A 72,089-nucleotide genomic window follows, 5' to 3' on the forward strand; every position below is an offset into this window, starting at 1 on the left:
ACAGAAATTGAACTCACCAGTTGTTCCAAATGGAAGAGTCTATTATTTCTCAACAGGTGGATCAAAAACTGAACAAGAACTTTAGTCTAACATTCAAAATCTTCCAAATCTGGCTCTTTTATGCATCATGATGCCCCTAGAACCCACTACAGTGCCCTCTAGATGTTTTCAGTGAATAATTGCTGAATAAGTGAATTAAGTAATGACTCCAATCTTTGCTTCCAATCTTATCTTCCACTATGTCCCAGCATGAGACCTCTACTCATGGTTTCCTAAGTACTAACTTACTCATTCCTACCCGCAAGCCTTTGCTCACAAGACTTTCCCACATGCTGTGTTCACTCCTTCTTCCTTTATGCAAATTTGTCCTTTTCTTTCTTTCTTTTTTTTTTTTTTTTTTTTTTTTAGACAGGGTTTCTCTCCCACCGCCCAGGCTGGAGTACGGTGGTATACTCTCAGCTCACCACAACCTCCGCCTCCTGGTCTCAAGCAATCCTCCTGACTCAGCTTCCTGAGTAGCTGGGACTACAGGCATAAGCCATCACACCTGGCTAATTTTTGTATTTTTAGTAGAGACGGGGTTTCACCATGTTGGCCAGGCTGGTCTTGAACTCCTGAGCTCAAGTGATCTGCCTGCCTCAGCCTCCCAAAGTGCTGGGATTACAGGCGTGAGCCACCATGCCCGGCCTGTCCCACTTTTCAAGGTGTGATGGTTTTGAACTACGTCAACTTGGTTAAGCTGCAACCACATTTTCCAGGATCTCTTTTCCTGTATGATTCCAGGTTTAAGTTGACCAAAAGAGAAATTTGCAAGAGTTCTGGAAAGAGCATCCTGATTAGATGTAGTGAGAGACATAAACAAAGGGGCTCTCAAGTTCAAACTGGTCCTCGCATCTCAGCTTCTGAGAGCAGCTCTCCTTCCCTGCTGGCCCTGATGACCACCACCAACTCCCCTGCCCATCACCAGATGCAGAGTCAGCAACCTTCTATGGGCTTCTCCATCAGTTCTCTATGGTAGTCCCATCCCAGAGCTAGACACCTGTAGCTTCCCAGATTTCCCATGCAAGCTCCCACTCATTCACCCATGGCAGTGTTTCAGGGGGGTTAAGTAGCAATTTTATATCTGATCTTCCAGCTTTCCTTTCCAGACCTTGTTTCCCCAGATGCTCCCACAATTATATCATACCTAATTGCTATAATCAATTCCTCATTCATAACACTCATAGTGGTTCTGTTTACCTGATATACGAGGCTCAGTTCATGTACTGCTATTGCTTGATGCCTTCTGTGACTATTCTAGAGCAATTTCTCTATGCTTCTTTGGTACAATGTGGTTGTGGCCCCCCACTGGCATTAGTCATATATTAGCTTGTATACATCGACATAGGCCTTCATGGTTCTAAGTGTATGGTTGGTATTTAGGAACAGTATAATGAATAAATGAAAATTTACACAGCCTATGTGTCACCATTCTCCCCTCTCACACTTATAGCAAACATTATGTATTGATCCCACCTCTTATTCCCATGATGCTTGAGCTAAGCGTTATAATCCTTTTCAACACAGTGCTATAGATAGGCAGTTGGAACTGGCATGGATGAGGAAAGCAGTTTTCCATATAGTTTCCATAAGTCTGAGTATGAATTATACTTTTTAGGCAAATAGCATCAAAGGTCATGGTGCATGTACAGATTAAAGCTCAGATGCTACTTCCCTTCCCTACTCCCCACCCTAGTGCCCCTATTTTTCACATAGTAGATCCCGAGTAAGTATTTGTTGAATGAGAGAATGTTAGTATAACCTTCACAAATGAGCTGTGTGATCTCTACAAACCAAAGTGACTCAACGAAGTTCCCACCTTTCTTTTTTTTTTTTTTTTTTTGTCTTGCTCTGTCGCCCAAGCTAGAGTGCGGTGGCCTGATCTTGGCTCACTGCAACCTCTGCCTCCCAGATTCAAGCGAGTCTACTGCCTCAGCCTCCCAAGTAGATAGGACTGCAGGTGCTAGCCACCATGCCTGGCTAATTTTTGTATTTTTAGTAGAGACAGGGTTTCACCATGTTGGCCAGACTAGCCTCAAACTCTTGACCTCAGGTCACCTGCCCGCCTTAGCATCCCAAAGTGCTGGGATTACAGGCATGAGCCACTGCACCCAGCTCCAGTCCCACCTTTTAAAATAATAAATAAGCAAAAGGCCAGTTAGAGTGAGCCTCTTGCATTTTAAGAAGCCCATTTCAGCCATAACAGTCCTTTCTGAGCTAAAGGCAAAGTACAAACACATCCAGGCCCCAATTAACAATAATAACCAAAATGTGACATGTTGTCAGGTACTTGGAAAGAGGGAAAACCTTTCCAGCTTTTGTTCTTCTGGTGTTATTAGCCCACTTCTTGGCAGTGATATAGAAGGAAGACTGTGGAGAAGAAAAAAAGTTTGGAGGGAAAGTTTGGGTTCAAAGGAATCAGGTAGAATTAGGTAGAAAATACAGGGTCTAGAGAAGGATATTTTTTGTTCATTTCTGAAAAGGGAACCCAAATAAACACATGATTGATTTGACACTTGGAAATACTATTTTTGGTTTTCTCTCTTTTCCTCAATTTTGCCCCATCAACCAAGGCCCATATCTCTAAGAATTCTGTCAGGTACTTCCCATTCCTGTGTTCATTCTCTTACTTCCTATTTGTGTGAACAAAATCAGATTATGCCTCTGATAATCCTGGAAATTGACCATTGAAAGCATGGATGGCAGAAAAGTAAAGAAAAAACATCTGTGTGTTTATTCCAATGGGTAGAAAGTAAATTTAAAAGGTTACTCCGTTGGGTAGATGATGTCCAAAGTAAACCATTCTCCCTTGCATTCCTTAAAATTACTCACATACAACCTCCATGCTAAAAAGAAATATAAAAGCAATATTGTTCTTTCCTGTTCTCATTCTCACTTGAAAATTGTGTGTCTGGTTTCTATTGGTTTCTCATTGGGAGAGAAATTTTAAGAATACCTCAATTCAATTGCTGTGTATTTACACGCCGAAGTCTGGGGTATGCACAAGCTAACAAGAGCTATGCTAGGGTGGGGTGTGGTGGTTCACACCTGTAATCCCAGCACTTTGAGAGGCTGAGGTGGAGCATTGCTTGAGCCCAGGAGTTTGAGACTAGCCTGGGGAGCACAGTGAGACCCTGTCCCTACAAAAAATTTAAAAATTAGCCAGATGTGGTGGCACATGCCTACTGGTTCCAAGTACTCGCTTGAGCTCGGGAGATCAAGGCTGCAGGGAGCCGTGATCATGCCACTGCACTCTATCCTGAAAGACAGTGCGAGACTCTGTCTCAAAAAGAAAGAACTATGCTACATTCATTTTCTGCTCCTCCATCAGTGAAAAGAGCACTAAGGCCTGGTTAACTGTTAAACATGAGATATTTTTATTTCCCTTCCACATTTTTGGAAACACTATCGTAAGACAGATCCACTGCCGACAGTTTCTCCCTTCGAATGAAAGCAGCGTTAGGGCCAGATATTATTCTTGTGTTTGCAACCCCAGGGACTAAAGCAAGGCCTGACACAGAGTAGGTGATGAGAATGTTTGTTGAACAAATTTGAATGAGTTTTACTTTTTTAGTATGGCAGGCAGAATAAAGGCCCTCTCCAGGGGTGTCCACATCCTAGTGCCCAGAGCATCTGAATATCTTTTTTTTTTTTAAGTATCTTATCTTACATGTCAAAAGAGACTTTGCAGATGTGATTAAGAATTTTGAGATGAGGAAATTACCCTGGATTATCTGGGTAGGCCCAAGGTAATCACAAGGATTCTTATAAATGAAAGAGAGAGGCAGGAGTGTCAGAATCAGTGATAGAGATGTGACAATGGAAGCAGAGGTCAGAGTGGTACGTGGCCATGAACCAAGGAATGTGAGTGGCCCATAGAAGCTGGAAAAGACCAGGAAACCAACTCTCCCCTAGTGCTTCCAGTAGGGCACAGCCCTGCAGGCACTTTCATGCTCAGTGACACCCAATCTAGACTTCTGACCTCCAGACCTGTAAGATAATAAATTTGTATTGTTTGAAACCAGGGAAGTTTGTAGACAGCAATAGGAAATGAGTACAATTAGCACTAACATTAAGAGGCCATATAATAAGTCATTTGTAATGGACAATAACCAAAATGAGAGCCAGCATTTATTGAGCACTTAGGGAGAAGTGCAGTACAAGATGCTTTACAGACATGCCTTATTCTAATTCTCTAAACGAGACCAGAAGACAGGTATTGGCCAGGTGTGGTGGCTCACACCTGTAATCCCAGCACTTTGGGAGGCTAAGGCAGGCGGATTGCTTGAGCTCAGGAGCTTGAAACCAGCCTAAGCAGTAAGGCAAAACTCCAGCTCTACTAAAAATACAAAAATTAGCTGGGTGTGGTGGCCCATGCCTGTAGTCCCAGCTACTTGGGAGGCTGAGGTGGGACGATGACTTGAGACCAGGAGATGGTGGTTACAGTGAGCTGACATCATACCAGTGCACTCCAGCCTGGGTGACAGAGCCAGACTCTGTCTCAGAAAAAAAAGAAAAAAAAAATGTTTTATTATTACTCTTAATTTACAGCTAAGGAAACCATGGTTTAGTAAAGCTAAGTTACTCAATCAAGATCACAGTTAGCAAGTGGCAAAACAAGGATCTGAACTTAGGCAATCTAACTCCATGTCATACTATCTCCCATGTTAGTGCTGAGAGGTGTGAAAAATGGTCTTGAACTATAAGTCAGTCCTGGCCCTCAAGGAACAAATAGAATGGAAAAGACCACCCTAACATAAATGTCAGATTATAGAGAGTATAACACAGATCCTAAATGATCTATGACCTACATTTAATCAGGAAAATGGGAGAAGAAACTGGAATCCTCAGGACTGGATGGAGCTGGACTTGAAAGGGTGCTTGGGTATGGACAGGTACAGTGGAGGTCCCTTATAGACTGGGGAAAGGAATGAGTGAAGGAATATTTGGCGCAAATAAACATGAAAATGGAGAAAGAAAATAATCCACAAAGCCTACCAGGGGGAAAAGTCTGATAAAGAAAAACAAGAAGGCCGGGTGCAGTGGCTCACACCTATAATCCCAGCACTTTAAGGTGGCTGACACCTGAATCCCTGCATTTTGGGAAGCTGAGGTGGGTGGATCACTTGAGTTCAGGAGTTAGAGACCAGCCTGGCCAACATGGCAAGACCTCGTCTCTACTAAAAATACAAAAAATAAGCCAGGCATGGTGCGTGCACTTGTAATCCTAGCTACTTAGGAGGCTGAGGTTGGAGAATCACTTGAACCTGGGAGGCGGAGGTTGCAGTGAGCCGAGACTGCACCACTGCGCTCCAGCCTGGGGGACAGAGGGAGACTCCATCTCGAAAAAGAAAGAAAGAAAAAGAAAAAGAGAAAGAAAGAAAGAAGGAAGGGAGGGAGGGAGGGAGGGAGGGAGGGGGGCAGAGAGAGAGAGAGAGAGACGAAGGAAGGAAGGAAGGAAGGGAGGGAGGGAGGGAGGGAGGGAGAAAGAGGCTGGGCGCGGTGGCTCAAGCCTGTAATCCCAGCACTTTGGGAGGCCGAGACGGGCGGATCACGAGGTCAGGAGATCGAGACCATCCTGGCTGACACGGTGAAACCCTGTCTCTACTAAAAAATACAAAAAATTAGCCGGGCGAGGTGGTGGGCGCCTGTAGTCCCAGCTACTCGGGAGGCTGAGGCAGGAGAATGGCGTAAACCCGGGAGGCGGAGCTTGCAGTGAGCGGAGACTCGCGCCACTGCACTCCAGCCTGGGCGGCAGAGCCAGACTCCGTCAAGAAAGACAGACAGACAGACAGAAAGAAGGAAAGAAGGAAAGGAAGGAAGGAAGGAAGGAAGGAGGGAAGGAAGGGAAGGAAGGGAAGGAAGGGAAGGAAGGGAAGGAAGGGAAGAGGGAAGGAGGGAAGGAGGGAAGGAAGGAAGAAAGGAAGGAAAGAAGGAAGGAAGGAAGGAGAAAAGAAGGAAGGAAGGAAGGAAGGAAGGAGAAAAGAAGATAAAATATTTAATTATTTTATGGGAATGGTAACATTTATGGAGCACCTATTCCACCTAAAGGGCATATTCACATTTGTTATTTCATTTAATGCTCACAAACCCCAACTAAATGAGTATTATTAAGCTTCATTTTTACAAAAGAGGAAATTAAACATCCAGAGAGATTAAGTAATTGCTGCCAGGCACATCACCAGTCAGTTTGATTCTAAAATTCATGTTCTGTCCTTTGTTTCTTTTTGCCCTCATAATAATTTCAGCCCTTCTCTGAGAAGGAGCATGTTTCCATTAAAGTAAGAATGACAGGCAGAGCTGTCTGAAAGAAAAAAAAATTAGAAAGAGTTGCTTCAGAAGGTGGCAAGTTAAAAGCAGTCAAGCCGAAGCTTTCAACCAGTTAGCTGTTCAACGAGCATTTACTGACAATCCCTGTGCTAAGCACCTGGAATAGAGAAATCAAAGCAAAAGGATACCTCAAGGCACCAACTGTTTAGTGAGGGAGACAAATGAGTAAAAAGACCTCCACACCAGCTTCAGATAGGGTTTACTGCTAGGGAGGGAAGGTGGAGAAAGGATTGGGAGGAGTGAAGCTTTACTTATGTCTATAAGCTTGTATTTCTTCAGAGAAATAAGAGAAATCTGAAACAAATATGGCAAATTACTAACATATATTTAATCTCAGTGCTGAGTAGACGGGTGTCTGTTACAATATGCCTCTTCATTGCAGCTTTGCTTTTGGGGTGGGGTGCGGTGGCTCACGCCTGTAATCCCAGCACTTTGGGAGGCTGAGGCAGGTGGATCACCTGAAGGCAGGAGTTTGAGTCCAGCCTGGCCAACATGGTGAAACCCCATTTCTACTAAAAATACAAAAATTAGCTAACTGGGCGTGGTGGTGTGCACCTGTAGTCCTAGCTACCCGGGAGGTTGAGGCGGGAAAATCGCTTAAACCAGGGAGGCAGAGGCTGCAGTGAGCTGAGATTGCACCACTGAACTCCAGCCTGGGCGACAGAGCAAGACACCATCTCAAAATAAATAAATAAATAAATAAGTGTTGTTATTGCTTTTAAAAGAGATTATCATAATATCTAACCAGTGCCATGCTGGAGGGAAGCACAGGATACTAACAAAGGACTGCAGGGGCAGCTAACCCAACTTAAAGAGGAATTGGACACAGCCATAAAAAGGAATGAAATTATGTCCTTTGTGCAACATGGAAGCAGCTGGAGGCCATTATCCTAAGTGCATTAACACAGGAACAGAAAATCAAATACCACATGTTCTCACTTACGAGTGGGAGCTAAACTTTAGGTACTCGTGGACATAAAGACGGCAAGAATGGACACTGGGAACTGCTAGAGTGGAGAGGGAGAGGAGGGCAAAGGTGGAAAAACTACCTATTGAGTACTATGCTCCCTTCCTGGATGACGGATCAATTGCACCCAAACCTCAGTATCACGCAATATACTCATGTAACAAACCTGCACATGTACCCCTGAATCAAAAATAAAAGTTGAAATTATAAAGTTTTTTAAAAAAAGGAATTAGAAAAAGCAAGCAAACAGCTTCTCCCCTACAGCCTCCAGAGGGACAGAGCCCTGCTGTTACTTTTGTTTTAGCCTACTGAGACCAGATTTGGACTTCTAACCTCTGACCACATCTTCAAGAACCTGAAGGAAATCCTTACAAGGAGGTGAGCAGAGCAGTGTCAGAACAAGCAGCAGCAGTAAGCAAAATTCTTAGGCTAAAAGAGACCAAGGCACATTCCAGTCATCTCGAGGGTCAGCAGACCAAGTACTCACTGTGAGGGGACAGGGCAGGGTGGCTGGGACTCAATCAGGATAAACCTTTTAAGCCAGAAAAAAGGAATCTGGATTTTATCTTAAATGACATAGGTAGCTTCTTGAAGGTTTTAAGCAGGAGATAGAGATGATCGCTTTCTTTTCAGAACCATCAGTCTGGTATGGTAGGAGTAGGAAGAGTGACAGGAAGGTGGAGCTCTGGCCAGGTAACCAAGGCAGGAGTTTATCAGAGGATCCTAGATGAGAGATATTCAGGAGCCTGAAATACAGGGTTGCAATGAGGATGAAGTAATGATTTCAGAGTATTTATGAGGTGGAATTAAGTTTGGTGATCCATCCAAGGTAGGAAGAAAATGGCACCAAAGATAACTTCTGGGCTTCTTTCTTGGTGGACGTGCTGCCATTTCCCCTGTCATAATTATTAAGGGGGAAATAAGTTTACAATTGAGGATGAGTTTTCAACAAGTGTTGCTGGGACAACTGGATATCCACACAGAAAAAAATCCCCTGTCATAATTATTAAGGGAAAAATAAGTTTACAAATAAGGATGAGTTTTCAACAGATGTTGCTGGGACAACTGGATATCCACATAGAAAAAGTGAATTTACATGTAGACCTTTCACAAAAATTAACTCAAAATGAATCACAGACCTAAATGTGAGACACAAAGCTATAAAACTCCTAGAAGAAAACATAGAAGAAAATCTAGATGTTCTTGTGTTTGGTGATGACTTTTTAGATACAACACCAAAGGCACCATTCATGAAAGAGATAATTCATAAGCTGGACATCATTAAAATTCAAAATTTCTGCTCTGCAAAGGTTACTTCCAAGAGAATGAAAAGACAAACCACAGACTGGGGGGAAATACTTGCAAAAGACATATTTGGTAAAGAACTGTTATACAAAACATACAAAAAAACCTTTAAAACTCAACAATAAGAAAATAGGGGCCAGGCGCTGTGGCTCACACCTGTAATCCCAGCACTTTGGGAGGCCGAGGTGGGTGGATTACGAGGTCAGGAGTTCAAGACCAGCCTGGCCAAGATGGTGAAACCCCATCTCTACTAAAAATACAAAAATTAGCTGGACATGGTGGCAGGTACCTGCAATCATAGCTATTCAGGAGGCTGAGGCCGAGAATTGCTTAAACTTGGGAGGCAGAGGTTGCAGTGAGCTGAGATTGTACCACTGCACTCCAGCCTGGGTGACAGAACGAGACTCCGTCTCAAAAAAAAAAGAAAAAAAAAAAAGAAGAAAAAAAAAGAGAGAGAAAAAGTTAGCTAGGCACAGTGGCTCATGCCTGTAGTCCTAGCTATTTGGGAATCTGAAGTGGGAGGACTGCTTGGATTGCTTGAGCCCAGGTGTTGGAGTTTACAGTGAACTCTGATCATGCCACTACACTCCAGCCTGGACAATAGAGTGAAACCCTACCTTTAAAAAATACAAAAATCAGAAAACATGAATAAAAAATGGGCCAAAGTCTATTAAAAATAATAGACACCTTACCAAAGAAGTATACAGATGACATACAGGCATACGAAAAGACGCTCTACATCATATGTCATCAGCGAAATGCAAATTAAAACGACCATGAGATACCATTACACGCCTATTAGAATAGCCAAAATCCAGCACATTGACAACACCAAATTCTGGAGAGGATGTGTAGCAACAGGAACTCTCATTCATTGCTTATGGGAATGCAAAATGTTAACAGATATTCTGAAAGACAGATTGGCAGTCTCTTATAAAACTAAACTTGTTCTCATCATGTGATTCAGCAATCATGCTCCTTGGTATTTACTCAAAGGAACTGAAAATTTATGTCCACACAAAAACCTGCACATAGACGTCTATAGCAGCTTTATTCATAATTGGCAAAACTTAGAAGCAACCAAGATGTCCTTCAGTAGGTGAATGGAAAATAAACTGTGGTACATGCAGTCAATGGAATATGATTCAGTGATAAAAAGAACTGAGTTGTCAAGCCATGAAAAGACACAAAAGAAACTTAAATGCATATTACTAAGTGAAAGGAGCCAGTCTGAAAAGCGTACATACTATATAATTTCTACATACGACATTCTTGAAAAGGCAAAACTATGGAGATAGTAAAAAAATCAGTGGTTGCCAGGAGTGGGGGTGGGGAGGGATGAATAAGCAGAGCACAGATGATGTTAAGGGCAGTGAAACTATTTCTATATGACTCTATAATAGTTGTTCCATGTCATTATACATTTGTCCAAAACCACAGAATATACACCAAGAGTGAACCCTAATGTAAACTGTGGACTCTGGGTGACAATGATGTGTCGACGTACGCTTATCAATTGTAATAAATATAGCACTGTAGTAGGGATCTTGATAGTGGTGGGAGGGGGGTATGCATGCGTGGAGATAGTGGAAAATCTATGTACTTCCTACTAAATTTTGCTGTGAACCTAAAACTGCTCTAAATAATAAAGTCTATTATTTAAGGGGAAAAAAAAACAGATGAGAACAATTTTGAAAATGTTACATATAGGTCCTGAGGAAATAGAAACAGACGTGTTAATGGGTAGTTTGGTATTATTACGTCATTCCCGATTGACAGATAACAGCCTCAGAGAGATGAAGTATCTTGTCCAAGGTCACACAGCACACTAACAGGCAGAGGGTAGAATCTGATCTAAGAAAGTTTGACTCTGTTGTCCACATAAGTGACCATATGTGAAAGGAGGTTTTGAGGCCTATATTTGTTTCCCATTTTTGCTGCTCCAGACTACCAGATATTTGGTGCCTTAAAACAACACAAATTTATTATCTTATAGTTCTGGAGGTACAGAATTTCAAAATGAGTCTCACTGAGCTCAGGAGAAAGTTTTATAAGCCTTCTTGAGGCTCTATGGGAGAATCTGTTTCCTTGCCTTTCTGAGCTTCCTTTTAGAGGCCAGCTGCATTCCTTGGCTCATGGCCTCCTCCCACCTTCAAAGCAGTAATCACATCACTGTGACCTCTGTGTCTACTGTTACATTTCTTCTTCTGACCAAGGTACATCATAATTAAACTTCTGAAAACCAAAGAAAAAAAAAATTTAAAAGCCAGAGAGAAATGACGCACTGCCTGTAGAGGAACACCAATTAGTAAGAGGATGGATTTTTCATCTGAAAGCATAAAGGCCAGGAAGAAATGACACAACAGTTTTCAAGTGCTGAAAGAAAAGAACTTTCAGTTATGCATCTTATATCTGGTGACATTATCCTTCAGAAATGGAAGGGGAATAAAGTTATTCACACATGAAGGAAAACTAAGAAAATTAGTTGCCATTAAACTCACCCTTCAAGAATAGCTAAAGTAAACTCTCCAAACAGAGAGAAAATAACAGAATAAGGCTGAGAACTTTGGAAATTAAAAGAACAAGAACAGAATGGATAAATATTGGGTAAATATAGCAGACTAACTTCCCTTCATAAGTTTCTTATATCATATTTGGTAGGTGAAGCAAAATTTTTTTATTTGAGGTTGAGTCTTACTCTTGTCTCCCAGGCTGGAATACAATGTAGCGTGATCTCGGCTCACTGCAACCTCCGCCTCCTGGATTCAAGTGATTCTCTTAGCCCCTCGAGTAGCTGGGATTACAGGTGTGAGCCACAGAAACCCAGAGAAGAAAAATTTTTAAATAGCCTACAGGTGCTACTAAGTGAGGCAAAATTTGTAACACTATCTGATATGGTGGTGCTCAATATATGTAGAGGAAATACTTGAGACAACTGTATTTTAGAAATGGGAAGCACAAAGGGACCTAAATGGAAGTAAGCTTTCCATACTTAAAGGGGTAAAGTGTTGACACCAGTAGAGGGTGATAAATTACATATCTATATTGCAATGGTTAGAGAGATCACTAAAAAAATTATGTAGGGCAATATGCTCAAAAGCATTATAAATAGAGGAAAATTAATTTTTTTAAGTTCAAGTAATGCCCAGAAGGCAAAAAGGAAAAACAGAAGAATGAAAAACAGAGGGAGGAAACAGTAAAGAAGTAATAAAATGGCAAACTTAAGCCTCAATATATCAATAATTAATTTAAGTGCAAGTGGCCTAAATACACTAATTAAAAGACAGAGATTAGCAGAATAGGGGAAAAATGATCCAACAATATAACTGCCTATAAGAAACTCACTTTGAACATAACAACTGTATTAGTTTCCTATTGCTGTTATAACAAATTACCATAAACTTAGTGGCTTAAAATAACATATTTATTATCTCACAGCTCTGGCAACAGTAGACTCGATAAATATTTTTGGTACATTCATACAATGGAATACTCTACCATAATAATGAGTGAAAGAAGCCAAACATACGAAGTTCTAAAACAGGCAAAACAAATCTATGGTGATAGACTCATAAAAGAGTGATATCCATGAGGGGTGGTTGCTGACTAGGAAGGAATACAAGAGAATTTTCTGGACTGCTAGAAATGTTATCTTGAACTGGATGGGGGTTAAATGGGTGTGTACACAGGCAGAAATTTATCAAGTTTTATACTTAAGATTTGGGCATTGTATACATACCTCAATAGAATATTTTATTTATTTATTTATTTATTTAGAGATGGAGTTTGGCTCTTGTTGCCCAGTCTGGAGTGCACTGATGCAATCTCGACTCACTGCAACCTCCGCCTCCTGGGTTCAAGCGATTCTCCTGCTTCAGTCTCCCAAGTATCTGAGATTACAGGCATGTGCCACCACGTCTCGCTAATTCTTTATTTATAGCAGAGACAGGGGTTTCACCATGTTGGTCAGGTTGGTCTAGAACTCCTGACGTCAGGTGATCCACCCGCCTCAGCCTCCCAAAGTGCTGGGATTATAGGCATGAACCACTGCACCCAGAATATTCTTTTTAAAATGAAGCCATTAGGCTTTTCTAAGATTGTCTTTCCTTTTTGATGACAAACTCCAGTGGGGAAATTATTAAAACATGAGACAGATATATGGCCAGTTGTCCACCCAGAGAGGGCATAAAAGGGAGGTGATATAGTATAGTGATTAGGAGGATGGGCTTAGGAGTCACAAACCTGGTTTTAAGTGTCATTTGCTGGCTGTGTAATCTTACTCAAGATATTTGATCTCTCTAACCTTCAGTTTAATTATGTATATAATATGGATATATAAATGGCTGTACTGACCTTGTAGGAGCATTGGAAATACATAAGACAAAAAATACAAAAATCTTAAAAACAATCAGTTATTACATACTGTGTGCCACACGCTGTGGAATATATCACTTAACCCTATGACAACTGCATGGGAAGGATACTAACATGTCCATTTTAAGAATTAAGAAACTAAGATCCAAAGAGTTTGGTCTTAAGAAGTGGCAGGTGTGTCTGATCCTAAAGTCCATGAATTTAAGCATTACCCTTTATGGTATACTTGGATGAATAGGTGGGTGGATATTAAAAAACTGAATCAGAAACTAGCCTGAGTTCCGCAGAGGGGCACAATATTTAACTAAAGCTTCTGTTAACATGTTAAGGGCTAGCCAATAATATCTATAGCATAAAAGACCTTTATCACTGGAAGGGAAACTAATTGTCCTGTCTCATGAGGTGATTTATAGGGATTAAGTGAAATAATCAGGTCAGGAGAGTACATAGCAAATAATAGGCAATTTAGTAGCTTCCTTTAATTATTTCTAATAATCTACTCCCTGATCTTTTATCAGGAACCACCTCTAGAAACCACCCATTCAAAGAGAGAATTTTAATGTTTATAAAATATTTGAGCAGAGCCCTGACTAAGGAAGAACGTCATGTAACATGGGAAAGAGTCCTCCAGGCAAAGGAAAGAGCGAGTAAAAAATCTTGAGGTAGACCTTGTGGGGTGGCTCACGCCTGTGATCCTAGCACTTTGGGAGGCCGAGGCGGGTGGATCACTTGACGTCAGGAGTTCAAGACCAGCCTGGCCAATATGGTGAAACCCCATCGCTACTAAAAATACAAAAATTAGTCGAGCGTGGTGGCATGTCCCTGTAATCCCAGCTACTCAGGAGGCTAAGGCTGGAGAATTGCTTGAAACCAGGAGGTGGAGGTTGCAGTGAGCCAAGGTCACGTGCCACTGCACTCTAGCCTAGGCAACAGAGCAAGGCTCTAAAAAAAAAAAAAAACAAAAAAAAAACCAATTGATGTAGAAATTGGGTTGGGTGCTCAGGCTGGTGGCCTGTAATCCCAGCACTTTGGGTGGCTGAGGCAGGAGGCATGGTTGAGGCCGAGAGTGCAAGACCAACCTGACAAACATAGTGAAGCCCTGTCTCTATGAAAAAAAAAAAAACAACAACAAAAAGGAATTGATATGGCACATTTGAAGCACGACAGAAGCCACTGGAGAATAAGCAGAACAGTGGCATGTTCTCATTTATTTTTTATCATTTTGGCTGCTGTGTGGAGAATATAATGTAGGAGGACAAGAGCAGAAGAGGTGCATAGTAGGTCAATAAATAGCTGAGAATGAATAAACAATAAATTTGCTTTTTTTTTTTTTTTTTTTTTTTTGAGACGGAGTCTTGCTCTGTCACCCAGGCTGGAGTGCAGTGGCCGGATCTCAGCTCACTGCAAGCTCCTCCTCCCGGGTTCACTCCATTCTCCTGCCTCAGCCTCCTGAGTAGCTGGGACTACAGGCGCCCGCCACCTCGCCCGGCTAGTTTGTTTTTTGTTTTTTGTTTTTTTTTTTTTTTTTGTATTTTTTAGTAGAGACGGGGTTTCACCGTGTTAGCCAGGATGGTTTCCATCTCCTGACCTCGTGATCCGCCCGTCTCGGCCTCCCAAAGTGCTGGGATTACAGGCTTGAGCCACCGCGCCCGGCCAAATTTACTTCTTTTGAATACCTTTTAAAAGGTTCAAAACACTTTTGTGTGTGTGTGTGTGTGTGTGTGTGTGTGTGTGAGACGGAGTCTCGCTCTGTTGCCCAGTCTGCAGTGCAGTGGCACGTTCTCGGCTCACTGCAACCTCCGCCTCCCGGGTTCACGCCATTCTCCTGCCTCAGCCTCCCGAGTAGCTGGGACTACAGGCGCCCGCCACCATGCCCAGCTAATTTTTGGTATTTTTAGTAGAGACGGAGTTTCACTGTGTTAGTCAAGATGGTCTCGATCTCCTGACCTCGTGATCCGCCCGCCTCGGCCTCCCAAAGTGCTGGGATTAGAGCCAAGAGCCACCACGCCCAGCCTTCAAAACACTTATTAAAAACAATTTTTGTTATGTCTTGAACCATTTCACTCCAATAGTTTGCCTCAGTGACAAATCACACAGAGAAGTCACGCCATTCTCCTTAATGTTTCTCATAGCACAATAATAGGTGAATTACATAATCTATTCAGAATCAGTCGAATTTTGAGGTTTTTCTAAAAATCAAAGATAGGATCTTGAGCCTTCATAATCATAGCATCTTAAATACAAAATTACTTCACATGATAAAAAGTTCCAAACACCACACTTTAGTCTAGAGTATTCTGGTAAAACGTTTTTCTTTGGCATATGCAGCCCAAATAGCTCTAACCTTGATCATTTTTCAAGTTGTAATCTCCACATGCTTGGCATATTCTGATAACATTGACAGGTTAAAAGCAACACTCTGTTGTATGCATAGTGATTGCTTGCAATTAACCATAATTTAGGCTGAAAAGTAGGCTGATCAGCTGCCTCACAGCAACATTTTAAAACTTATTAAATATCTCCAGTGAACTTTAGATGAAAAAGCAACAAAAACAAAATCTGTAACATTTCCACTTTTTCTTACATAGAATCTTAAAGGAGTGAAGCTGCCAATAAGACTAAATCTTGATTTAAAAAAAGACATTTTTGGCCCATATTACATCCAGTAACTGCAGATATGGATAAAGATAATGGAGATATGAAAAACAGGTAAACAATGTCCAAAGGAAGTGTCTTATCCTCCTTTTGTCAAAGAGATTTTTGAGCCCACTGGCATTTTATTTTAGAAACAACCATACTATATAGCCCAGAGTGCAGAACCTCTTGCAAGTTCCAGACAGACCTCACCAGTACTTGAGGCCATTATCCTGTTCTTTTAAAATGTGTTCAATACACAATTAGTATCTGCCATTTAATTGTTCAACATTACCTGACACGTCACTACCTCTATTTATATGAGGGATTAAGAATGGTTACGTGCTCAGTCACAAAATAAGTGACGAGAAACAGAATGCAAACTCAGGACTCAGAATATGTCTATACTTTTCTTATCATCCCATGCTGCTTGGATGCCAGACCTCTAATATGGCATCCTACCTTTTCCTTTTAAATGTATCTATCAGGTGGGGTGTGGTGGCTCATGCCTGTAATCCCAACACTTTGGGAGGCCAAGGCGGGAGGATTGCTTCAGGCCAGGAGTTCAACATGGTGAAATCCCATCTAAGATACAAAAATTAGTGGGGTGTGGTGGCACGTGTCTATAATCCCAGCTACTTGGGAGGCTGAGGCAGGAGAATCGTTTGAACCCAGGAGAATGGAGGTTGCAGTGAGCCAAGATTGTGCCATTGCACGCCAGCCTGGGCAACAAGAGTGAAACTCCATTGGCAAAAACAAAAACAAAAACAAACAAACCCCAAACCACTATTTCTTTTATACTCTTAGCAGTTCCATGAACAAATCCTGGCCACAAAACAGAATCTTTAAAATAAGCAATATTTCTGGGTACATAGGTACTTCTGGAAATTATACTAATCCTTTAGGCAAAAGCAGTATCATTTGTACATCACTGCTACAAGGTACTAAACGTTTCTATATGATTGAAAGAATCCTTCCCATTCTGCCTTAAAAGGCTTAGCAGTAATAAAGAATGACTGAGCTAATCCATCTCACAATTTTGGTCACTGATCTAAAACCAGGGTTAACATATAAAACATCGGACACAGAGGGTTTAACATATAATTCATATTCATACATACTACTAACAAGTTGTCATAATAGTGCTCAGTGAAAGAAAAAAAAGTTGACAAAGAATTTAAATGCATTCACATGAGTTTATTAAAAAATCTGTTAAAGAATTACATATTAGGCAACAGAATTAGGCAAACTAGAAGTGTTCTTGTTGTAAATTTAGGAAACTAAAGTGAAAATAAAGTCTAAAGGCTTAATAATGTATTGTGAAGGGACTTTGTTTCTGTACTTCCTCAACAACCCTTTAAGAGTATAGCTTATTTGAATAAATACTTTTTAGCATCACCTGCTTTGAAACAGACTTACTGCCTGGCCAAGCTAATGACTGTAGCTATTATGCAAGGATCAAGATTACTTTTCAAAATTTGACTGCAGGTATTTCTTTTTCTTTTCTTTTCTTTTTTTTTTTTTTTTTTGAGACAGAGTCTCGCTCTGTCACCCAGGCTCGAGTGCATTGGCACAATCTCAGCTCACTGCAACCTCCGCCTCCAGGGTTCAAGTGATTCTTCTGCTTCAGCCTCCCGAGTAGGTATTTCTTATATAGTTGAACTAATCTGACTGTGGAAACATGACTTAGTCTGGGCTTAGATGATACTAAAGTATCATTTGGGCTTAGATGATACTACAAAGCACTGTCTGCAACCTAAAGGAACTCAGGGACACTAGAAAATGGTATCTACCAACCAGTTTAACTGTGACCAAAAATACCACGGTGAAACAGTAAGTCACAAGAGAATATAAACTTCTAAAGGGCGGGGATTTTGTTCACTCCTGCATTCCCCCATATAGATCAGGCCTCCCACTTGGTGGACAAGCAAACTTGTTCAAACATCTCTTTGAACAAATCAAAGAGATGTTCCTGGTGTACATTAGGGGGGCAACCAAATTCTTTCATATATTAATATTTAAAAATCTCCCACCAACTTGAGAAGTTACTACTGAATGATTTACATATGATGAAGCTAATTATACTATACTATCCACTTTTGAGGAAAATGTGACAAAAAATTATGGTTTTTACTCTTGAGGAGCACTGACACTAGTAATTTTGAAATTGGTATGCCTGTTCCTAAAGAAAAAGTGGGATAGTATTCTGGGACGTAACATTTCATGTATTTCCATCTTCTTAAAACCCCTCTAAACATGGTAAGAAAAACCAGTGCTAACATACAGGTGCTGCTTTTTTCAGGCACTGGTACATCACTTAAGGCACCTGTGCTGGCATCTGCCCGCTGCTGCTCACAGATGGAAGACATTAATCATCTGTTTGGTGCTCCCACCTTGTCCATCCAGCTTCAACTATAACTGCAGTGAGCTCGATGAGTCAGCATCTGGTCTTCCAAAAGCTAGTGTAGCACTCCCAAAGCAAAAAAGGAAAGAGTTCACACTTCAGAGGCCTGAATCAATGCCAGAAGTGTATATGTTGCCTCAAGGTTTCACAGACTCCCTAATGATCTTTAGCTCCCTGGATACCAAGGCAAAGACAGATCTGAAAGCTGCAGAAAAACAGGTGGGTGTCATACACAGGACTGAAGCCCCAGGCAATATAAATGGTATTTGTTCACACCACGGATTAACTGCTTTGAAGGATCAAAATGGGTAAGACAGCTACATTCAACATTTAAGAAGATTTTCTCAATAACAAAGCACTAAAAATGTGAATAAGTTATACTTTTATTTTTCAGAAACAAAATGACAAGTGGCAACTTGCCTTTGTAAAAGATTAAAGAGTATCAGAGTAATAAGCTATCTCTCACAGAGACAGAAGCCTGAGAAACACTATTATACAGCTCTCAAAGGAAGTCCTATTAAATAAATCTCACAATAATATACTTTTAACTAAATCAACAAAACAAAAACCACAAAAAATTATACAGAACTCATAAAATGGTATATGAATGAAAAAGAGAAATCTTTAAATCCAGACACTAGAAGTTCTCTATTAAAATCAAGGACGCTCAAATCCTAAAACAGAAAAAAGAAATAGTTAAAACACAATATTTTTTAATAGTCGAATGAGGTTATTGCAGATGTACATTTTAACATTTCATTTGCTCAATATATATTTTTCTCACTCTTGGAGCACTTCTGTATAATGCAGAGATTACATGAGTGATAATGCAGATACTGGCCTTCCTAATGGGCCCTTCAGGTTTTAAGTTTCAAATCTGACTCTGGAATCCCACCTAAATGTTTACATAATAGGCTACAAATAATGAGATTCCTCTTAAAATTACTTTTGCTTAATTTTTACACACTATGGTTTAGAAACAATCTACTTTTGAAAGAGACACAATTTACAGTATGAATAATAAAAGTTACATGAAACTACACAATCCTTCTCATAAGACAGGAGAAACAATTTCCAAAACAAAAATGCCTAATACAAAATGATACAGTTGACTGGAGCTGGGGTAGGATGGGAGAAAGAGAACCACCATGTAACAGAATGTATGGAAGACCTAGATTCTAGTTTCACTTTTGCACTAATCAGTTGTGTGTCTTAGTCTCAATTTCCTTAGCTCTTGATTTTTTTTTCCTGGTTAAGAAGATGTAGATGGATCTCTAAGCTTTATTTTAATTTTAAGGTTCAAAGACTTATAGTTTATAAGATTTCGAAAACCTTTTGGACAATCAGTTGAATAAATTCCTTACATCTTGAGGGTGTGTCACTGTTCAATCCCATGACAATAACTACAAGGCATATCCATAATTTTACTGTTAGAAAAGAAAAAAATCCACCTAAAGGGCAAAAGTATACTTCATATCCTGTTTCTGTTCTACAAGACAGAAAACAAATGTCTATTCTCTTGCTGGTCTCTAGAAGCAGTCTTTGAGACAGAGTTGACTGAAAACCCTAGAACTAGGATAATGGTTAAGATATCTACCCTGTATTTCTCTCTGCCTGTCTGTGTCTATGAAAGCTGCTAGACAGCTGCTAGACAGTTCAAAGTGAACTATTACATAAAAGCTACCCTTCACCTTACATGATATATAGGATTTCTCTATTACAGAGAATAATTATACCAGGAAATGGTTTTCCTGATATTCTACCAAAATCCTGAGTAAAATTTGCATTATTGGAAGATTGTTAGAATAGACTAATGTATGGTAATTGAGATTTTAAAAACCTTGTAGTAGCAGAGTTCTAGAAAACCAGAGTTGAACCAGGAAAAAGGATGGTATCTCTGACTTCAGCAGATTTATCACTTATTTAAAGCTGAGGCCAGCCAGGCACAGTGGCTCAAGCCTATAATCCCAGCACTTTGGGAGGCCGAGGCAGGTGGATTACCTGAAGAGTTCGAGACTAGCCTGACTAAAATGGCGAAACCCTGTATCTACTAAAAATACAAGTTACCCGGGCATGGTGGTGTGTGCCTGTAGTCCCAGCTACTGGGGAGGCTGAGGCATGAGAATTGCTTGAACCTGGGAGGCAGACGTTGCAGTGAGCCGAGATCGAGCCACTGCACTCCAGCCTGGGCGGCAGAGCAAGACTCAGTCTCCAAAAAAAAAAAAGATAAAGCTGAGGCCAATTAATAATTCTTATGGGCAGAGCCAAACTTCAGGTTAGAAGAAGGACTTACAGGGAATTCAGGCTTTGGACTCTATCAGTATCTATTTTCAGTTTCAGGGAAGGAGAACCAAAGAAGGAAGTTAAAGATTATACTGACCCTTAGAGGGATGGGCAGCAGAAATATCTGCTATACTGAACTATTTACAGCACATACTTTCATCATAACCATCATATAATAAATGCCTTTTTGCTTTGATGTTACTTTTTTGTGAACTTTGTCCTTTAACCATATGCACTGCAAAGAGTCTGAAGTGGGAACCGTAGGAGCCATAAGCGTGGACTAAAATGCTTTTCAAAGGATTGAAGATGCTTCAGGCATAGGGGGACCTGAGAGGTTTATATGGTCTCTTAAAATTTTCTATGGTCCTAAAATTCTCATAATTTTATATGAATAATATACTACTATATTATATATATATATATATATCACTTACTGTTTCTTTTAAAAAATATTTATGGATATAATTGCGTTTTTCTATATGTTTCATTAGTAATACTTAGTCTTGTAAGTCTGGTTCCGTAGTAATCTATGATGTAACTACTTCCATCTGAAGGTCCAACAATCTAAAAGAGACAAAATTTCAAAATTATTCATTTTACAGAAGATATTTCACAACACTTTGAGTTTACTTTTCTCAGTTGTTAATAAAAGTATTTCAGAAGCAACAGAAATCCAGCTCTAACCTAAGCAAAAACAGGTAATTTAGTGGCTCATGTACCTGAAAAGAATGCTGGGATAGCTCAAAGGATCAAAAGAAAAGCTGCAGGCACCAAGGACTGAATTCTGTGCTCCCTGAGGCCCTTGGCTTCCCTGCCTCCTTGCTTAGCTCTGCTTGTCTTCATTCTGCAGAGTGGCACTCTAACTAATTGCCAACAGCTCGAGAGTCACATATTCCCGGCTCAGCAGCTCCTAATAAAGAAAGTAAAATTTTCTTCCCCAATGTTTATATACCAATTCCAGGGAAAGACTTTTATTGATCTGCTTGGTTTTTATGCCTACTGTGGACAAACCTACTATATCCACGGGAACAGATTTAATGATTGGCCAGGCCAGGCCGCCTGTGGGAGATGAGGTAGTATCATTGACAGTCCTGCCAGAACCACCTGGAATGGAAAAGGAAGAGGTAGGAAAAACAACACACGTTCACTACCATCATCTTGTCCACTTAATCACATATGTGACAATCTAGTTAACGTAATCTCTATAAATTATCCTCTAAGGTAGCAATCTTCAAACTGTAGCCTTAAAGGTGGACAAAGATTTACCAAGGTGTATGTGGGCCCAGAGGGGAAATCAATCTTGAGATCTTAATTCCCTAAATACTCTTTGTAAAACAAATCTGCCTGATACCATGCTACAGTGGAAGCATCCTGTCAGTTTTCCCTTCCCACTTCTCCTCACTGTGGTCATTTCTCCCACTTGTTAATAGTAAAGCATACCTACCATCCAGGATACCCCGAGTCTTATGATGGACTATTTCCCTGAGGTGTGAAAGCCTCTGAAGTGCCAAACAAAGGGATAACTCAAAATATTGGATTTAGGGAACGATCCTTTACTCAAAGGTCCAAAAATATATTCTGCTGTATCTGTTCCAAAGATGCATTTCCAATAACATTTTACATCTTTTTGCTTAAAAATAATTTGCAACATGTTTATGCTGTTTTGATCAACTGTGTATCATTATTATAATGACAATCCAAAAAAAAATCACAGAAAATTTTTAAATATTTTAATTTTAATGAATAAGATGATTAGTAGGAAGATTTCTTTGTTTTTTTTTTTTTTTTTTTTTTTTTTGGATACAGGATCTCAGTCACCCAGGCTGGAGTGCAGTGGCATGATCTTGACTCACTGCAACCTCCCCCTCCTGGGCTCTAGCGATCCTCTCACCTCAGCCTCCCAAGTAGCTGGGACCTCAGGTGTGCGCCATCATGCCCAGCTAATTTTGTTTTTGTATTTTTTTGTAGAGACAGGGTTTCACTATGTTGAACAGGCTGGTCTCAAACTCCCAGTACTAGGATAATGGTTAAGAACATCAACTGATCTGCCTGCTTTGGCCTCCCAAAGTGCTGGGATTAGGGCATGAGCCAATGTGCCCAGCCTAGTAGGAAGCTTTTAAACATAAAACTGTATTATGTTAGGATAAAATTCTGTAGAAGAGGAATAAAAATAAAGGAAGAAAAGAAGCAACGTAAAAATTATAATGGTTAGTGAAGAGTTCACGCACATCTTTTTAAAGTAGGTGATATTTAAAATCCTATATTTATATTATGTTGGAGACATTTCAAAATTGATGTAACACTTTTATTTAAATATGTAAATATTTGCAGACTAGAAGTTATATCCTTTGCAACTATTTAAACTTATGATAGAAAACTTAAATGTCAATTTAAAAATATATGGAGAGTATGGACTTTGTTTTTAAAATCGAAGGACACTGCCATAAAGCATTCCTCATTTTAAAAATAAATTTGATCTTAAAACTATTCAACAAATATTTAATCCCATGATATTCCAGATTCTATGCTAGACATTATACACAGTGAATAAAATACCATCTCTGCTAACAGGGAACTTATTCTAGTGAACTACACGTTAATATTCAAGTAGTACTTACAAAGCACGTATGTGCCACACACCATGCCAGGTGCTATTATGCACATTGACTTACTTGTTAAAGATTAAATTGATTTGGCTTGACACTTTTTTATGAATTTACATAAAAATTAACTATAATCCCCACACTCTGGGAGGCCAAGGCAGGAAGACTGCTTGAAGCCAGAAGTTTGAGACCAGTGTGGGCAAAAAAGCAAGAACTTTGCCTCTACAAAAAAAAAAAAGAAAACAAAATATTAGCCAGGTGCCATGGCGTGCACTTGTAGTCTCAGCTACTTGAGAGGCTAAGGTAGGAGGATTGCTTGAGCCCAAGAGTTCAAGGTTGCAGTGAGCTATGATCACACCACTGCACTCCAGCCTGGATGACAGAACGCAACCCTATTTAAATAACCAAATTAAGTCAGTGTGGTAAAGCACTAAACTGAAAGGAAAACTTGGAAGAGAAAGCTGTCTCTTTCTATAACTAGCTGCAGGATCAAATAATTTATTCCTTCCTGGATCTCAATTTTTCTTATTGATTATAATGAAGAATAGAATAAGCTGATTGGTACAGTATTTTTAAAGTTTTAATGTCTTCTATGACTACAAGATTTAGATACAAAGACCTCAGCTTAAGCCACTACCAAGTATCATCAACACACTTTTCTATGAACTATCTGGTCACACAAGAAACTGTTTTATTTACTTTAAAAAAAAAAAAAAGATCAGCTATCAAGATTTCTCAACTATTTAGATCCATATTCCTTTGTCAAATTTAAAAAATAAAATAAAATAAAACCTAAGACAGGGTGTAGTGGTTCATGCCTGTAATCCCAGCACTTTGGGAGGCCAAGGCAGGAGGACTGCTTGAGGCCAGGAGTTCAAGACCAGTCTGGCCAACATGGCAAAACCCAGTATCTACAAAAAAAAAAAAAAAAAAAAAATACAAGAATTAGTTGGGCATTGTGGTGCACACCTGTAATCCCAGCTACTACTAGGGAGGCTGAGGCATGAGAATTACTTGAACCCAGGAGGCAGAGGTTTCAGTGAGCAGATATCATACCACTCCACTCCAACCTGGGCAACAGAGTGAGGCTCTATCTCAAAGAAAAAATTAATAAATAATAAAACCTGTTTTATTAATAAATAAAAACCCCATTTTTTAATAAAACCTGTAAGCACCCACATACACATATATAATGTGCCAATTCTAACATATTTCATTATGAGTATATTATTGTATTATTAATTATAAAATTACATATCTTTTATAAGCACCCACATACACATATATAATGTGCCAATTCTAACATATTTCATTATGAGTATATTATTGTATTATTAATTATAAAATTACATATCTTTTAAAATATCCCATACTGGATGGGAGGTTGAGGCAGGAAGATTGTTTGAACCCAGGAATTCAAGGATGCAATGAGCTATGATCATGTCACTGCACTCCAGCCTGGGCAACAGAGCAAGACCCTGACTCTAAAACAATAAAGTAAAATATCCCAATACTGGGAATTTTTTTACTCAGTAAATATGTCCACGTCCATTTGTTCATAGACAACAGAATATGAAACCTAAAATTATGAGTTTATTTCTCTGCTAAGAAATATCCTGAAGCTGGCTGGGCACAGTGTCTCATGTCTGTAATCCCAGCACTTAGGGAGGCCGAGGCAGGAGGACAGCTTGAGCCCAGGAGTCTGAGACCAGCCTAGGGAACAAAGTGAGATCCTGTCTCTATTTGTAAAAACAAAAATTTAGAACAGGCAAATTCAAAAAGACAAAAAGTGTAACAGATGTTACTAGAAGGTGAGAAGAGAAGGGGAAGGAAGCTATTACTTAAGGGGTACAGTATTTTTGGAGTGATGAAAAAGTTTTAGAAATAGTGGTGACAGTTGTAAAATATTCTGAACATAATTAATGCCACTGAACTGTACACTTAAAGATTAAAGTGGCAATGTTTATGTTATATATATTTTACTGTACAAAAAAAGCTATTATCTTATTTGCACTTATTAATGTTATAGTATTAATGTTTGCAATTTATAAACTTTTGATTTTGTTAGTGTAAAATGTAATTTGTTTATATATACTTAGGTGGCATTCTACTACGAATAAAGGGAAAAAAATGTGGTTACCAGTAAGTACTTTATCACCTCAACTTTAGCAATTGATATGACCCCTCATTTAACAGCACTGTCAGTGAAGTCAAGCTTCTTAAGTAACTCAAATATTTTATAAATTTCAAATGTAATGAATGAATTAAGAAGTGAAAGAAAAAAAAAAAGAGCATTTATATCAATCTACGCTTTCTCTATCTAAAAGACTTCTGAGTTCCTCCATACAAAGAATGCCAACAATAACATCAGCAAGATCAGATCATCTCCTGCAAACCTACCAATCTGGTGATAAAAGTCAAATGATTCAGCTGTCTGCAAGTAAAGGATAATGCAACCTGTATCCATCCCAACTCCCCCAAATAACTAATACTTTCTTAAAAGTCAGACTACATTTTTGTATCCATATTTCACATGTGTGTGATTAATTTTAAGATGATGCTATTAAAACCATCTGATTAGTCACATTTTAATTATCAAAATTCCTACACAGTGCCAGAATTTATGCATTCAGAACACCTGACTTCATTTGATTTAAATAATTCTTAATATTAATCATAAATGACCAATATAAACACTATTCTTTAAGAAATGAATAAGAGTCAACATTTACATCCTGAGGAAAACACAGCTTTGGGATTTGTCTCAGAACCAGTTTAAGATATTCTTTGTTTTGAAAATCCTCTTAGGCCGGGCGCGGTGGCTCAAGCCTGTAATCCCAGCACTTTGGGAGGCCGAGACGGGCGGATCACGAGGTCAGGAGATCGAGACCATCCTGGCTAACACAGTGAAACCCCGTCTCTACTAAAAATACAAAAAATTAGCCGGGCGTACTGGCGGCGCCTGTAGTCCCAGCTACTCGGGAGGCTGAGGCAGGAGAATGGCGTAAACCCGGGAGGCGGAGCTTGCAGTGAGCCGAGATCGCGCCACTGCACTCCAGCCTGGGGGCAACAGAGTGAGACTCCGCCTCAAAAAAAAAAAAAAAAAAAAAAAGAAAATCCTCTTAAAGGCACTAAAAAAAAAATCTACCCACAGGGTAAGTGAACTAAATGAAATCTACCTAATTAAGGTCACATGACAGAGTAAAAGTTACGAAAATTATCAGTCACTTCGGTTTTTCAATTTATTTTCCCAATAAATCACACCAGGGTTAAATAATGACACAGGGAGCTATTTGAAGGATTTGGTATCTATAAAATGTCCTCTGTGGCCAGGCACAGTGGCTCACGCCTGTAATCTGAGCACTTTGGGAGGCCGAGGCAGGCGGGTAACGAGGTCAAGAGATCGAGACCATCCTGGCCAACATGGTGAAATCCCGTCTTTACTAAAAATACAAAAATTAACTGGGCACAGTGGCGCATGCCTGTAGTCCCAGCTACTCAGGAGGCTGAGGCAGGAGAATCACTTGAACCCAGGAGGCGGAGGTTGCAGTGAGCCAAGATCGTGCCACTGCACTCCAGCCTGGGCAACAGAGCGAGACTCTGTCTCCCTACCTCTCCGCCCAAAAAAAAAAAAAACAAACACACACTCCTCTGTGGCTGGGTGCTGTGGCTCACACCTGTAATCCTATCACCGTGGGAGGCCGAGCCAGGCGGATCACCTGAGGTCAGGAGTTTGAGACCAGCCTGGCTAACATGGTGAAACTCCGTCTCTACTAAAAATTAGCCAGGCGCGGTTGCGCATGCCTGTAATCCCAGCTACTCGGGAGGCTGAGGCAATAGAATTGCTTGAACCCGAGAGGCAGAGGTTGCAGTGAGCTGAGATTGTGCCACTGCACTCTAGCCTGGGCAACAGAGCGAGACTCCATCTCAAAAAAAAAAAAAAAAAAAGGCCTCTGTTTTTATGTATTATTGTCCTACATCTAGCAAACTATCAAGTATACCACCTTTTCCAGCATTGGTAGTAGATTATGGCAATTATGCTATTAGTCCTTCTTTTGATCAAAAAGGGATAGGCTATGTCTTTGACCAAACAAACTGGCTCACACAGAGGTGATTCCATAGCCTTGGCCATATTTTGGTCTAAACTGAAAAGCTTAGGCTTTTAAAAATGTTTGTAAAATGCAAAGATTTTTAAAAAGATAAAAATTAAGGAAAGTGTTTATTAGGCCTACAGTCCCCAAGGAAATATTTTATTTTATTATTATTATTTTTTTTTGCTTAGGCAAAAGCACTCTGTTGCTTAGGCTAGAGTGTAGAACTACAATCACAGTTCACTCTGCAACCTTGATCGATCTCTCAGGCTCCAGTGATCCTCCAACCTCAGCCTCCTGAGTAGCTGGAACTACAGGCATGCACCACCACACCTGGCAAATTTTTAAAAAAAATTTTGTAGGCCGGGCGCGGTGGCTCAAGCCTGTAATCCCAGCACTTTGGGAGGCCGAGACGGGCGGATCACGAGGTCAGGAGATCGAGACCATCCTGGCTAACACGGTGAAACCCCGTCTCTATTAAGAAATACAAAAAACTAGCCGGGCGAGGTGGCGGGCGCCTGTAGTCCCAGCTACTCGGGAGGCTGAGGCCGGAGAATGGCGTGAACCCGGGAGGCGGAGCTTGCAGTGAGCTGAGATCCGGCCACTGCACTCCAGCCTGGGTGACAGAGCGAGACTCCGTCTCAAAAAAAAAAAAAAAATTTTGTAGATAAGGAGTCTCACTGTGTTGCCCAGGCTGGTCTGAAACTCCTGGGCTCCACTGATCCTCCCAAAGTCCTGAGATTATAGGCACTTATCTGGAAATATTTTGTTTCCAAAAATAAATGGAATCTATTATCAGACTATTCTTGGAAAAGATCATAGGTTCCTCTAGGGCAAGGACCCCATGTTATTATACCTAAGTTGGTGCTCACTAAAACGATTTCCAATGACGGCATAATTTATAGTTTATCACATCAACTCTCATTTTTATTCATTACCTCTCAAGTGACACTGTGAAATTTAGGAATTTAGCCCTATTATGTTTTGAATGTTTGTGTCCCTATAAAATTCCTATGTTGAAGTCTAACCCCAAATGTGTTCATACTAAGAGGCAGGGCCTTTGGAAAGTTATTAAGTCATTAGGGCTCCACCGTCCATTAATGGGATTAATGACCTTATCCTTTATACCATGTGGGCACATATAGAAGGCACCATCCATGAAGCAGACAGCCCTTACCAGACACTGAACCTGATGGTGCCCTGATACTGGACTTCCCAGCCTCCAGAACTATAAGAAATAATTTTCCATTATTTAGAAATAATCTAGTCTAGGCCACACACAGTGGCTAATGCTTGTAATCCCAGCAGTTTGGGAGGCCAAGGTGGGTGGATCATTTGAGGTCAGGAGTTCAAGACCAGTCTGGCCAACATGATGAAACCCCGTCTCTACTAAAAATACAAAAATTAGCCAGGTGTGGTGGTAAGCACCTGTAATCCCAGCTACTCAGGAGGCTGAGGCATGAGACTCGCTTGAGCCTGGGAGGCAGAGATTGCAGTGAGCCAAGATTGCGCCACGATTGTACCACTGTACTCCAGCCTGGGCAATAGGGCAAGACTCAGTCTCAAAAAAAAAAAAAAAAGAAAGAAATAATACAGTCTAAAGTGTTTTGTTATAGCCCCAAATGAGCTAAAACAGGTCCTACAGGAAAACAATGACTTTTTAAAAAACTACCATTTTCAGCATCTCATCTTGCTTGTACTTGGCACAAAGCCACAATTTGTATAAGGCATACTGCATACAGTTCCAAATCAGCAAAAATTTTTGAGGGCATACTCTGTTTAACATACTACTGGTACTATAGGAGATTAATAAAAGTCATTTTTCCTCAAAAAATTTATGAGTGAAAAGTCAAATCCATTGTTTAAAAGTTAAAAACTAATACAAAGCAGTACATATAGTATTAGAGTGGCATATAATAAATATCAAATTCATGAAACATACTTTACCAGTCTGTTAAATGTATTTATAAAATTCATAAATGTTTCAGACATTATGCTACTTTTTTGAATTTCTGCTGCTTGTATGGTTACTAGTCCTTTAAGGAAGTCCACTCTGTTATATTAATAGGAATGAAAAGCAATTTCTTCCATGATGAACAGAATCTTTAAAAAACTGTGACAAAGAAAGAACCCAGCATACTTCCAATAACTTTCTACATTATAACACTTATTTCCATTTTCCCTCCACACATCCTCATCTTTCTGATTTGTGGCTGTTTGTCTCCACTTAACATAGGAGACTTTCTTTTCCTTTTGTTTTGCAGAATATACATCAGTGGTTTTGGTATAATTAAAAATGCCCAGGTCAGGCATGATGGCTCACACTTATAATCCCAGCACTTTGGGAGGCCAAGGCAGGCGGATCACATGAGGTCAGGAGTTCAAGACCAGCCTGACCAACATGGTGAAACCCTATCTCTACTAAAAATACAAAATTAGCTGGGCATAGTGGTATGTGCCTGTAATCCCAGCTACTTGGGAGACCAAGGCAGGAGAATCGCTTGAACCTGGGAGGCAGAGGTTGCAGTGGGCCAAGATCGCACCACTGTACTCCATCCTGGACGACAAGAGCAAAACTCCATCTCAAAAAAAAAAAAAAAAAAAAGCCCAGATTGCATGAATGAGGAAAGCGGTTTAAATACAATCAAAAGACATTCTCATTTTTCTGATAAAAACCTTGTATTGTCGCCGGGCGCGGTGGCTCAAGCCTGTAATCCCAGCACTTTGGGAGGCCGAGGCGGGCGGATCACGAGGTCAGGAGATCGAGACCATCCTGGCTAACATGGTGAAACCCCGTCTCTACTAAAAATACAAAAAACTAGCCGGGCGTGGTGGCGGGCGCCTGTAGTCCCAGCTACTCGGAGGCTGAGGCAGGAGAATGGCCTGAACCTGGGAGGCGGAGCTTGCAGTGAGCCGAGATCGCGCCACTGCACTCCAGCCTGGGTGACACAGCGCGAGACTCCGTCTCAAAAAAAAAAAAAAAAAAAAAACCTTGTATTGTCTAATCTATCTTTTATGACATGTATAAAAATATAAGGAGGCTGGGGGCAGTGGCTCACACCTGTAATCCCAGCACTTTGGGAGGCCAAGGTGGGTGGATCACCTGAGGTCAGGAGTTCGAGACCAGCCTGACCAACGGAGAAACCCCATCTCTACTAAAAATATAAAATTAGCCGGGCGTAGTGGTGTGTGCCTGTAATCCCAGCTACTTGGGAGGCTGAGGCAGGAGAATTGCTTGAACCTGGGAGGCAGAGGTTGCAGTGAGCCGAGATCGAGCCACTACACTCCAGCCTGGGCGATGAAGACACCATCTCAAAAAAAAAAAAAAAAAAAAAATATATATATATATATATATATATATATATATATATGGCATAAAAGAATGAGTGTCTTTAAATCTTCAAAACTACCTTATGAATAACTATATATGTAGTAGTTATAAACAATAACCCACAGCTGAAGGATGGTATGCTATACATGTATCACTGATTTAGATTTTCTTGACTGTATTCTATGTATTATTTCATGCCATGCATCATCATTCCTATTATCTGTATATTTTTAGGAACAAAAAATAGAACTTCCAAAGTTTAATAACAAATAGACAAACTCATAAAAGTATTTTCAGTAAATACAGCAACATGTAAAGCTTACTTTAACAATATGGGCATTACACTTTGTATTGTTTCTGTTCAAAGACAAACTATAACTAGACTCTTTGATTTTTGTTATAAACACTGTGAAACAAAGTACCTTATTTTTTATAGGTCTTGAATCCATGCCCGATACATTTATGGGATCACAGTCCAACAGAAACACATTGCTACTCATTGGGAAATAATATTTAATGGCAAAAAAGACAGAAAGAAAGATAGAAAGACAAGAAAGGCAAGAAAGAAAGAGAGAGAGAGAGAGGAAAGGAAGGAAGGAAGGAAGGAAGGAAGGAAGGAAGGAAGGAAGGAAGGAAGGAAGGAAGGAAGGAAGGAGAGAAAGAGAGAGTGAGTGAGTCATGGAGAGAATGGGGAAGGAAAGAAAAATAAAAAAATGAGCCAGGGCCATGCGCAGTGGCTCATGCCTGTAATCCCAACACTTTGGGAGGCTGAGATGACAGGATCACTCGAGCCCAGGAATGCTCCTCTAAAACTGATGATGTCAACATCAAATGTGAAATATGTTAAATGACATGAAGAATAAGGCTACCCATCTTATTTGGCTATGCTTGAAATGGATTTATTATAATCTCCCTCAATTTGAAAGCAGTCTAAACTGACCACACCTGTGAAAATGTCTTATTTAGGGAAATTTACTGCAGATGTTTACACACTCTATTTCTTAATGTGATAAACTCCTAATCCCAGATGATCTTTAAGTTAAATAACTAGAGGCCAGGTGCAGTTGCTCATGCCTGTAATAATAGCCCTTTGGAAGGCTGAGGTGGGCAGATTGCTTGAGCTCAGGAGACCAGCCTGGGCAGCATGGCAAAACCTCATCTCTTCAGAATATACAAAAATTAGCCGGGTATGGTGGTGCACACCCGTAGTCTCAGCTACTTGGGAGGCTGAGGTGGGAGGATCGCTTAAGCCCAGGAGGCAAAGACAGAGGTTGCCAGTGATCTCAGATCACACCACTGCACTCCAGCCTATGCGACAGAGTGAGACCCTGTCTCAAAAAAAAAAAAAAAAAAAAAAAAAAAAGTTTTTATTGTAAAAAGTTCAGGTATAAATGAATCAGAAAGCAGTGGCTGAATCAAGTTAGTTCTATAGTTCTATAATTTGATATAACTAAAGCTACAATGCAATAATATCACCAAAGAACCCAGCATGAAAATATTAACTAAATGGTTCAGTTTCAAAGACACTTTGAATTGTGGGTATCTTAACTCAAAGAATCCCAATAATACATTAAATTCCTTGGATCCTCACTGAAAGTGAGAAACTCATTTCCAAGCATATGTGCACAAGTACCTTAGCCTCTTCATGCCTGCATGCCTGTCCCACAGTCAGAGAAGGCAGGATATTTGGTTAGGCATATGTTTACGAGTACAGACAGGAAAATTCCAACTTTAAAACCAAATATTTTCCTTGTTTAATTCTGGTATCTTATTGGTCCATATGCTGCCTCCTCCTCACAGTATGGTATCCCAATCTCCTAGATTGTGACTTTCTTTTAAAGCATAATGATAACATCAAGCAGACAGAATTGAAGAGTGGAAATACTATATGAGAAAGCAGAGCAAAACAGATGATGCTCTAAATGCACACTGACACACTTGCTGAAGATGTTAGGTGCTCCATAAATGCTTGTTGAAATGCTGTTTGTCAACATTTGTTGTGAAAAATTCATCTCTTTCTCTAAGAATCCTCATGAGTTAACCACAATCAGTTCTACATAATTTAACAGAAAACATCTGGTGGCACTTTCAAATGTTACGGACAGCATTTCACAAACTATGCCTGCCCCCAGCCTCACTGCAGCAGGAGAAAATGAGGCTAAGGAGAAAAGCAAGATAAGTTATCAGGAGAGCCCCAAACATGTGTATCATTTGTTTATACATATCTGGTCTACATTCTCAGATTTTCTAAAGAACGCCCCCCGCCTTTTTTTTTTCCTTTTTAGCTTAAGCTAGCTGGATTTCAGTTTCTGTAATTTGCAAACAACACAATACTAGTATAGAAGGCCTGTCCAGTGCAAAAGAAAATCTTGTCTCTGCCTCCACAATGTCCATATGTATAACAGAATCCTATCAATGCTTTTATGGTAATTGACAAGGTGACAGTAACTATGAGGAAAAGAAACGGTCTGAAAAACAACCACAATCCCTCTTGGAGACAACATATATTAAAAAGCTTTTGAGAAGTTATTCAGTAAAGAAACTTCTTTAACTCAGTTGAACTCACATTTACAAATCATATTTGAGCATGGAATTTTTTAATGAACTTCTTATGTCTTTGAGAACTACTAACTGGTAGAGCACTAGTACATGAAGACAAATGAAAACAACCATTCATATCTGTTTCCTTGTATACTAATCATTTTAAGTATAACAGGAGATCACAGAACTCAATTTTGAATGTAAAAGTAGTTTATATTCTAGATTGAGAAACTTACCTGCATTGAAATAAGAATGAAATCAATTAGGCTCCCAATTCCACAAAATCCTACAGTGCAAAACTTTAACAAACCTAGAAAAGAAGGTAAAGTCATTTATAATCTGGAAAGTCTTCTAAATATTAACGAACTGTTCCATTTTCCAATACACCATTATTTTACATATATATATAATGCTCTTTATATCAAGAACATAAAAGTAACACTTTAAAAAATCAAATCTTCATCTGAAAATGAGAAGAGTTTAAAGGAACCCTCTACATAGAAATGCCAAAAAATAATGTATTAGTTCCCTTAACAAATAAACATTAGTAACTGAAAAAAAAACCTCAATATAATCTAACAAAATTTCTAGGAGAAAAGGCCTAAGGAAATAATCTTTAAATCTCAATACACCAGTTACAAAACATCTTTTAGTCCTAAAATCCTTAATTACTTATTTAGACTTCATACATTATGTGACCCAAAATTCACTATACATTTGGAGAGTTAAAATATATAAATTGTCATGTCAAAAAAAAAAAATCAGGAAAAAACACTGCTCTTGTTGTAAAATTGCAAAATTTTATTAGCAATCCAATTACCTTTAATTTATCTTACATATTTCTTTTCCTAAGGATCTCCTGTTTATTAGCTCTATAGTCAAAATCAACAACTCTGTGCTGATCACTATATACGGCTTTGTCCTTGGTCCCAACCCAAGAGCTCAGATGCTAAAATAGATGATAACAGAGTATCTAATATGAGACATCTACAACAATATAACCCAAAAACAATTGTAAGAGGCGGATTGGGGTGGCCTGGGGGTGGGATGATTAATCTCTTATGAATTTAAACTTGAGTTTCTTACAAGACATCTCATATGAGATATAAAAATGGTATAAGACAAGACTCTTTGTGAAAATGTAGTTCCATATATCAACTACAAATAGATGCCAGCTAAAAATCCTGTGAGGATGAGATCACCTCCCACAACCTGAGAATACACAAATAAGATTGAACTATGTTGGGACATTAGATGACTTTTTCCCCCACATACAGCAGAATAATGTTGTAAGTACAGAAATAACATGGTGGCAATAAGTTAATAACTATTAAAATACAGAAATAACTAAAAATTTTGCTTTTCGTTTTCCTCAAAACACTTACTTACCTAACATTTTATCTTTGATTACTATCTGTCGCATAGAAGCCCCATTAGGGCAGGGCCTTTTATCTGTTTTCTTTACTCCTGTGTCCTTAGTGCCAACGACATTGCCTGGCACATAGTAAATGCTCAATATTTGTTGCATAAATTGAGAAATATTCTCATATTTCTGCTTCCCAAACACTCCCATCATTCCATCCATTACCTTAATAATAACTCCCTTCATTTTATCATTAGTTGCATGGTACTATAGTAACCCAAAGAAAATTGTCTGCTGAGATTTTATCCACTCAGTGTATTTTATATTTCCGAAATGTATTCCTCTTCACATAGCATGTTAGTAGAAATTTGAGAATGTCATAGTTTTTCTTTCTTCAATTTGTTTATAAAAAAGAACACTGGCCAGGTGCGGTGGCTCATGCCTATAATCCCAGCACTTCGGGAGGCTGAGGCAGGTGGATCCCCTGAGGTCAGGAGTTCGAGACCAGCCTGGCCAACATGGTGAAACCCTGTCTCTACTAAAAATACAAAAATTATCCAGGCATGGTGGCATACGTCTGTGATCCCAGCCACCCAGGAGGCTGAGGCAGGAGAATCACTTGAACCTGGGAGACAGAGGATGCAGTGAGCCGAGACTGCACCACCGGACTCCAGCCTGGGCAACAAAGGGAGACCTTGTCTCAAAAAAAAAAAAAAAAGAGAGAGAATATTAAGTATGGTCCCTCTAAAGTTATATCTTTAACTGCTAATCCATGAAGAATAGGTAATCACATTAGGGCTTTGGCTTTTATTGTGCCATTTTCAAGATTGTTCTTCCTTTTAGGCCACTTCTTTAGAGAAGTCTTCCCTAACCTGCCTGTCTGAAGCCGCATGCCACCCTATCCCTGCCCCATAACCCACTATGCTCGGCTACTTTTTAAAATTTTTTGTAGGGACAGGGTCTCACTATGTTGCCCAGGCTAGTCTTGAACTCCTGGGATAAAGTGATCCTCCTGCCTTGGCCTCCCAAAATGCTTGGATTACAAGTCATCACATCTGGCCTAAATTTCTTTTTTTTCTTTTTATTTTTTTTCTCATACCTCTCAGGGATGAATGAAGGTTTTGATTATAATAACTGTAGTAGCAGAAATAGTGACAACAAAAGTTGTTGCTGGGCTAACATTTATCAAATGTATCTTACCTCGCTTAATTCTTATTGCCCTTCCTATCTGTGTTCATAAAGTATTTTTATATTTGAAAATGTAAAACGAGGTTAAGGTGGCATTATTGGAAACTTCATTACTAAAATCATCCTTTGCCTTAAATTTGTAGAAATAGATAGACCATAGTTAACATCACACGTTTGGAGTAAGATATGCTGTAAGTCACTGTAATGATTAAACCTTCAAGTTTTTTTTTAACACTGAACTGGTAAGTTTAAATGTGTTACCCCAGGAGTTTCTTTCTTTTCTTTCTTTCTTTCCTTCTTTTCCTGTCTCCTTTTTTCCTCCTTCCCTTCCTTCTTTCCTTTGCAGTTTCTCACTATTTCCAAGGGTCTCACTGTGTTGCCCAAGTTGGTCTTGAACTCCTGGCCTCAAGTGATCCTCCTGCCTTGGCCTCCCAAAATGTTGAAATTACAGGTTTGAGTCACCACACCCAGCCTCTTGATTTTTTAAAACAGCTTTATTGAGCTATAAATGACATACATTAAAATGACATACAATGACATACAATGACATACAATGTACATATTTAAATGTACTATTTGATAAATTTGACACTTGTAAACACCTGTGAAACAATCACTATAATAAAAAAAGAACATATCTGTCACCCCTAATAGTTTCCTCACGCCCCTTTGTAATTTCTATTTGTCTCTCCTTGCCCCAGTCTTTCCCCAGCAAGCACTTATCTGCTTTCTGTCACTATAAATTTGTTAGTTCCTTAAACTTTTAAATATCATCTCTGATCTGTTCTCTAATTTCCTTAAATGTATTACTCCAGGTGTAGGTAATATTTACCAGTTCCAAACAAAGATATTCTTCCCTTATCTAATATTTTATCTTAGCAGAAACCTCTCATGTTCATTTTTGTGAAGCATCCTTAAGAAGGGGTTCTGTAGCAAAATATCTAGATTTTCTTAAATTCCTTACTCTGTTATGGGTGTTATTACATTACTTTCCCAATAAACATATTTCTATGTCATTGTTTTAAATGGCACATAGTATTCTGCTCTGTTATACACTGTACCTTAATTTTTTGAGACAGTTCCTCCCTAGTGAACATTTAGCCTGTTTCTAGCTTTTTTGATATTCATATGACAAATATTTATCAGAGTCTTACCGTCTGTCAAGTTCTGTTTAGGACACCAACTTGCATAAGACAGATGAGGCTTCTGCCTTTAAGAATGTATATTCGAGGCCAGGCACTGGCTCACGCCTGTAATCCCAACACTTTGGGAGGCCAAGGCAGGCAGATCACCTGAGGTTGGGAGTTTGAGACCAGCCTGACCAACATGGAGAAACCCTGTCTCTACTAAAAATACAAAATTAGCTGGGCGCATGCCTGTAATCCCAGCTACTTGGGAGGCTGAGGCAGGAGAATCATTTGAACCCAGGAAGTGGAGGTTGCGGTGAGCTGAGATCGCACCATTGCACTCTAGCCTGGGCAACAAGAGCAAAACTCCGCTCAAACAAAAAAAAAAAAAAAAAAAAACAGAATGTACATTAAAGTGAATGAATAAACAAATCCCTGAGGCTAACAGATTTATAATTAGCACTATGAAGGAAAAAAAAAAAAAGCTATATATAAGTAGGACTACTGCTTTTCATAACCATGAAGAAAGATTAAGTTAGTTTTAAAATGGGATTTTTTATTTATTTTTTTCTTTTTTGTAGAAATGGGATCTCACTATGTCACTATGTTGTCTCTGCTGGCCTCAAACTCCTGGCCTCAAGCAATCCCCCCACCTCAGCCTGTTGAGTAGCTGAGTCTATGGGCACATACCACTGCACCCGGCAAAAAACTGAATTTTAGATTTTGTCTATAACTACTTTCATTGCAGTCAACATTGTATTACGTAGTTAAGAATTTTTTTTAAGGCAGTGATCATTTAAAATAAAAATGCCTAAATTTCTTAACCTTGGATTCTTAATAGAAATTAAAATTTATTTAAAATATTTATAAATTTTAAATTGGCCAGGCACTGTGGCTCTTCCCTGTAATCCCAGTACTTTGGGAGGCTGAGGTGGGAGGACAGCTTGAGCCCACGAGTTCAAGAGCAGCCTGTGCAACATGGCGAAATCCCATCTCTACAAAAAAATACAAAATTAAGTCAGGCGTGGTGGTACATGCCTGTAGTCCCAGCTGCTCGGGCAGAGCTGAGAACAGAGCATACCTTGAGCCCAGGAGGCTAAGGTTGCAGTGAGCCGAGATCGCACCACTGCACTCCAGCCTGGGCAACAGAGTGAGACCCTGTCACAAAAAAAAAGAAAAAGAAAAAATATTTTATTGCTTCTGATACCTAAAAGGATAACTTCTGATATCTAAAGGACCCAACTCCACAGCAAGGTACTCAAAGCATTTTATAATTGGACCATAGACTACCTCTGTAGGCAGTGTCACCTCCTGCAATGTTCTTCCTACACGATCAGCTAAATTATTCCCTCATCTCTCAGTGTACACCTATACACTTCACACATGCTGTTCCCTGCCATGCCTTAAACCTCTGTAATCTTTTCATCCTTCAAAACCTAGCTCAAATGTCACCACATCTAAGAACTTCCTTCAATCAACTGCGTCAGTCCCTTTTCCTTACTCTCACAGCACTTTGTTATGGTTCTGTTATGGTGCTGTACCATAAATTGGCCTACTAACATGTTTATTTTATTTTTAACCAATATACACTGTGACCTTCATCATTATTTCCGTATCATTTAGTTATTTAAATGTTGAATGTTTAATTAAATAAACAAGTATATATAGTACTTTATGACTTTTACTTAGGAACTTACAACACTGAGTTTTAGTACAGCTATCAGAAATATACCTACCATCAACCCCACAGTGAAGACTTCTCTTTGATCTTTTGTGGGTAGCAACATGGAAGAAATAAGGTTAGCTTTGCTAGCTAGAAGGCAGAGCATTCAAAAACTTTAAATTTGCTCAGTGAAGGGCTAATATAGAAGCAGACTACTACACTAAATAAAGCATGATCTCTGGAGCCAGAAAATTTGGGTTCAAATTGAGGTCACTAGCTGAGTGTCCTTGGGTAAATCTCTTAATCTCGTGACAATTTTTCTATCCATAAAACAAATATGTCACAGAATAAAGGAAAGCCTCTAGACTCAGTAAATCCCTTAACCTCTCTGGTGACAGTTTCCCTACCTGTTAAAGAGGATTTAAAGAGGATGATAAACTCAGAGGGTTGTAAGGCTTCAATAAGGGCAGGCATGTGAAAGTACTGTTTAAACAAAAGCTATCGTAAAATGTAAATAGTTTTCATAAGCATTAGTAACTACGGTAAATGTGATTACAGCAAGAAGGAAGATATAGAGAGCTGGGCTAAGGGTGATAGAAGTCAGGGCTCCCACTCCAGCTCAAGCTGGTCACCAAAGTTCCAACCCCAACTTGTTCTAAAAGAAGTGCATAGTTGGTTTTTTTTTTTTTTTTTTTGAGACAGAGTCTTGCTCTGTCACCCAGACTGGAGTGCAGTGGTGTGATCTCGGCTCACTGCAACCTCCGCCTCCCAGGTTCAAGCAATTCTCCTGCCTCAGCCTCCCAAGTAGCTGGGACTACAGGCGCCTGCCAACACGCCCGGCTAATTTTTTGTATTTTTAGTGGAGACGGGGTTTCACCGTGTTAGCCAGGATGGTCTCGATCTCCTGACATCGTGATCCACCCGCCTCGGCCTCCCAAAGTGCTGGGATTATAGGCGTGAGCCACCGCGCCCGGCCCAAGTGCATAGTTTCTAATCCCAGGGCAGTGATGAAAGAGATTTGGGCAGAAGGAAATATTTTTTGGAGTGGTAGAGGATGTACATTTGTTCATAAAACATTTACTAAACATCCAGTGTGTGCCCAGCACTAGCAGTGACAGTTCCAGTCTACTATCTTAAGTAAATGCCTACACTATCTTCTGTGTGTTTTCATAAAGGTGAAAACAGGAAAAGTCAGTATTTCTTACCTAAGCTGAACTGTTGGGCTAACTGATAGCTCTATACTCACAGAAGAATGTTAACTACTCAACTCCAATTATACAGAACTTATAATAAATACACAGAGATTTAATCTATAAGAATACATACAATTCACTAAAATGTAGGTTTCATAAGGATTTTTTTTTTAATCAAACATACGCACCCAAGGCAGGGTATCCAAGGTAAAATCGATCTGCTCCCAACCATCCAAGAAAAAGAGACAATGCGACTGCCACTTTGTATGAATAGCCATTTCTGCAAAAAATTAAAATCTGAGTGTCATATTCATATATTTCCAATGTGGACATTTTAGAAAACAAAATTATTAACTACTACTTATTTGTTAATTGGTTCATTCACTCACTCAATTAATGTTTTTTGGATGCCTACTGTATGTCAGGCACTATTCTAGGCTACTGAAATGTATTAACGAATAAAAACAACAAAGATCCCTATTCCCGTGGAGCTCACAGGCTAGTGATAATAAGCAATAAACACAAATATATTTAAAAAGTAAATCATATGTTAGAAAGTCAAAAATGTTACAGAAAAAAAGAAGTAGAGCAGGCTGTGTAGAATGCCAGGAGCCATTTAAATGGCGTGGTAAGAGTAGGCCTCATTGAGAAGGTGATATTTGAGCAGAGACCTGAGGGAAGTGAGTGAGATGGCCATGCCATGCTTCTGAGGAAAGAGTGTCACAGGTAAAAGAGACAGGCAGAACTATCAATTTGAAGTCATATTTCATCATGTAAGATCCCTGCTCATAATCCTCTTTCGTGTGTGTGTGCCTGTGTGTTTATTGGACTCCATATTTGTATGAGTTAGAAAAAGTAGTAAGTGGCCCAGAGATCCTGTTTATGTGTCTAACGTTATGAGGATGTCAAACTTTATGCGGAAGGCAGTAGCACCCCATCTACAATGGAACAGGGCGCCAAACTAGAAGCAGAAAAATAATTTAGAAGGCAATGCAAAAACTAACGCTGAAATCTAATGGGCAGTAACGGTGGGAGAAAGAAGTGAACAAAATTGGGAAATACTAACAAGGCAGAAGCAAACAGGCTACATGTGGGGAATAAGGGAAAAGGAGAAGTCAAGAATGACTCCAAGACGGGCACAGTGGCACACACCTGTAATCCCAGCACTTTGGGAGGCCGAGGTGGGTGGATCACCTGAGGTCAAGAGTTCGAGAACAGTTTGGCCAACAGAGTGAAACACAGTCTCTACTAAAAATACAAAAATTAGCTGGGCGTGGTGGCAGGCGTCTGTAATCCCAGCTACTTGGGAGGCTGAGTCAGGAGAATCGCTTGAACCCAGGGCGGAGGTTGCAGTAAGCCAAGATCGCTCCATTGTACTCCAGCCTGGGCAACAGAGTGAGACTCTGTCTCAAAAAAATAATAAAAAATAAGTAATGAATCCAAAAGTTTCTACTTAAGAAACTGGGTAGAACTGGTGCCATTCAATGAGACGAAGGAGGAAAGAATTTGAAGAAAAAGAAAACAAATGCAATTTTAGACCTTATATATATAAAATATATATAAAGATGGTAATATATTGATATTCAATTCAATTTTATTTCTTTTTTTTTTTTTGAGATGGAATCTCACTCTGTTGCCCAGGCTGGAGTGCAGTGGTGTGATCTCGGCTCACTGCAGCCTCTGCCTCCCAGGTTCAAGCGATTCTTCCACCTCAGCCCCCCGAGTACCTGGGAGTACAGGTGCGCACCACCACACCTGACTAATTTTTGTATTTTTAGTAGAAATGGGGTGTCACCATGTTGGCCAGGCTGATCTCAAACGCCTGGCCTCAAGTGAACCACCCGCCTCGGCCTCCCAAAGTGCTGGGATTACAAGCATGAGCTACCACGCCTGGTCCAATTCAATGTTCCCATATATATATATAGTATATAAAAGATAGTTAACGTATTGATATTCAATTCAATTCAATTCAATTCTAGGACTTATATATATATGCAATATATATAAAGATTGCAATATATTTTATATGTTAGAGAGCTTAAGAAAAAATGGGGCCAGATGTGGTAGCTCACTCCTATAATCCCAGCACTTTGGGAGGTTGAGGCGGTTGGATCATATGAGGCCAGGAGTTTGAGACTGGCAGCCTGGCCAACATGGTAAAACCTCATCTCTACTAAAAATACAAACATTAGCCGGGCGTGGTGGTACATGCCTGTAGTTCCAGCTATTTGGGAGGCTGAGGCATGAGAATCGCTTGAACCTGGAAAGCAGAGGTTGCAGTGAGCCAAGATCACGCCACTGCACTCCTGCCTGGGTGACAGAGCAAGGCTGTCTCCAAAAAAAACAAAAAAGAAAAAAAGAAAAAAAAACAAAGGGAGAGTTGGGCACAGTGACATGTGCCTGTAGTCACATGCCAGTGTGTCCAGCTCTCCCACTGTTGTGCCTAATGAACATTACCATATTTATACATATGTTATATATGATATAAAATATATAATTATATTATATATGAAGATGGTAATATATTTTACATTAAATATTATATTGCATATTTAAGATGGTAATGTTATATATTATATATTACTATATACAATATACTAGTATATATTATATATAAGCATATATATGTTTTACATAATTTTGATTTGGTTTTTTTTGAGATGGAGTTTCGCTCTTGTCACCCAGGCTGGAGTGCAATGGCACAGTCTCGGCTTACTGCAACCTCCACCTCCCGGGTTCAAGCAATTCTCCTGCCTCAGCCTCCCGAGTAGCTGGGATTACAGGCACCCGCCACCACACCCGGCTAATTTTTGTATTTTTAGTAAGACAGGGTTTCACAGTGTTACCCAGGCTGGTCTGGAACTCCTGACCTCAGGTGATCTGCCCGCCTTGGCGTCCCCAAGTGCTGGGATTACAGGCATGAGCCACTGTGCCTGGCTATTTATATATATTAAATCTGAGGTCTAAAATTGAATATAAAACATATCACCAACTTTTTATATGGCACATATATATACAAAGATGGTGAAAGAAGCCAAAGGGGTGGATGAATGAAAAAGGAAAAAGGACCAAGGACATCAAGACTTAAGGAAGAAGCAAAGAAATAAGAATGAAGGGACACAGAAGAGTGTTTTATACTATAAGCCAAAAAAAGAAAGTGTTTCAGGGTTTTTTGTTTTTTTTTTTTTGAGATTTAGTTTCACACTTGTTGCCCAGGCTGGAGTGCAATGGCACAATGTTAGCTCACTGCAACCTCCGCCTCCTGGGGTTCAAGTGATTCTCCTGCCTCAGCCTCCCAAGTAGCTAGGATTACAGGCGCCCACCACCACTCTGGGCTAATTTTTGTATTTTTAGTAGAGATGGGGTTTCACTTTGTTGGCCAGGCTGGTCTCAAACTCCTGGCCTCAGGTGATCCACCCACCTCAGTCTCCCAAACTGTTGGGATTACAGGCCTGAGCCACTGGGCCTAGCCAAGAAAGTATTTTAAGAAAGCCAAGAAAGTATTTTAAGAAAGGAAACAGCCAGGCTGGGCACAGTGGCTCACACCTGTAATCCCAGCACTTTAGGAGGATGAGGTGGGAGGATCATTTGAGGCCATGAATTTGAGACAGAAAAGACTGGTCAACATAGTGACACCCTGCCTCTATATTAAAAAGAGAGGCGAGAGAAAGAAGGGAATAGCCAAATGCTGTAGAAAGATTAAGATATGGACTGTAAACATTCATTCGATATATCAACAAAGATTGCTGGTGAATCTCAGCATGGCCAAAAGCCACACTATATTAGACAGAAAATCCTGTAACAGATAAGTATTATCAAAACAACTTTTAAAAAGTTTGGCTGGGAAGGGAAATGAAATTAGAAAAGCAATTATCTATATAAGTAAATCACCCTAAAGAATAATCTGAAAACTGGTGGTATAGCAGAGATTAGTTATTCACTGAGCCATTTCTCTTTCTCTGTTGCCCAGGCTGGAGTGCAGTGGCACAATCTTGATCTCGGCTCACTGCAAACTCCACCTTCCAGGTTCAAGTGATTCTCATGCCTCAGCCTCCTGAGTAGCTGGGATTACAGGCACGCACCACCATACCCAACTAATTTTTGTGTTTTTAGTAGAAATGGGGTTTCATCATATTGGCCAGGCTGGTCTTGAACTCCTGACTACAAGCGATCTGCCCGCCTCAGCCTCCCAAAGTGCTGGGATTACAGGTATGAGCCACCACGCCCAGGCTCATTTCTCTTTTTCTTATGAATATACAGCTAACCTACATTTCCTAGCTCACCTTGCACTTAAGTGCAGCCATAACTGAGTTTTGGCCAGTGGAAGGAGGATGGAAGTGTACGCCATTTCCAAGTCTGGCCCATAAAATACTCCTATAAAGGTTTCCCTCTCCTCTTTCCCACCTGCTGGCTTAGTGGAAAGGACTCAAAGGACTACAGAAAGCAAAGCCACAAGATGAAAGGAGCAAGGCCCATTCGTGACTGCATGGAACAACTATGGCGTCACCAACACCACCCAGACCTCCAAGTTAACCCAAATGAAACTATGACATAATACTAATATAGATGGCCAATGTAAATAGGTGGGTGGCTTGGTCATCAATCAGGATGGTTATCAGACTTTAGTTTCTGAAGAATACATTACAGAATATTTGCAATAGTAAGATGAAGTTTTAACCAAGTATTAACCTATTATATATAGTTTTAAAAACAATATGCTAACAGGAGTACAAAGAAAATATGAAACTGGAAAAGGGACACCTAACGAACAAGAATGTATCACTGAGTCTTTTTCAGTAGCTGCACAGCAGCTGGCCTTTTGGTAGGCACGTACCTAATATCCCAATAAAGCAAAATTATTTATCAGGTTATCTTAGCTTTGCCATTCTTACCATCAAAATTACCCATCAGTCTAACTCCCACTGTTCTGATGAGCAATGCTCATTCTTTTTCTTTTATTTGGTTGAGACTGGATCTGGTTATGTCACCAAGGCTGTAGAGCAGTAGCCATGATTTCGACTCTCGAGTAACTGGGACTACAGACATGCACCACCAGTTAACTTTTGTATTTTTTGGTAGGGATGGGGTTTTGCCATGTTGCCCAGCTGGTCTCAAACTCCTGAGCTCAAGCAATCCACCTGCCTTGGCCTCCCAAAGTGCTGGGATTACAGGCGTGAGCCACCATGCCGAGCTGCAAATTCTGTCTTGAAATTGTAAACTTAGGCCGGGCGCGGTGGCTCACGCCTGTAATCCCAGCACTTTAGGAGGCCAAGGTGGGTGGATCACCTGAGGTCAGGAGTTCGAGACCAGCCTGACCAATATGGAGAAACCCCATCTCTACTAAAAATACAGAATTAGCCGGGCGTGGTGGCCCATGCCTGTAATCCCAGCTACTTGGGAAGCTGAGGCAGGAGAATCGCTTGAACCCGGGAGGCAGAGGTTGTAGTGAGCCAAGATCACACCATTGCACTCCAGCCTGGGCAACAAGAGCAAACCTCCATCTTAAAAGAAAAAAAAAAGAAATTGTAAACTTTATTGTAAGAAGGGAATAAGCTGGCCAGTTGGAATATCTAGTTTACCTGATGGTTATATTTCTTACCATAATTGATACCAATATCTTATAAGGGTCAGGCATGGTGGCTCATGCCTGTGATCCCAGCATGTTGGGAGCCTGAGGCGGGCTGATCGCTTGAGCCCAGCAGTTCGAGACCAGCCTGGGCAACGTGGTGAAATCCCATCTCTACTAAAAATACAAAAATTAGCCGAGCTTTGGGGCATGCACCTGTAGTCCCAGCTACTTGGGAGGCTGAGATGAGAGGATGCCTTGAGCCTGGAAGGTTGAGGCTGCAATGAGATATGATTGTGACACTGCACTCCAGCCTGGGCTACAGAGGAAGACTCTGTCTCAAAAAAAATAAATAAAAAATACTTATGAGTATGACTAGTGCAGCTCAGTTGTATGCAGCCTAATCCATTTTGAGACACTGAAAGAAAAATCAGCATCAACTTGGAAATTAAGTAACAGGCCATTCTGGTGTTAGCATTACAAATGATATAAACCTGTAAGTTCCAGCCTGAGTGGTTAGCTGTTCTCAACAGATGATTTTCTTACTACAACCTATATCTTGGACCAGCATTTAACACATCAGTTGTTTAGAATGTTTAAGGTAGAAATATCTATAAATTTAAATATTAACTAAACCTTATTTTTTAAACTTACCTCTGTAACAGAAAAAAAATGAAACTATATCTAAGTACACTAGAAACTATTCCTTTTTAACAATTTTTACTCGACTAATGCGAAATCTTGGAACCCAAGAAGATCAGTGGTAGGCTTAGGATTATATAGCAAGATGGAATCCCCTTGCTGTATAAAAAGCCCCTCATTAAATCAATGAGGTAGGATCAAAAGGAAAGACAGAACGCTAAAAGTTCTTGCGAAGAATTCTAACGACTTGTAGCAATAGTCTAATGGTAGTTTCTTTTTTTTCTTTTTCCTTTTTAAGGTCCAATTCATCTGTACAGTGGTTTATTTCTTGAAACAATGAAAACTAAGTGCCATTGAATAGAACTGTAACAACATACAGTTTTAGGCTGAAAATATAATGCCAATAATTAAAAATAGGTAACACTAAATCATGTTTTTGGTACAAAGCAGGAATATAAGAATGAATAATAAGCTTTAGCAGAAAGAGAAATCAAACTTAAAAGTCCTTTTTGAAAAATTTTTAATTTTAATTTTTTTAGAGACAAGGTCTCACTCTGTTACTGCGATCGTAGCTCACTACAACCTCAAACTCCTGGGCCCAAGTAATTCTCCCACCCCAGCCTCCCAGTGGCTAGGACCACAGGCAAGCACCACCTCACTGGGCTAATTTTTGTATTTTTTGTAGAGACAGAGTCTCCCTACTTTGCCCAGGTTGGTCCCCAACTCCTGGCCTCAAGTGATTCTCCTGCCTTGGCCTCCCAAAGTGCTGGGATTACAAGAGTAAGCCACCACACTAGGCCTAAAAGTCCTTTAAATAGAGAAATTCGTAACAAAAGAAAGCCATTTGTCTTAGTATTCCAAGCTGATCATTTTTGTTGTTGTTTTTATAAAAGACAGTATCTCACTATATTGCCCAGGCTGAGCTTGAACTTCCGAGCTCCTCTGGCCTCAGCCTCCTGAGTAGCTAGGACTATAGGCATGTACCACTGTGCCCAGCTAGCCAAACTGATAACTTTTGAATTCTGTTTAACATTACCATTCATCATCCATATTTATTACAAAGAATAAAACGAAGTTTAAAATGCCCTTTATGTGCAAAAAATTAGTGTTTTTCTGATACAATAGGTACACAATTGCTATTTGTACTCTAGAAATCTCCCACATTTTGAAGACAATTTTTTCATAACTCAGTGGTATAAACTGATTGACCTCAATTAACATGGCATGAGGCCATTTATAGTCTTTATTTGTCCCACATACTGGACTACTCAGCTCTACTTGATTTGATAGACTTCTAGCAATAGTCTAATGGTGGTTTATTTCTTTTTTTTCTTTTTCCTTTTTAAGGTTCAATTTATCTGTACAGTGTTTTATTTCTTGAAACAATCAAAACTAGGTGCCATCAAATAGAACTGTAACAATATACAGTTTTAGGCTGAAAATATAATGCCAATAATTTAAAAAAATACACACTTATAATGCATTTATAAAAAATGCATTTATAATGCATTTATTAAAAAAAATACACACTTGGCTGGGTGTAGTGGCTCATGCCTGTAAATCTCAGCACTTTGAGAGGCCGAGACGGGAGAATCATGTGAGGCCGGGAGTTCGAGACCAGCCCTGGGAAACATACGGAGACCTCATCTCTACAAAAAAATTAAAAGTTAGCCAGGCATGGTGGCACAAACCTGTAGTCCAGCTACTTGTGGGGCCGAGGTGGGAGAATTGCTTAAGCCTAGGAGGTCGACGCTGAAGTGAGAAGTAATCATGTCACTGCACTCTAGCCTGGGTGACTGAGCAAGACCTTGTCTCAAAAACCAAAAAACAAACACTTAAAGGTTTTCTGACACAGGCAAAAAGATAAAAGATATAGTTTCAGGATAGTCCCCATAAATTATCTCATCTCTTGATGCAATCAAGATATAATATAGGCAAGTAATCTGAAAATTTAAGTGTCAGTAATGTACTTACACATTTCGGCAAGATATGGGCTTGAAAAAACCAACTTCATTCCCAGTAAAATGTGTTTCATTGCCACTGGAATCCTTACAAGTTATGTTAGGTGCTGGAAAACAGGAAACTGAAGGCAGAAAAAGTCAAGAAACTGTTTTATTTTTTTCTGTAGAGACAGTGTGTAATTGTTCTTTCTAAGACTAGCAAATATGTTATAACAAACTACCTGCCAATATAATATGACACAAGCCTTTAATTTTAGACAGGAAAAGTGACATTATGTATGTACTTACATGCAAGATAAATATAAAATGGTATAGTAGTCTCTTAACACAAAAATACAAGAGTTGCCACACTGGATTAGATGCATGGCTAATCTAATTCAATCTCCTGCCTCTCTGATAAAGGTACCAAGGGAAGAAATGCACAATATTACTGCCCTTTACTTCATCTCCAGAATTAAGAATACCGCTCAAATTTTTGTTGGTAATTCGTTGGGCAATTTATCTATTAAATTATTTTAACACAATGAGTTTGTATTTTTAGCATATATCAACTATCATCGATAATTGCTGCCATAAATTATTTTCATTGATTCTAAATGTATTTGTTTCTTGATTCCCTCTGGGGTTTGATATAGTAGATTATTTCAGAATTTAAGCAATCTTGATCCTTCCTCATAACCCAGATGACATAATAAGAGGAAGCAACACTTATAGACTCAGGCAAGCACTGCCTTAACAGCTTTATAGCCTCATAATGCAAAGAACAAGACCTTTGGAATAAGAACAACTTGTTTGGACATTGCTCCTTTCAGAACCTTGGATTCTTTATAGGTAAAAATAGTACCAAAGGGCTGAGTGCAGCGGTTCATGCCTGTAATCCCAGTACTTTGGGAGGCTAAGGTGGGCAGATTAGGAGTTCGAGATCAGCCTGGGCAACATGGCGATACTCCATCTCTACAAAAAAAATACAAAACTTTGCCAAGCATGGTGGCTTGTGCCTGTGGTCCCAGATGCTTGGGAGGCTGAAGTAAGAGATCACTTGAGCCTGAGAGGCAGACATAGCAGTGAGCCAAGATTGTGCTACTGCCCTCCAGCCTGTGTGACAGAGCAAGACTGTCGAAAGAAAAGAGAAGAGGAGACAAGAAAGAGGAAGGAAGGAAGGAGGGAAGGAAAGAAGGAAGGAAGGAAGGAAGGAAGGAAGGAAGGAAGGAAGGAAGGAAGGAAGGAAGGAAGGAAGGAAGGAAGGAAAGGCAGGCAGGCATATGTTGTGTAAAGCATAGTGCTTGGTTAGAAAAGGTATTCAAAAAGTGTTTAGGGGCCAGGTGCAGTGACTCATCCCTGTAATCCCGGCAATTTGGGAGGCCAAGGAGGGAGGATCGCTTGAGCCCAGGAGTTTAAGACAAGCCTGGGTAAGATAGTGAGACTCTCTCTCTAAAGAAAAAAAAATTAGCCAGGCATGGTGGCATGTGCCTGTGGTCCCAGCTACTCAGGTGGTTGAGGCAGGAAGATCTCTTGACCCTAGGAGATCCAGGCTGCAGTGAACTATGATCCTGCCACTGCACTACAGCCCGGGTGACAGAGCAAGGCCTCTCTCTACCCCACCCCCCACCTCCCACCCTCCCACCCCCCCAAAAAAATATATATATACACACACAAAAAAAAGAGAGCTAGGTTCCCCGCTCTAGGAAATCAGAGAAATTTAACACTTAGAAGACTAAAAAAGAAATGAATATAACATTTTAAGTGGCTATAAAATTAACATAAGATTTTATTATATGAAATTAATCAATTCAAAAGAAGCCTACAACCCTAGAGTTTATTTGTTTAGACATATTTTATAACGATTTCATTTCATCCTTGTAAGAAAGAAGAACTTAAGTAAGCAAATTCATAATATTTTTCCTTTCACAAACAGGAAAACTGAGATTCCAAGAAATTAAATGAGTTGACTAATTTAGTCTCTAAATCCTAGACTAAAACTCATTACTCTTAATCAATACTCTTTCCATTATATCATAATTATCCCACGCTAACACTGATTTCAGCAATAAGCAAAAATAAACAAATCAATATGACAAGATCAAAGCAGCCAGTTATCAATAAATGTTAACTAGCAGACAAAATTAAGCAACATGCTACAAGCCTGTAAATGATTCAATTTGCAGTTTTCTTGCAAAAGGATGTGCTTCTAACCAACGTCTAGGATTTACATAATATCAATTGAAGCCAATAACTACACAGTATTCATTATAAAAAGCAGCAATGTGGCTTTTTTTGTTTGATTGGTTTCTTTTTAGAAACAGGGTCTCACACTCTCTTGCCCAGGATGGAGTGAAGTGGCATGATCATAGCTCACTGTAGCCTCAAACTCCTGGGCTCAAGACATCCTCCAGGCTCAGACTACCAAATAGCCAGGATTACAGGCACACACCACCACCACACCTGGCATAGAAAGGAGCGACGTTTTTCAAATACAGAAATGCTAAACCAGAAATAATGTAATCAGACAATGAAGTTTCGTAACAATAAAAAAGGACTAAATTTAGCCTGGGCAACTCTGCAAAAAAATACTTAGCTGGGACTGGTGGCGCATGTCTATAATCCCAGCTACTTCAGTGGCTAAGGCAGGAGGATCGCTTGAGTCCTGAAGATGGAAGCTGCAGAGAGCCGTGATCACACCACTGCACTTCAGCCTGGGCTACAGAGCAGCAAGACTGTGTCTCCAAAAACAACAACAACAAAAAAAAAATGCCAGGCGTGGTGGCTCACACCTATGATCCCAATATTTTGGGAGGCCGAGGCAAGTGGATTGCTTGAGCTCAGGAGTTAGAAACCAGCCTGGGCAACATGGTGAAATCCCATCTCTACAAAAGAAATGCAAAAATTAGCAGGGTGTGGTGAGGCTAAGGTAGAAGGATCACTTGAGCCTGGGAGGTGGAGGTTACAGTAAGCAGAGATCCTGCAACCGAACTCCAGCCTGAGTTACAGAGTGAGACCCTATCTCCAAAAAAAAAAAATAAAGAGAAAAAAAAAAAATAAAGTTGGCAAGAGCCAACCCCATCTCCATATTTTTAGCATTAAAAGAGTTCTCCTCTGAGAGTGCTAGATTTGGAAAGTAATCATTTTGCAACTATCAGAGTAAAGAATAGTTCCAAGGAACACTTTTTCCATTTTATGGAATGAAGTGTTGACCATTCTATAAAAAAGGAATAGTTCAGGCCAGAATCATTAATGGGATGTAAATCTGGGGGTGGTAGGGAGATATCTGCATGGCCTTAATGAGTATCCCTTTAGATTATTTATAATTGCGAAGAAAAAAATACTAACTATACAGTAGAAAAAGTTGAGTGATAAACAATTAGCATCACCAAGGAGAAAGAGATACTTATCATGTGCCCCCAGATGCGAGATGTTGGGAAGGACACTCCATCAATTATGTTATTTTACAGTGTGGAATGTATACCCTAAGTCTAATCAAAAGGAAATATCAAACAATCCCAATGAGGAACACTCTATTAAATAAAGGGAGGCTGTAGTCATCAAACATGCAAGTCAATGCCATAAAAGACAAAGAAAGTTGTGGAAATGTACCAATTTAAAGAAAACTAAATGTAAAATCTGATTTTAGGATCCTGTACTGGGAGAAAATGCTAAAAAGGCATTATTTGGGTCATCTGATAAAATAATATGGATTAGATTAAAGCATATGTATTAATATTAAATTTACCAAAGTTTATAACTGAACTGTATTTATGTTAAGAAAATATTTCTATTTTCTTTTTTTTATTTTTTACTGATTTATTTTTTGGAGGCAGGGTCTTGCTCTGTCATCCAACCTGGAGTGCAGTGACACAATCAGGGCTCACTGCAGCCTCACCTCCCTGGCTCAGGTAGTCCTCTCACATCAGCCTCCCAAGTAGCTGGTACTACACGTGTGCGCCACCATGCCTGGCTAGCTTTTTGTATTTTTTGTAGAGACGGGGTTTCACCACATAGCCCAGGCTGGTCTAGAACTCCTGGGTTCAAGTGATCTGCCCACCTAAGCCTCCCAAAGTGCTAAGATTACAGGTGTGAGCCACCACATCTGATCTGGAACATCTCTAAAGAAAAACACAGATTTATAGGGGCAGAAAAAAGTATATACACAAACAAATTGAGAGAGAGAAAGTATGTTAACAATTGGTCAATCTGGGTAAAGAGTATATAGATGGAGGTTTTTTTGTTTGTTTATTGAGATGGAGTTTCACTCTTGTTGCCCAGGCTGGAGTGCAGTGGTGCAATCTTGGCTCACTGCAACCTTAGCCTCCCAGGTTCAAGCAATTCTCCTGCCTCAGCCTCCCGAGTAGCTAGGATTACAGGTGATTTTGTATTTTTTTTTTTTTTTTTTTTAGTAGAGACGGGGTTTCTCCACATTGGTTGGGCTGGTCTTGAACTCCCAACCTCAGGTGACCCACCAGCCTTGGCCCCAAAGTGTTGAGATTACAGGTGGGAGCCACTGTGCCCAGCCTACGGTGGAGTTCTTTGTACTACTCTTATTCTTCTAACTTTTCTGTAGGTTTGAAACTATCTCCAAATAAAAAGATAAAAAATAATATACTCTTTGAAACACTAATTTACAGTCAGAAGCTAGAATAAATAGTGGTTACCCACTGAGGCAGAGTAGTGACTATAAAAGACTATGAAGAGGGCTTCTGGCATGTTAATAATGTTGTTTCTTGATCTGGAAGCATTTACAGGTGTGTCATTTGTGAAAATCATTTGAATTATACCTACATGCACTTTTCTGTAAAAATACTATAATACAAACTTAAGAAAATAAAGAAGACTTCTGTCAAAGGACCATAGCAAAATTTTCTGGAGGTAAAATCTGAATATTTTTTGTATTTCAGTGACAGAAAAATTGAAAATACTTGCTGATATGTGTGTATATAACCTAGACAGAACACTTCTTTGTTTTTTTCTTTTTTTAGACAGAGTCTGGCTCTGTCGCCCAGGCTAGAGTGCAGTGGCGTGATCTTGGCTCACTGCAACCTCCGCCTCCCAGGTTCAAGCGAATCTCCTGCCTCAGCCTCCCAAGTAGCTGGGACTACAGGCGTGTGCCACTACACCTGGCTAATTTTTCTATTTTTAGTAGATACAGGGTTTCACCATGTTGGCCAGGCTGGTCTCAAACTCCTGACCTCACATGATCCACACACCTCAGCCTCCCAAAGTGCTGGGATTACAGGCGTGAGCTACCTCGCCTGGACTGACAGAACACTTCTTAAGGTCAGGAATTATGTCTTCTTTTGTAGATCACCTATACCACTTAGCAGATGCCTGCCATGTAATAATTTCTTAATAAATAAATATAAATAAATGAACAAATTCTCAATCAATAACAATATTTTGTAATATAAATTGTCTGAACTCAATAATTAAACTAAATTTAGTTTTAAATTATTCATTACCAATAAATACTTTCTCAATAAACAAATGTGCTTGTTGGATGATACTGAGCTAACCAGGAACCATTTTAAGATCACATCAATTTACTGTCGCAGATGAATTTCCTTGCCTTTTGTCCCAATTCCTACTCACTAGCCCCAAACTCCCCTCTGTAAAACACTGCTCACGTTCATCCCTACCCAAACATTAGTTTATGAAAATTAAACAGCCAGATGTCGTGGCTCATGCCTGTAATCCCAGCACTTTGGAAAGCCAAGCCGGTGGATCACTTGAGCCCAGGAGTTCCAGACTAGCCTGAGCAACATGGAGACATCCCACCTCTACCCACCCCCCACAAAAAATACAAAAAATTAGCTAGGTGTAGTGGCATGTGCCTGTAGTCCCAGCTACTCAGGAGGCTGAGGTGGAAGGATCTCCTGAGCTTGGGACGTGGAGGTTGCAGTGAGCGAGGACGGTGCCACTGCAGTCTAGCCTGGGTGACAGAGTGAGATCCTGTCTCAAATAAAAAAAGAAAAAGAAAGAAGAAAATTAGGCTGGGCTCAGTGGCTCACGCCTATAATCCCAGCACTTTGGGAGGGCAAGGCAGGTGGATCATCTAAGGTCAGGACTTCAAGGCCAACCTGGCCAATATGGCAAAACCCTGTCTCCAGTAAAAACACAAAACTTAGCTGGGCTTGGTGGTGCACGCCTGTAATCCCAGCTACTTGGGAAGCTGGGGCAGGAGAATCACTTGAACCCAGGAGGCAGAGGTTACAATGACCTAAGACTGCGCCACTGCACTTCAGCCTGGGCGACAGAGAGAGACTCTGTCTCAAAAAAAAAAAAAAAAAAAAAGAAAGAAAGAAAAATAAACATAGTTTGAGAATTTCACAATAGTTCTTCATATACTCAGTGAAAAAAACAAAGGAAAAATAATTTTGGCTAGAAGAATAAGACAGATCACTTAACTCACACTTTTCACAACTCTTAATATTTTTCTCCTATGTTAGAACCAAAAAGTATGTTTCATGAGCTATTTTGATATCCATCTCCAATCAGGACTTAGAATTGATTCACCATAGCTAGCCCACGAGCTTTTGTGTGTTTTAAAAAAAGGCAACTAGCTGGGCACAGTGGCTCATGCCTGTCATCCCACCACTTTGGGAGACCAAAGCAAGAGAACTGCCTGAGCCTACGAGTTCAAGACCAGGCTGGGCAATAGAGAAATACCCTCATCTCTACAATTTAAAAAAAAAAAAAAAACAGCCAGGAAGCCAGTCCTGGTGGCTCATGCCTGTAAACCCAGCACTTTGGGAGGCCTAGGCAGGCAGATTGCTTGAGCTCAGAAGTTTGAGACCAGCCTGGGCAACATGGCGAAACCTTGTCTCTACCAAAAATACAAAAAATAACATAACATAACATAACATAACATAACATAACATAACATAACATAGCTGGGAGTGGTGGTGCACACCTGTAGTCCCAGCTACTCCAGAGGCCAAGGTGGGAGGATCACTTGATCCTAGGACACAGAAGTTGTAGTGAACCGAGATGGTACCACTACACTCCAGCCTGGATGACATAATGAGACCCCCAGAAAGAAAATAATATATGCCTTATATAGGAGACATTGCGTAGTATGTATACATTTATTTTATTTAGATATATTACATTTAAAGAAAATGTTTTCCTCCCCCAAGACAGAGTTTTGCTCTGTCATCCAGGTCAGAGTGCAATGGCACGATCTCGGCTCACTGCAACCTCCACCTCCCGGGTTTAAACAATTATCCTGCCTCAGCCTCCCGAGTAGCTGGGCTTACAGGTGCCCATCACTGCACCCAGCTAATTTTTCTATTTTTAGTAGAGACAGGGTTTCACCATGTTGGCTAGGCTGGTCTCGAACCCCCAACCTTGTGATCCGCCTGCCTCAGCCTCCCAAGGTGCTCGGATTACAGGCATGAGCCACCATGCCTGGCCATTTAAAGGAACTTTGTAAGTAATCCTTTCCTTTGTAGTTAACTTATAAATATCCTTTGATTTGCCTGTTTTACACTTCGAAGTCTTTTATATCGTAGCTTTCAGAACACAGAGAATAGAGTTACACATAAAGAAGAGTTAGTTCTCAAATAGTTGTTTCCATCATTCATATGAAAGATGCTAGAAATCTGTGAATACTATTGTAACTCAAGCATCTCGCTTCATCCTGGGAAGCTGGCAGCCAGCTGTCTCAAAAAAAGAAAAAAAAAGCATTTTTCTAGCCTACAGGGTATTTTTTTGTAGATATGGGGATTTCAAAGGAAATTATACAACTGAAAAGAATTTCTGCCCCAAAAGAAGTCTGTCCTCCTGCCCTCCAGTTGGGTGTCTTCTGGAATAAAATGTTGAATCCACTTAAGAATTATTGATAAATTTATAAACACGTAAAAAATCATTTTGATGCCAACTGAATGCTAAATACACACACATAGGCCGGGCGTGGTGGCTCACGCCTGTAATCCCAGCACTTTGGGAGGCCGAGGCAGGCGGATCACGAGGTCAGGAGATCGAGACCATCCTGGCGAAGACGGTGAAATCCCGTCTCTACTGAAAATACAAAAAAATTAGCCGGGCGTGGTGGCGGGCGCCTGTAGTCCCAGCTTCTAGGGAGGCTGAGGCAGGAGAATGGCGTGAACCCAGGAGGCAGAGCTTGCAGTGAGCCGAGATCGCGCCACTTCACTCCAGCCTGGGTGACACAGCGAGACTCCGTCTCAAAAAAAAAAAAATACACACACATAAACACACACCCCAAATCAAATAAATATAATCAAATATAAACCAAAGTAATAATCAAAGTAATAAAAATGACATTTATCAAAGCGACATAAATGATAGTGATGAAGTTGCTGGGAAGCATCAAGGACTTGTAGGTATTATGGTACTAGCCAAGAACTATCAGGTAGGCATTCACAGATGATGTAAGTGGAGAGCTAAAGGAAAATAAAAGGAAGACTTTCCATGTGAGGGAATGATATGCTTATTCATTGGGGGAAAATAAAGTATATAAAATACAAGTACATTTGCCTAACTGAATCTGGGAACATCCACGTCCGGCCCTATTATTGTTTATATGGTGAAACTTCACCATTTCAGAACAAGTAGAATTCTTTTTTAAATTAAATACTGACAGCCCCTAGCTAGTTCTCCAATTTTAAGTTACTCTGGTAACTGAGTAAGAATGTTATAATTTAGAAAAAATGCATTTATTAATTGCCCTTAGTGATCATACATTGACCTATGAAATAATGTTTTTAAAATTATTTTTAAAGACATGTTTGTGGAAGTCTTACCATGAGCTGTGTAGTTTGTACAGTTAACTGGTTCTTGCGTAGCATCATTTATTTTTGGATCTTTACAAATATATGTAAAAAGAAGTTAAGGAAATATGGACTACATTCCAACACAACACATTATCATGCCTTTACTATTCATATTATATACTCATGTTGATATTCACATGTAAATAAAGGCTGCTAGTTTGTCCAAGTCAATAAGCATATGTACAAATATACTTTTAGTATTGCTAAATAATACTTGAGGCAGGAGGATCACTGGAGCCCAGGAATTCAGGAAGAACAGCCTGGCCAACATAATGAGAAGTCTGTCTCTACAAATAATATAATAATACATAAACATTACAATAAACCTTTAAGTTTGTGCCATAATTATCCACGTTTTTACTCATGAGAAAACAGAGTTCAAATAAGTCATCCAAGGTTACAAAGTGCAACAGAAATCTGTCCACTGAGGTGGCTCATGCCGAGGGGGATGCGGATCGCTTGAGACCAGGAGTTCAAGACCAGCCTGGCCAACATGGCGTAAACCCCGTCTCTACTAAAAATACAAAAATTACCCGGGTGTGGTGGCGCATGCCTGTAGTCCCAGCTACTCAGGAGGCTGAGGCAGGAGACTTGATTGAACCCGGGAGGCAGAGGTTGCAGTGAGCTGAGATCGCGCCACTGTACTCCAGCCTGGGCACAGAGCGAGACCCTGCCTAAAAAAGAAAAAAAAGAAAAAAGAAAACAGAAAGAAATTTGTCCACTGGCAGTCTAGCATCTCATGAAATCTGAGGATAACAGGAGGTAATATACATAATATACATAAAGTTAACGATAAATGGGCAACACACATCGGCTAGATCGTTACTACTTGTCTTCCCCCTAGGAAGAGGTGGCAAACATTTCCAGGGTAAGAGACTATCCATCTTTATATTACTAGTGTCTAGAACGGGGCCTGGCATACTTCAGGATCTACATGTTTTATTGAACAAATAAGCACACTGACAAAAAAAAAAAGAAAAAAAAAGTGTATCAGAAGAGGAAGCGCCAATGACTAGTAAAATCACAAGGAAATCACAAAGGGTGGCCTCTGGCCCTGCCATCTCCACAACTCTGTTCACCTTCAGGGATCCTTCAGTCATTAGAAGCCACAGATCAGGTTATCGTTTTCACTCAGTACAGCCCTAGCCGGTCCTGAGGGCAGCGACCCACCTGCGAACCCAACTCTACCTCGCCTCCATGGGGGATGTTCCCCACAGAGGATATTGTCCCACTTTGAGGTCCTCGCACTTAGGCGACTCCTCGCCCCCGGCGGAGGTGGCAACAGCCCCCCAGGGTCCTGTAGTGACTGAGACGAACCACAGGACACCGAGGAGTCTAGCAGTCGCGGCCTCCGGAGCGGACGGACCTGACGGCCACACGGCCGCCATCTTGGAGACCGACATTTCCCTCGCCTCTTCCGCTTCCGCCTCCGCCCAGGAGCCGGAGGGAGAAGGGCAACAGGGCGACGTTCTTAAAGGGACCTCGCAAAGGATAGAATCCAGTTTCGTCGATTCGCGTGTTCTTCTTTCTGTGAGCCCGTGGAATCACATTGGGAGAACCTTTTAAAATATGCATGTACCCCGTCCCTCGGGACGAATTTTGCCCCTCGAACCCTTGGAAGGAGCTAAGGTTGATCTTTGAGTGCTGGAGGAAGGAAACGACTAGTTTAGGCAATCAGGTGCTTCACCGGCTTCTCATTCCCGTGCTCTTAGCTGAGGCTTCTCGATCCTCTGAAAGTGCCAGCGGCGCCTGAGGTTGGAATCAATGCTTTCCTGACATCATCGCAATTAGCCCTGATAGGATTTGGGTTTACAGATAAGGAACAAGGCTCAAAGACGCTGAAACACACTGACCTTAATCACTAAGTGACTCAATCGGAATGAAATTGATGTTTGCCAGATTTCAGATATATGCTCTTACTAATTGACATAATGTCCTCCTGTAACTTTTTAGAGAAGGATTTTGGAAGGCTGCCACGAACAGAACTTAAAAACTCTGAAAGACATTACACCTTAAAAAAAAAAAGTGACAATTTAGGTGGGAGATGATTTGGGGGGTGGAAACTGTAACAAGAGGAAACCAAATTTTATGACTAAGTGAAAAGTTGAAGATTTTTTCCCTCCATCTGTTGTTTTTAAATTTCTATATGTTCTGAAAGTTCTGTGGTGGGGAACTTTAATAGCGAGAAAAAAATGTTTTCTTAAAGTTAAGTTTAATCTTTTTTTTTGTCTAACAATATAAAAATTTGAATTTGAGTGGTGCTTCTTCATCCATACTTTAGCACATTTCAACCACTTTGGTGGTTCTCAAACTTTGAGTAGCATCTGAATCACCTGTAGTAGTTATTAAAAAAGAATGACAGACCCCGCTCTCAGAGTTTCTGATACAAAAGATGTAGGGAGAGACTGGATAATTTCCATTTCTAGGAGTTCCCTAGTGATGTGGATGTTGCTAGTCCGGGGACCGCACTTTGAGAACTGTGGTATAATGAGAAGTAAATTTTTTTTTTTTTTAAAGACGGAATCTCGCTCTGTCACCCAGACTGGAGTACAGTGGCACGATCTCAGCTCACTGCAGCCTCCGCCTTCTGTTTCAAGTGATTCTCCTGCCTCAACCTCCTGAGTAGCTGGTACTACAGGCATGTGCCACCACGCTCAGCTAATTTTTGTATTTTTAGTAGAGACAGGGTTTCACCATGTTGGCCAGACTGGTCTTGAACTCCTGGCCTAAGTGATCTGCCTGCCTCTGCCTCCTAAAGTGCTGGGATTACAGGTGTGAGGCCACTGTGCCTGGGCTCATTTTGGAATATATATTCTGGAAGACATACAACTATTTGAAGTAATATTTAAACATAAACTACGTTTTTAAATTTACTTCCTTCTTTTTTTGAGGTGGGGTTTCACTATTGTTGCCCAGGCTGGAGTGCAATGGCATGATCTCGGCTCACTGCAACCTCTGCCTCCCAGGTTCAAGCTATTCTCCTGCCTCAGCCTCCCAGATAGCAGGGATTACAGGCGCCCGCTACCAGCCCAGCTGATTTTTGTATTTTTAGTAGAGACGAGGTTTTACCATGTTGAGCAGGCTGGTCTCGAACTCATGACTTCAGGTGATCCACCTCCCAAAGTACTGGGATTACAGGCGTGAGCCACCACTCCTGGTCCTAAAATTTTCATAATAAAACAACTTTGCAGCATTACTATGCTTCATTCATTCATTCATTCATTCAGAGACGGAGATGGAGTTGAGATGGAGTTTTGCTCTTGTTGCCCAGGCTGGAGTGCAATGGCACGATCTGGCTCACTGCGAACACCGCCTCCCAGGTTCAAGTTATTCTCCTACCTCGGCCTTCTGAGTAGCTGGGATTACAGCCATGCGCCACCACACCTGGCTAATATTGTATTTTTAGTAGAGACAGGGTTTCTCCATGTTGATCAGGCCAGTCTCCAATTTCCGACCTCAGGTGATCCGCCCGTCTGGGCCTCCCAAGGTGCTGGGATTACAGATGAGAGCCACCGCGCCCTGTCATACTATGCTTTTTTTTTTTTTTTTTTTTTTTTTGAGACGGAGTCTCACTATGTCATCCAGGCTGGAGTGCAATGGGGCAGTCTCGGCTCACTGCAACCTCCGCCTACCAGGTTCAAGCGATTCTCCTGCCTCAGTCTCCTGAGTAGCTGGGATTACAGGCACACACCACCACGCCAGGCTAATTTTTGTATTTTTAGTAGAGACAGGATTTCACCATGTTGGTCAGGCTGGTCTTGAACTCCTGACCTTGTGATGTGCCCACCTTGGCCTCCCAAAGTGCTGGGATTACAGGCGTGACCCAACACGCCCTGCCGCTATTTTTTGAGATGGAGTCTTACTCTGTCACCCAGGCTAGAGTGCAGTGGCACGATCTCGGCTCACTGCAACCTCCGCCTCCTGGGTTCAAGCGATTCTCCTGCCTCAGCCTTCTGAGTAGCTGGGATTACAGGTGCACGTCACCACTTGCACAACAAATTTTTGTATTTTTAGTAGAGATGGGATTTCACCAAGTTGGTCAGGCTGGTCTCGAACTCCTGGCCTCGTGATCCGCACGCCTTGCCCTCCCAAAGTGCTGGGATACAGGTGTGAGCCACCGTGCCCCGCTGCTATTTTTAAGACATTTTACATAATTTAAATCAGGTTTCAATGATTTAAGTGAGAAATTTAGTAGTTTGATTATAAACTTCCTATTCTAAATGGACTTCTTCCTTCTCTTTTTTCTTCCTTTGTTTTCCCTTTCTTTCCTTTTTTTTCGGTCCTCTCTCTCTCCCTCCAAAAAGAAAAAAAAAAAGTTTTTAATTGAGCATTTACTGTGTACTCAGCATGAAGCTAGACCCTAGACTCAAAAACTGAGACAAAAACCCTGCGGGTAAGCACTTCCTGTTTGCTAAGGGAAAATACAAACAGTTAAATACTATTTGATAATTGTTTGATAATTGTTGCATTAGAAGCACATACTAGCTACTGTAGTAGGACAACGGTTTTGCTTAAGATATTCCTCCTGGGCCTGGCGTTTGGGCTCAAGCCTGTAATCCTGGCACTTTGGGAGGCGAAAGAGGGCAGATGGCTTGAACAAAAAAAAAAAAAAGAAAAGAAAAAAATTTTTAAAATTCTCCCAAAACAGTAGTTGAAACACTATATTTTTGTAGGATACGTGACTGCTTAAAAATGTATAGCCTAGGGGCCGGGCGCGGTGGCTCACGCCTGCAATCCCAGCACTTTGGGACGCCTAGGCGGGCGGATCACGAGGTCAGGAGATCGAGACCATCCTGGTTAACACGGTGAAACCCCGTCTCTACTAAAAATACAAAAAAAAAAAAAAAAAAAATTAGCCGGGCGTGGTGGCGGACGCCTGTAGTCCCAGCTACTCGGGAGGCTGAGGCAGGAGAATCACTTGAACCCAGGAGACGGAGATTGTGGTGAGCTGAGATCACACCACTGCACTCCAGCCTGAGCGACAGAGCGAGACTCTGTCTCAAAAAAAAAAAAAAAAAAGTATAGCCTAGGGCCGGGCGCGGTGGCTCACACCTGTATTCCCAGCACTTTGGGAGACCAAGGCTGGCGGATCATGAGGTCAGGAGATCAAGACTATCCTGGCTAACACAGTGAAACCCTGACTCTGCTAAAAACACAAAAAATTAGCCCTGCGTGGTGGGACGCGCCTATAGTCCCAGCTACTCCAGAGGCTGAGGTAGGAGAATCACTTGAACCCAGGAGGCGGAGATTGCAGTGTATAGCCTAGAAAACGAACCTTTAGACTTTAACTTAGGCCGGGCGTGGTGGCTCAGCCTGTAATCCCAGCACTTCGGGATCCCGAGGCAGGCAGATCACCTGAGGTCAGGAAATAAGACCATCCCGGCTAATATGGTGAAACCCTGTCTTTACTAAAACAAAAATTAGCCCTGCATGGTGGAGGGCGCCTGTAGTCCTAGCTACTCGGGAGGCTGAGGCAGGAGAATCGCTTGAACCCGGGAGGCAGAGGTTGCGGTGAACCCAGGTCCGCCACTGCACTCCAGCCTGGGTAACGAGCTAAACTCTGTCTCAAAAAAGCAAACAAAAAACAAAAAAAAAAACCCTTGAATTTAAAAAACAAAAACCGGCCGGGCGCCGTGACTCACACCTGTAATCCCAGCACTTTGGGAGGCTGAGGCGGGTGCATCACCTGAAGTCAGGAGTTCGAGACCAGCCTGGCCAATATGGTGAAACTCTGTACTTAAAAAAAAAAAAAAAAAAATTAGCCAGGCTTGGTGGCAGGCACCTGTAGTCCCAGCTACTGGGGAGGCTGAGGCAGGAGAATATCTTGAACCCGGGAGGCAGAGGTTGCAGTAAGCTGAGATCGTGCCCACTGCATTCCAGCCTGGGTGACAGAGCAAGACTCTGATTCAAAAACAAACAAACGACGACAAAAAAACACACACAAAAACCAAACAGAAAAGCCAATAAAGTGTACAATATACAGCTTAACACCATCCCTCAACCCTATTCTGAGATGAAATTTATGACATGGTTAGGAGGCAAGGATTAGGTAAAATCTGGCCAGGCACGGTGACTCATGCCTGTAATTCCAGCACTTTGGGAGGCTGAGGCAGGCGGATCACCTGAGGTCAGGAGATAGAGACCAGCCTGATCAACATGGAGAAACCCCGTCTCTACTGAAAATTCAAAAACGAGCTGGGCGTGGTGGCATGCGCCTGTAGTCCCAGCTACTCAGGAGGCTGAGGCAGGAGAATTACTTGAACCTGGTAGGTGGAGTTTGCAGTGAGCCAAGATGGCGCCATTGCACTCCAGCCTGGGCAACAAGAGTGAATCTCTGTCTCAAAAAAAAAAAAAAACCAAACAAAACCAACCTGTCAAAGGCAAAATTACAACAAATTCAGTTATATATCTAATTAACTTTTAGTCACAATTCAAGAAGTGGGGCAGCCTTCATTCTATACACTAGAAAGAAAACTCCCACTGGGCAATAGTAAAACAGTGGGTTTTGTAAGGTGGGAACAGAGAAACAGCAACAGAAAAATTCGTGGTTGGAGGCCGGGCACGGTGGCTCCCCAACACTTTGGGAGGCCAATGTGGAAGGATCACTTGAGTCCAGGAGTTTGAGTTCGAAGACCAGCCTGGACAACATAGACTCCATCTCTACAAAAAGCAAAAAATTGCCTAGGCATGCCTCTAGTCCTAGCTACTCAGGTGGCTGAGCCTGGAAAATCACGTGAGCCCAGGAGTTCAAGGCTGCAGTGAGCCATGATTGTGCCACTGTACTCCAGGCTGGGCAACAGCGCAAGACCCTGTCTCCAAAAAAAGAGGGGGAGGAGGAGGGAGAGGAGGAGGAGAAAAAAGAAAAAGAAGGGGTTTGTAGGGTTTTTTTTTTTTTAAGGGTTAAAGCAGAGGGGACTTCCTTATGATGGAGACTCATGTAGACTGGAATCTCCTGCTTTCAGGAAAAATTGGTCTGTTTGGGGATCTATCTGCTTCCTTAAACCTTCAGTTGAGCATGTGGCATTTAGCATGAGTGAGTCCATTTTGGTTTGATCTGGTATTCGGGGGTCTAGTGCAGAAGCTCAGTTTCAAACAATGGCCTCCCATGATTTTTGTTTAAGAAATCCAACACTAAGGATCAGAATGTCTGTTACACATATTAGCTGGTAATAAAAGACAGTAACTTTGCATTTTGACTACATTTTGATGCTTTTAGAATGTTCTGGTTTGGAATCTACGAAGAACTTAAACAAATTTACAAGGAAAAACCCAAACAACCCCATCAAAAAGTGGGCCAAGAATATGAACAGACACTTCTTAAAAGAAGACATTTATGTGGCCAACAAACACATGAAAAAAAACTCATCATCACTGGTCATTAGAGAAATGCAAATCAAAACCACAGTGAAATACCATCTCACGCCAGTTAGAATGGCAATCATTAAAAAGTCAGGAAAGTGATACTGGAGAGGATGTGGAGAAATAGGAACACTTTTACACTGTTGGTGGGAGTGTAAATTAGTTCAACCATTGTGGAAGACAGTGTGGCGATTCCTCAAGGATCTAGAACCAGAAATACTATTTGACCAGCAATCCCATTACTGGGTATATACCCAAGGATTATAAATCATTCTACTGTAAATACACATGCACACATATGTTTATTGTGGCACTGTTCACAATAGCAAAGACTTGGAACTAACCCAAATGCCCATCAATGATACACTGGATGAAGAAAATGTGACACATATACACCATGGAATACTATGCAGCCATAAAAAAGAATGAGTTCATGTCCTTTGCAGGGACATGGATGAAGCTGGAAACGATCGTTCTCAGCAAACTAACACAGGAATAGAAAACCAAACACTGCATGTTCTTACTCATAAATGGGAGTTGAACACTGAGAACACATGGACACAGGGAGGGGAACATCACACACCGGGGCCGTCAGGGGGTTGGGGGCTAGGGGAGGGATAGCATTAGGAGAAATACTTAATGTAGCTGATGGGTTGATGGGTACAGCAAAACACCATGGCATGTGTATACCTATGTAACAAACCTGCACGTTCTGCACATATATCCCAGGACTTAAAGTATAATAATTTTTTAAAATGTGATTGACACTTGAACCTGGGAGGCGGAGGTTGCAGTGAGCCGAGTTTGTGCCACTGCACTCTGGCCTGGGTGACAGAGCGAGACTCTGTCTCAAAAACAAACAAATAAACAAAAATGTGATTGATAATATAGTGAGTACTCTAAATATTTGTTGACTACATAAAATTTGCTATATGATATTTACAAAAGGCATATTCAGTAAAAAATGACACAGAAAGTATAAAAATGAAGAGATGAATTCATTTACCAGTTAGTAAATGACAATAAAAATAAAAGCATGCAATGAAATTGTAAGGTGAAAAAAAAAAAGAATGTTGTGGTTTGTAGAGCCTAGAATGGTGGGGGAAAAAAATTATTTAAAATTTTTTAAAATTAAAATGTTCTGGTTTGATTTTTTTTTTTTTTTAATTTGAGACAAGGTCTCACTCTATCACCCAGGCTGAAGTGTGGTGGCACCATCATAGCTCACTGCAGCCTTGATCTCCCAGGCTCAAGCCATCCTCCACCTAAGCCTCCTGAGTAGCTGGGACCACAGGCCTGTGTCACTACGCTTGGCTAATTTTTCACTTTTTGTAGAGACGAGGTCTCTCTATGTTGCCCAGGTTGGTCTCAACCTCCTGGGTTCAAGCAATCCTCCTGCCTCCGCGTCTCAAAGTACTAGGATTACAGGCATGAGCCACCTTGCCCAGCGCTGATTTTTAAAATACAATATAAAGAAAGTTGGGAGGTTAAAGGATGCAACTTTCTAGTTTGAGTTTATTGAGATTATGACAAAATTAGATGTTTTTCTGCTGACTGCAAGCATGTTGCTGATATTTGTGTTTGTCATTTTCCACATAGATTTTGAATTAACTCTTTGAAAATGCTTACTCTGCTGGTTTGTTGTTGTTTTGACAGAGTTTTACTCTTGTCACCCAGGCTGGAGTGCAATGGTGTGATCTCGGCTCACTCCAACCTTCGCCTCCCGGGTTCAAGTGATTCTCCTGCCTTAGCCTCCCGAGTAACTGGGATTACAGGCACCCACCACCACTCCCAGCTAATTTTTGTATTTTGGTTTCTCCATATTGGCAAGCCTGGTCTCGAACTCCTGACCTCAGGTGATCCACCCACCTCAGTCTCCCTAAGTGCTGGGATTACAAGCTTGAGCCACTGTGACCAGGCCTCTTTACTGATTAATCCCATTATATATGATTATATTTATACTTTTCTACAGTATGTAAATTAAAAACGTTTCCCCGTGAAAGTAAAGAAACAACACAAAATTTTTGACTCTTGAACTGATGATGTCTTTAAAAAAAACACAAAAAAACTGTCCCTTCTTACTGCCCCTTAATCTATTTTCTCATGGCTCAGCAAAATATATTACTTTATTTCTTTGCAAACACAGTCTCTGATCACATGATCAATGCATTGTCTAAATTTAGTAAGAACTTAAATCTCAATCTTTACAATGCCTAATCTCTTTGTCACATAAAAATTCTATAGAATTGTATAGAAAGCAAAGGACATAAATACTACAAACCAAGGTGGAAACTGTTGTGCAGAAACATAAGGAAAAAAGATTACAAGTGAAGCCTGAAATGTAGCTTCCTGTGGGATTCAAGGGCTCTCATCTTGGATCTCTATACATTGGATCTTTTCATTCCTAAGGTTTTCACATGCAACTGATTACATTAACAGATAGTTCTGCACTGTAGCAAAACTTTCTGAGGGAACCAACCTAACTTCTGTTTCCACAGTTAGGACAGAAACATTAAGTAGAAGATTCTTCCTCTCAAATAGTTTTTTGTTTTTTTGTTTTTTTGGTTTTTTTTTTTGAGACAGAGTCTTACACTGTCACCTAGGCTGGAGTGCAGTGGTGCAATATCGGCTCACTGCAACCTCCACCTGCCGGGTTCAAGCAATTCTCCCTGCCTCAGCCTCCCGAGTAGCTAGGATTACAGGCACCCACCACCAGGCCTGGCTAATTTTTTTTTTTTTTTTTTGAGATAGAGTCTCACTCTGTCACCTAGGCTGGAGTGCAGTGGCATGATCTCAGCTCACTGCAACCTCCACCCTCCGAGTTCAAGTGATTCTCCTGCCTCAGGTTCCTGAGTAGCTGGGACTACAGGCGCCTGCCACCACACCTGACTAATTTTTTTTTTTTGTATTTTTAGTAGAGACGGGGTTTCACCATCTTGGCCAGGCTGGTCTTGAACTCCTGACCTTGTGATCCACCCTCCTCGGCCTCCGAAAGTGCTGGGATTACAGGTGTGAGCCACCACGCCTGGCCAAACCTTTCTTTTTTATTTGACTGTGATGTGCTTGATGTGCTGTGGCTATGACCTTTTCCTCTGGTGATAAATTTGTAAGTTTAGGGCTCTGCTAGATCTTTATTATACCCTTCTTCACAACATTTGAAATTTGACTCTATCCATGCTGTTGACTCTCCGGTATTTGTGATTGTGTCCTCCCTTCGGTGCACTACTCTAACTGCCTACCATCAAAAATTAAATTAACTGTGATTCACCACTGAATAAGGCCTACTTTTATATGCCAAGTACATTTTATCTTGAATGTCAAATAGAGGACCTAAAACTGACTTATCAAAGTCCTGCTTCTCAAAAAAAAAAAAAAAAAAAAAAAAAACGGACAAAACAAAATAAATTGGCTTTTCTCAATTTCACAACCTTTGTCAGGTTCAAAACTTGGAATCATTTTTACCCTTCAGTTTCCCCCTTGCTCTCCTTTAATACCTTTAATCATAAGCAACTGATATCTGTAAGTGTTCCTTCTTTTATTTAATCACACACTTTTCACTCTCTTTCAGGCATTCATCATTTCCTCTGTACCTTGCTATAGTGACCTCTTAGTTCCTCTATTTTATTCCAGGCCCTTTCCCCAACTTTGTCAATCCATTTTGCACACTTCTTCCAGATTAATATTTTATTTTTTTTAAATAACCTGTACCTTTTTAATATTTTTAAATTTTTTATTGGGACAGTGTGTTGCTCTCTCACCCAGGCTGAAGTACAGTGACGCCAATGCAGCTCACTGTAGCCTTGACCTCCTGGGTTCAAGTAATCCTCCTGCCTCAGGCTTCTGAGTAGCTGAAACTCCTATACCATCTTCAAAATTGTATTCAAAATCCTATTCAAAAAATGTTGGTGGTTCTTTAATTTCTTAGAGATGAAAGATAAACTCTTATAACCTCAAGTTCTTCGTGATGTTCTCAAGTCCTCCATCTGCTGTGGCCTCACTTTACTTACTACTAGTCTTGGCTTTCTCCTTGTGGTCACCAGTGTCTGTCATACTTGTTCCCATGTATGTGCTACTTCATTTATTGAGTATTTTCTTTTTTTTTTTTTTTTTTGAGATGGAGTTTCGTTCTTATCACCCTGGCTGGAGTGCAATGGTGCGGTCACCTCCACCTCCCAGGTTGAAGCGATCCTCCTGCCCCAGCCCCCTAAATAGCTGGGATTACAGGTGCCCTGTACCACGCCCAGCTAATTTTTGTATTTTTAGTAGAGACAGGGTTTCACCATGTTGGCCAGGCTGGTCTCAAACTCCTGAACTCAGGCGATCCACTCGTCTCGGCCTCCCAAAGTTCCGGAATTTCAGGCATAAGCCACTGCACCCGGCCTTATTAAGCATTTTCTATGTGCCAGATATGTGCAATACATGTTTTCCTTCATTTAACCTTCAAAACTACCATATGAAGTGAGCACTGCAGTTTCACTAATGAGAATGAGAAAGGTTAAGTAACTTGGCAAGATTTTATTTTAGGAAATGAAGGAGTCAAGAGTCAAGCTCATATCTTCTGGTTTCAGAGAATAAAAAATATAAAGATGAAGTTAGCAGCTGAGTGCGGTGGCACATGCCTGGAGAATCACTTGAGCCCAGGAAGCAGATGTTGCAGTGAGCCAAGATCACGCCATTACACTCCAGCCTGGGCTATGGGAGTAAAACCCCATCTAAAAAAAAAAAAAATTATTACAAAAGACTCTCTCTGAGACCCTTTTATATGCCTGTAACAAGAACTTCTGCCAAGGGCTACATGAAGCATAAGGTCAGTTAGCCAGAAATATAACACTTGCCCCATACACTGTTTCTCCTAAAGAAGTGGCTTAGGCCTGTAATCCTAGCACTTTGGGAGGCCAAGGTGGGTGGATCACCTGAGGTCAGGAGTTTGAGACCAGCCTAGCCGACATGGCAAAACCCCATCTCTACTAAAAATACAAAAATTAGCTAGGCATGGTGGTGGGCACCTGTAACCCAGCTACTTGGGAGGCTGAGGCAGGAGAATCGCTGGAACCTGGGGGGCAGACGTTGCAGTGAGCCGAGATCGCTGCACTGCACCCCAGCCTGGGTGACAGAGCGAGACTCCATCTCAAACAAACAAAAGAAGTGACTTGAAATAAGCCTCTGTAAACAGTGTTGCCTTAGTTTCAAAACAACTTACTTGTACTTCTGTACTTCTTTTGCCTTTAAAAGCTTCCCCTTATCTCAACCTCCCCAAATGTGCACATGGTTGCCATGGCACACACATTTCCCATTGCAATGTTTCTGCTTATTCCTAAATAACTTTGTGAGGCCAAGTAGCAAATGTAAGAAGTCATGGTTGCTTATTTCTGCCTGCCAGCATAATTTCATAAAGCCCTGATTCTGTGATGACTACAGCTCTTTGGAAAAATGCTTTGAAGACAAAACAGGATAGAGCACACGGTCCGCCACATCTCTTGTCTGAGTCACTATATTCCTTAAAAGATAAATGACCCACGGGGCATGGTGGCTCGTGCCATAATCCCACCAATTTGGGATGCTGAGGCGGGTGGATCATTTAAGGTCAGGAGTTCAAGACCAGCCTGGCCAACATGGTGAAACCCCGCCTTTACTAAAAATAGAAAAAAAAAATAGCTGGGCATTTTGGCATGTGCCTGTAATCCCAGCTACTCAGGAGGCTGAGGTACGAGAATTGCTTGAACCAGGGAGGCAGAGGTTGCAGTGAGCCAAGATCGCGCCGCTGCACTCCAGCCTGGGTGACAGAGCAAGAGTCCATCTAAAAAAAAAAAAAAAAAAAAAAGGATAAATGACCCTTGTCTTGTCTTTTCTAACACATAAGACCACATCTGATGGGGTTAGTGGTTATGCCTCTGTTATCTGTAACTAGATGTACTTTTATACTCAAACCTTGGTGTGATTCTGCTTTAATGTAACTTCTGAGTAACTTTGATGTGGTTTTGCATGTACTGAACCTCCTCCACCTGCATGTAAGCAGTGGGTTACAATACTGTGTCAGACCAGTCTGACAGCACCTCTCAGAGGGAGTGTTCCTGCTATTCTGTAGGCCTCCCTCTAAAGTCCTCAATATAACTGTTTTTGTTTTGTTTTGTTTTGCTTTTTTGAGACAGAGTCTGTATCACCCAGGCTAGAGTATAGTGGCCTGATCTCAGCTCACTGCAACAACCTCCTCCTCCCAGGTTCAAGCAATTCTCTTGCCTCAGCCTCCTGAGTAGCTGGGATTATAGGCGCCCGCCAACATGACTGACTAATTTTTGTATATATATTTTTTTCAGTAGAGACGGAGTTTCGCCATGTTGGCCAGGCTGGTCTTGAACACCTGACTTCTGTTGATCCACCTGCCTCGGCCTCCCAAAGCACTGGGATTACAGGTATGAGCCACCGTACCCGGCCATAACTTTATAACTTTATTTTTTTAAAGACAAGTGGACATAGGGTCTCACTCTGTCCCCCATGCTGTGGTGTGTAGTGGCAACCATAGCTTGCTGCAGCCTCCAACTCCTGGGCTCAAGGGGTCCTCTTGAGTAGCTGGAACTATAAGCATGCACCACGAAACTGGGCTTTTCTTTTTTTTTTTTAATCCATTTTTTATAGAGACAGGGTCTCAATATGTTGCCCATGCGGGTCTCAATATGTTGCCCAGGCTGATCTCAAACTCCTGGCCTCAAGCAATCCTCCTGCTTTGACCTCCCAAAGGCTTCGGATTTCAGGCATGAGCCACTGTGTCCCACCCCCCAAGACTTCTGAATAAAATGAACTTTAATTCTTTAAAAGCTTGATTTTTTCTTTAGTTGACAAATTCATTGTCTTTGGATTATCTCTCTGTTGTAGTTTTAGGGTGACAAGAGCTTGTACTTTTAAAAATTCATCTTTCTTCATCGTTCTATAACTAAGACAATCTTGGGCTGGGCATGGTGTCTCATGGCTGTAATCTCAGCACTTTGAGAGGCTGAGGTTGGAGGATCACTTGAGCCCAGCAGTTCAAGTCTGGGCAACATAGTGATACCTCATCTCTATCTTTTTTTTTTTAAGACACTCTTTGTGTTTTTTGTTGTTGTTGGTGGTGGTGGTGGTGATGGTTTTTTTTTTTTTTGAGATGAAGTCTTGCTGTGTCACCCAGGCTGGAGTGCAGTGGTGTGATCTTGGCTCGCTGCAAACTCTGCCTCCCGGGTTCAAGCGATTCTCCTGCCTCAGCCTCCTGAGTAGCTGGGATTACCGACGTGTGCCACTACACCCTGCTAATTTTTGTATTTTTAGTAGAGACAGGGTTTTGCCATGTTGGTCAGGCTGGTCTCGAACTCCTGACCTTGTGATCTGCCCGCCTTAGCCTCCCAAAGTGTTGGGATTACAGGCATGAGCCACTGTGGTTGGCCCAAAAAAGACACTCTTGAGGATTCTCAGAGATAAACATTTTCTGGTGCAGCTAAACCTTGTAAAAATGTATTGGATAAATTTTTAAAAATTTAAATTCCAAGTGAGAGCCAAAAAAAAAAAGTTCACATTAAATTAACAGAGACCGAGTATAGTGGCTCACGCCTATAATCCCAGCACTTTGGGAAGCCGAGGCACTTTGGGAGCCCTTGAGCCCAGGAGTTTGAGACCAGCCTGGACAACATAGAGAAACCTTGTCTCTAAATATAAAAAATTAGAAAAAATTAGCTGGGCATGGTGGTGCATGTTTTTAGTCCCAGCTTCTCAGGAGACTAACATGGGGGGATGGCTTGGGCCCAGGAGTTCAAAGCTGCAGTGAGCTATGATCTCACCACTGCTCTCCAGCATGGACAACAGAGTGGGACCCTGTCTCCATTTTTTTATTATTATTTTTATTTTTTTATTTGAGTTGGAGTCTTGCTCTGTCATTGAGGCAGGAGTGCAATGGTGAGATCTCAGCTCACTGCAACCTCTGCCTCTCGGGTTCAAGCGATTCTCCTGCCTCAGCCTCCTGAGTAGCTGGGACTACAGGTGTGTGCCACCACGCCCGGGTAATTATTGTATTTTTAGTGGGGTTTCCCCATGTTGATCAGGCTGGTCTCGAACTCCTGACCTCAGGTGATCCACCTGCCTCAGCCTCCCAAAGTGCTGGGATTACAGTCGTGATTACTGGCCTGAAAAAATTAATAAGTTAATTAACAACACAAAGGAAGACAGGTGGTTGGTGAGGTAAAATTAATTAACAGCACAGAAATGTAGAGAAAATCAGGTTAAAACTGATAGAGATGATGTTTCCTGGGATGGTCAGGGAGGCAGCTTCTCAGAAAGGGTGAGACTTGAGTCTAGCTCTAGAGGGAGGGTAGGGCTTACAG

The 72,089-nt window shown here is 40.8% G+C and overlaps 1 protein-coding gene across 2 annotated transcripts; it reads right to left on the minus strand.

Annotated features, from left to right (window-relative positions):
- Positions 1-18,418: 18,418 nt before the first annotated feature.
- TM2D1 (TM2 domain containing 1) lies at positions 18,419-58,080 on the minus strand. 2 transcript variants are annotated; one of them, XM_025357629.1, is made up of 7 exons: positions 57,613-58,080; positions 56,359-56,432; positions 47,619-47,727; positions 39,625-39,716; positions 33,139-33,212; positions 20,771-20,900; positions 18,419-18,727 (listed from the first exon to the last, which is right to left on the minus strand). In XM_025357629.1, exons 1-6 carry the CDS (start codon positions 57,789-57,791, stop codon positions 20,790-20,792), a joined length of 639 nt encoding a protein of 212 aa, XP_025213414.1. In that variant the 5' UTR covers positions 57,792-58,080; the 3' UTR covers positions 18,419-18,727; positions 20,771-20,789. The 2 variants fall into 2 exon arrangements, with proteins under 2 accessions (XP_025213414.1, XP_025213422.1); XM_025357637.1 differs by lacking the exons at positions 18,419-18,727; positions 20,771-20,900; positions 33,139-33,212 and adding an exon at positions 38,309-38,650 and having other exon boundaries at positions 57,613-57,812.
- Positions 58,081-72,089: the final 14,009 nt, after the last annotated feature.

Source organism: Theropithecus gelada, chromosome 1 (genome assembly GCF_003255815.1).
Source record: "Theropithecus gelada isolate Dixy chromosome 1, Tgel_1.0, whole genome shotgun sequence".
Taxonomy (NCBI): Eukaryota; Metazoa; Chordata; class Mammalia; order Primates; family Cercopithecidae; genus Theropithecus; species Theropithecus gelada.

What these genes read in the sequence shown, in the direction of transcription:
- TM2D1 (XM_025357629.1), bottom strand. Translation starts at nt 57,791, where the DNA reads ATGTCGGTCTCCAAGATGGCGGCCGTGTGGCCGTCAGGTCCGTCCGCT. An exon ending in GAGGACCTCAAAGTGGGACA is followed by an intron (nt 56,433 to 57,612) that starts ATATCCTCTGTG and finishes ACTTCTTTTTAC; the next exon opens with ATATATTTGTAAAGATCCAA. An exon ending in CCTTGGATACCCTGCCTTGG is followed by an intron (nt 33,213 to 39,624) that starts GTGCGTATGTTT and finishes CTTCTTTTCTAG; the next exon opens with GTTTGTTAAAGTTTTGCACT.